General features: G+C 41.7%; 1 protein-coding gene across 1 annotated transcript; it reads right to left on the minus strand.

Moving 5' to 3' along the window:
- Positions 1-10,431: 10,431 nt before the first annotated feature.
- Positions 10,432-59,576, minus strand: igdcc4 (immunoglobulin superfamily, DCC subclass, member 4; the record flags this gene model as incomplete). The annotated part of the gene is made up of 20 exons (XM_083901213.1): positions 59,497-59,576; positions 39,698-40,009; positions 33,136-33,277; positions 27,276-27,409; positions 25,073-25,207; positions 24,097-24,249; positions 21,492-21,902; positions 21,244-21,408; positions 20,879-21,016; positions 20,294-20,476; positions 19,460-19,672; positions 18,295-18,396; positions 17,986-18,175; positions 17,198-17,325; positions 14,437-14,607; positions 14,215-14,349; positions 13,077-13,179; positions 12,687-12,918; positions 12,421-12,549; positions 10,432-10,965 (listed from the first exon to the last, which is right to left on the minus strand). Exons 1-20 carry the CDS (start codon positions 59,561-59,563, stop codon positions 10,432-10,434), a joined length of 3,777 nt encoding a protein of 1,258 aa, XP_083757339.1. The 5' UTR covers positions 59,564-59,576.
- Between the last annotated feature and the right edge of the window lie 12,513 nt (positions 59,577-72,089).

Genomic DNA, 72,089 nt, shown 5'->3' on the forward strand with positions numbered 1-72,089 from the left:
TTAATGAATGGAAATAAAGTAGACTAGAATAATACTGAAATAATATAAAAGGAAATCTACTGTATATACTCAGGACTCTCTTTTTCTGGCAGTGGATAAGATGGAAGACATGGTATGACATTCAACTGAGGTCATGGTCATGATGTCACCATGACATATATGATGGTTATGTTTAAATAAAGATATAAACCAGGCATAGTTAAAAAAGAAAAAAAAAGAAAAAGAGGAATGTGGTCATTATAGAAATTACAAAAAAAAAGATGCACAATATTGTAAAATGCATCTCTGTGAAGGTGATGCAATTCATGTTTCTATGCTTTTCTGACTATTGTAGATTTGGAAGATTTGCGTGAACACGTTATCACAAAGAATCCATCGTTTAAATTGCAAATTTAGTTTTCTGCCAAATGTGTCGTACAGTTTTAACTGCACATACAGTAAATACAACAGAGCCGGAGCAGAAGGAGTGTAGTGTAGTGTAGTGTAGTCGCAGGTGCAGGGACGCGCAGGATGAATGGGTTGATTCAAGAGCGGCACACAGTTATTTCCCCACAGGCTATGGAGCTCTACCTCATTAGTACAGCCCTTACCTGACTTTCTGTGCTCCACCTGCCTCTGCGATGAAATATGAGGCACGCCGAACTAGCCCAGAGACCTCCTTTCTGCTGGAGGACAAAAACACCATATACACAATAACATTGTGACACACTTTGCATGCAGACAGGTGACGTGTCAGTAAGGTCTGGAAAACGTATGCAAGCTTGTTTGTTTGCACTCACAGGCCACTTCATCAGAAACACATGTTGGAAAAATAGCTAAATAGCCAATTACAAATGGAGACATGCTCGGGATGACCTGCTGAACTTCAAGCTGAGCATCAGAATGACAGGAGCCAAAATGGTGGCATAAAATACTCTGAATGTGGAATGGTTGGCATGGCCGTCTGTTGGTGCCAGACAGGCTGGTCCTAGTATTTCAGAAACTGCTGATCCAGTGGGATTTTCATACACATCAATCTCTCCATAGATCATAGAAGATGGTTTCGGAAATAAAGAAAATATCCAGTAAGTGGCGAAAGTCTCTGAGCGGAAAAAATGCCTCGTCGATGCCAAAAGTGAAAGGAGAATGCATCGTCAGACTGGTTTGAAACAATAAAAAGAAAGCAGTCTTTCAGATAACCACAACCAAGGTATGCAGAAGAGCATCTCTGAACACTTAGGACCTCTTTATACCAAATAACGTTGTCAAATGGGTGTTTATGCATATGTAAAGTGACCCATAGAAACAAATGTGACATACTGTACATTTGGAAAAAAATTGGTTCTTTGGGTAGAACCTATGTAGGCCCGTTTTTGCCAAACAACTGCGCAAAAATGAATTTTTATTTGGAATATCTAAAAAATATTTTAGTATTAATAAGAAACATTTAGTTCTTCAAGTTCCTTATGTGTGATTTGTAGAAGTATGAAATCAGCATTGGACATGTTCAAATAATATGGACCCAATATTGAACACTATGGGGCCACGTTTCACAAAAAGACAGTCAGCAGAGGCTTATCTGGATTTCAGGGCCAGTTCAGATAGCATGTAGCCAATGTGGTGATGTTATCATATAAGACATCTGAGTCAATTTCAGTAGAGATATGACACAGTCAGCAGTGACTAAACACAGCACGAGGCTAATGTGTTCCCTCTCAGACCTCTGCAGAAGAGCCTCGCCCTCTGATTAACAGTGATGAGTGGATGGAGATAGGGAGTCAGACCTCCCTGTCGCTCACCGAGTGCTTTTATCTAAGTCTTCAGGGGAATCTGCCATGAGATGTCGCCTCAGCGCTCCTGTCTTAACTCTCTGCCCTTATCTCCATCTCCTCGCCCTCTCTTTCTCTCCTCAATGTGTACGTCTGTCTCTCTCTCTCCCCTGTGTACACACACACACACACACACACACACACACACACACACACACACACACACACACACACACGGATTATCCATTCATTCAAAATGAATTGGCAAAGATGGGCACTCACCATTGCATTTCACAAAATGTTCACCTTTGAATCCACATCTATAAGCAAAGCTGGAATGAGGTAGCTGTAGTAGCACATGAGGTCTGACTCTCAAGCAGCAGTCGTGAATCACAGTGAATGACCACACTGCCCTCAAGTGGATAACACAAGAACAGCAACTTTAAGTTTGATTATTGTCCTCAGCTATGGAGTGAAAGGGTGTGACATAAGGGACAGGCTGCATGTCTGAAGGATGGCTCCAAAAGGGAACTGTCTAATTTATTTAATTTGAGTCATGGCCTTCGAGACTTTTACATGTAATTTGCTATCGTTTGCGCAGAAACTGAAACCACCAATTAACCCTAACCCTGCACTTACAATTGAGTCACAAATTACATAATCATGTCATGGATTCAGTGTATAATTGTCCTCTTGGAAAGAATCTCCAACAATATTTACTGCGTTTGCAATTTTCCCCTAAGAGTTAGGTTACAAGACTGACACCATTCTTAAATTATCTAAAATATGAAGTTAAAGTTAAGCAGCTAGATGTGTTAATAGCTGACCGCTGGGGAGCAAGACTGGAACAAGAAGTGTTAGCAGCCACATTTAAAGGTAACGTTTTGTTAACCTTTTCAAGGTCCAGTGAATTTTCTTCTGATAAATTGTGGCCAACTAAAAAGTTGAATTCATTCATATTTTAAGCCAATATAATTCAATTACAAATGTACATGATACAGTACATTCTATACCATCTTGGGATTTAAAAATCTGCACATTTTTCTATGAAATATGGCAAAAACATAACTTTTAATAATTTAGCCCTTACACCAAAGAACCAGCAAAACTGTTTTCAGCTGTGCTAACATCATTGCACACGAGTTTTCAAGGGTTTTCTGATCATCCAATAGCCTTCTAACACCATTAGCAAACACAATGTACCAATAAGACAATGGAAATGGGCATCTACACCTATGTACATATTCCATTAAAAACCAGACATTTACAGCTAGAATAGTCGTTTACCACATTATCAATTTATAGAGTGTATTTCTGATTCATTTGATGTTAAATTCATTGAAAAAAAAAGGATGTTTCTAAATGAGCCAAAACTTTTGACTGGCAGTGTACTCGCTGACAGTTACGGTGGAGACGAGGAATCAGACGTTTCACTTTCGCTTTTCTTTGATGTTTATTTACAGAAGTGTAGTTTCCACAGACGTTCTGAAAGTTGCTGTGAGTTTTGACATGTTCACATACGGCAAAACTGATGAAATACTTCTACAAACCCGCAAAGTACTACCTATCGTGTGAAGAGAGAGGAAACGGCCCTTCTCTCAATGTAAAGATGACAGTCCAAAGTTGATCATGATCCACAAGGGTTACGTTGCTCCTATGAGTTGCTCCTACAGTAGTGTCTGACATGAATGAGGTGTTGTTTGGCACACGTTGATTACACAGGTATCTGAGTATTTGCAGAACATCGCTGGTGGCACATGACTCCACAGTCCGAGCCTGTGCTTATACACATTCCGAGCACGACTGAGCTGGTACACGCAAAACCAGAGAGAAAGAACGTACGGGAAAATGCACAACAGTGTGACATCACCGGACAAAGCAGCTCACCACAAAGCACCAGAATGTACAGAGAAGAGCCAGAAAGATTGAGTGTGAAGTACGTACAGTACATACATGTGTGATTTTGTACGAAACGAAAACAAAACAAAATCACCTGTGCATCAGAGTTTCCTTGATTTACTTTACAAAAAGGACAAAATTAGGATATAAGGTTTGACAACAAATGACACGTTTCTGAGAAAGATATGCTGGCACGATCCTCCACAAATGTATGCAAAGATGTGGGACCTGAGTAGAGATGTGACAATTATTTCTGAATGACTGTCCGCACTGAGAGGTAAGACCTGTCTGGGAAGGATTTTGCTACAGCCCTTCTCCCTGCTTAATACTTACTTGCATGTATAGAAGTGGTATTGTACCAAAAAACTGACTTTTAGGCTGTTATACTTCCCAACACTTTCTTTCTTTTATCTCATTTGTAAAATAGCACAGTAAAAGTCCGTTTTTATTAATTTCACTGACCCCATCCTCTTGTTTATTTATGTTTTTTTTTCTTTTAACCCTGCTTCGCTTAAAAGAAACCATCCAGACTATAAAGAGTAAAAACTCACACTGAGGTAAAAACAACAGGATTATTACAAGTACTTAATCAGAAAAAAAAGAAGAAGAGTATAGTGTTTTAATGAACCCACCACAAAAGAGGATGTAATAGCATAATTACTGAAGCACTGGCCTATTATTTGAAATGAGAGTATGCACTACTAACCTTTAAAAAAAAAAAAAAAAAAAGATTTGCTACTCAACAAAAACAAAAGGGGAAAATGTGATTTTTAACTGTGTTTTAACTGTGGTTAAAGGAGAAAAACAAGTTCCTCTAAGGAGAAGTTTCATCCTCATTATGCTAAACTACAGTATATGCAGGCATTATTAGCTCCATACATGCCATAATATCCCACTATTGCATCAAGACGTCAAGCACAGGCAAAGCACAAACCCCTGATTCAAACCGCTAACTTAAAATGTGTTGTACTTGCTACTAAGAGAGAATTATAGCAGCTATCGTAAAAAAAACAAAAAACAAACACATAAAAACTACATCACAGATGTAGCGGTCTGTTTATCACCTGAAACATCATCACGCTGGCACACGTCGACTGATTCCAAATGTGTGAAAGTCCATTAAGAACAAATGTGGGGCCTGCATTGGGCAGAGGAACAAATATAATATATACTTTGTGTTGTGTCGACTTGACTGCCAAATGTCTGTGGTCTGTTTGCCGTGACAACAGAGGCTTTTACAAAAAAAAGTTGGAAGGGTGAACAGCTGCTTTGTTTTTTAATGAGAAATATACCCTACCCACACTATCCCAATTTTTCCACTTTTTAAAAAATTTAAATTCGAGCCATTCAAGTCCAACGAATAGCTTGAAATGGTACGCACTAAGAAATCAAAGTACGAGACTGTACCTAAAAAGGTACAAATGCTTTGTCGCTCCGGTTGTACCCTATCACGGTACAAGCACTGTAACTTTAAAATTTGTACCTGCTTGTTTGTACCTCGAAAGAAACATTTCTGCACCCCCTAGTGACAAAAATGGACCTGTACACACTGAGAAAGGTACAGTGCTTGTACCCCGATAGGGTACAACCAGTGTGCGAAATACCCATTAATAATCGGGTTGCGCAATACTGTTTCACCAGCCCAGGTGCCACCCTGCGGTATTGGCTGTTTTCCCTGTCTGATGTGGGCTTGTGTGGGCCTTTTCCACAGCGCCATTTGGAAAGCAATTCATTAAAATATTAAAAATGCAAAATTACAAATAAAATAATTGACATTTTGTCTGGTTATAAAGGATAAGAAAGCATGCAAAGTGTATTTAAGGGGAAAAAAACATGTTTTTCAATGACACTGTAACATGTTTAAACTTGGGCTGGACCATTATGGCAAAAATATTAGTCACAATTATTTTTGACTGATATTCATCGATTTCAAGACGTACAGAGCCCCCGAAGTGACATGACAAAAAAAAAAATATTTCCAAAAAAAAAAATATATAATTTTTTACATAATTTTTTGGAAACTCGAGATTTCGACCGTCCAAAAAAATATAACATTTACATAATTGTAATTGTATTTCGCACAGTGGGTACTGTAGCGACAGCAAAAGGTCTCGTACTTTGATTTCTTAGTGTACACAAGGGTAAGTAGTAAACTGCTAGAGTTTTAAAAAAAAAATGGTATGGTATGGTATGGTTACCCAAAAATGAAAAGAAGAAAGTAAAGGTGTCAGTGAGTACAGTTTCCTTCACCATCAAAAAGCACTCAGAAAGTGGGAGGAACTCTGACAGGAAGAGGTCTGACAAACCCAAAGCCACTCCCAGTTTCTGAGTGCCTTTTGATGGTGAAGGAAACCGTACACGATGACACCTCAACTTTGGGTAACTGCTTACCTTTGTACCATTTCAAGCTATATTCATTGGACTTGAATGGCTTGAATTTCAATTTAAAAAATTGGGGTGTTCTAAAACTTTTGACCGGTAGTGTATATTCCCCCCCAAAAATTTATGATTGCATCACAAAACTATGGCTCAAAACACTGGTCTTCACTCATCGATATTTACTTGTCCAATAGTCCAAGCAGTTTGGAAAAAACTGCAGCTCAGGTTCAGGTATTGCCTGCTCTAAGAGTGAATGTTGTATCTAAACTGAATGTGTGGGGATGAAGCCCGTCAGAGCAGTGAGAACGCAGCCCCAAGATGACTGAGAGAGGTATGTTCAAGATATCAAACTGGAATGCTTCAGACTTAGAGAATATCATGCTTCTTTCTGGAAGATCCAGACGACGGCAAACATCATCTATAACAGTATCAATACACAGCCTGGGTCGACACATACGTCGGTCGGTTATAATATTATCAAACCACAGAAGGCGGAAAGCTGCGCTGCTCTCTACGCAAGTCACACAGTTGCCACGATCAATGATGTCACGACAGGTGTCTCGCTAAGACAGTGACGGAAATCGTATCCGGCATCGTTTCAATCGATGACGTTGGATGAAATTAAACACGCCTGTCACTTCAGATTGGTGACTTGAGTGGTGTAGGAGCATTTTTGCCTCCCACACAAGTACAGTATGAGCGTGGCTTTGCAACTCAGCACAGTGTGTTTTGAACGTTCTTAGTCCAATAAGAACGTGGGACAGTTGCTGGACAATGTTGGACCCAGGATAACAGCACATTCACTTCTGTCCCTATAATTGCTACTGCAGTAAAAGAAAAAAAAAACATGATTTGACTGTATATACTGTACATGGCTGAGCCTAAAAAAAACAAGACTCTGACACACTAACCATGCATTTTCATTAAGAAGATTCAAGAGCTATAAAAGATCTAGAGCGCACACAACATGAATGTGTTTCATACACGTGTCAAGGAACCAGGTACATTTCTGTCGCCGATGCAGTTGAGTTATAAGCGAGTGAGATTTTTACAGTTGTGTGGACATGAGTGGAAACACAGGCAGGAGAGAGTGCAGAGTTGTTCTGCCCTTTTATCACTGATGAATTAAACCACCTGAGAGGAGATGAGACTGCAGGTCTGGGCTAAGTTCTCCGCTTGGCTCGTGGTTTTTAAAGGATGATCTTATTGGTGGTTATTGTAAAAAGAAAAAAAAAAAAAGTTTGCAGTCTTTGCTGATGTATGCCATAATGCTGTTCGCAGATCTACGTCACATTTTCACACTCGTCAAGAGTAACGTTTGTCTTTTCTTTCCACCACAAGGGAAAATAAATGATGGTGTAAACACATCCTATCGCCCAGGGGTCTCAAACTCAAATGACCTGGGGGCCAATGCGCATCTATCGTGGTCAAGAGGGGGCCGGCCTAGAGAACAAAAAGTGGGGAAAAATAACATTCCCATGTTCTCAATATTGCATCATGACACCACACGTATACTTAATAATTCCCATTATTGATGCAAAACTAATGTATTAATATATATATATATAATAACAAAAACAGACATTTATTTTAAATTACACCAATGATAGTGTGGACAACTATAATTAAAATTTGTGCCAGGAGCCGTTTTGGCCACTGCCATTCGTGGCTTGGGCCCTAACAAGTGTATTTATACTGTATAAATACACTTGAGAGGGTGAGGTCATGGGCCATTTTTCATTATAACATGAAGTGGGGGGGCCACATTTAATCAGTTTGAGACCCCTGCTATAGACTTTATAATACAATACTTTACCCATGTAAAGACAAATCAATTATCACAACACCTTTTTTGAAGCCTCTGTCATTTTAACCTGTGCACCACCTCAATTAGGCAAAGATTTTGGATAATGGTAATGTTTTTCTAAAGCTGTTCCATTTCTTTGTTTGAATATACATTTAGAATGTGCTTGATGTCCAATCGAATATGACAAAAATGATGTATTTATTCGGATGTATAGAAAAATGATGATCTTTAAACCAAGTGCCTTATTGGGCTCACACATCCAGATAGGAAAGAAAATGGAAAGAATGGAGAAGAACAGGGACTTCCCCTATGATAATGTCTATAACTGATTCTTCTGGTCTTGAGAAACCCATCAAATGCAGACCATTCTATTCCCCAAGTTGCAATTTGCATCTTTCATCCTAATGATTGTATAAATTGACCAAGCCACAGCGACAGCTGACTCTCAGCAGCTATCTGTCCATATTATATCTTCAGCTTAAGTAATGGCTCAGGCAGTTTCATTGTGCCTGCATACTACTTCTTAACACAGTGTTCCTGCCGAGGAGAGAAGACAGCTGGTGGTGCATTCGGCAGCTAGGATTATTCGATGTGATCTCCAAACCCTAGCGGGAATCGGTAAAGTTGGGTTACAAAAGGATTGGCTCAGGAAGTTATAAGGAACCCCTAACACACAGTCAACAACCTTTTCAATTTCTTCTAAGAAGCATTAAAACCCAAACAAAGTACCTTTTTTTTCCTTTTCATGTGAGCACTTTGTTACTTTTAACTTTATATACTGTATATTCAATGGATCATCCATAAATCCACAAGCCATACAAGCAGCACAAGTGTCAAAATAAAAGAGCTATTCATTTTCCTTGTCGATATTTGGTGTCAGTGTGACTGGAACTGTGACTGGATGGACCTGTTCAGGGATTATTGGGTTTGACAGTAACGTGACAATGAATGAAGCGATCTTTAAGCATCCGACAAGAGGCTGCAATGCATAAACGCGACATGACTTTTCCGTTGTACAAAACATAAAAACATAGAGGCAGTGTAGGACAATTATTTCTGCAACAAACAGATAAATCAGACAGATTAATTTAAAAGGTGCTAGTAACATAAGACTAAAAAAAAACACACACACACACACAGACACAGACACCGGAAAGCATCCTGAAAAGAAATGAGGTAGTGCTGTTGATAAGGATTGGGGATGCACCAGTTACCCTTTTACAATAAACATCATAGCAATGCATCTTCATATATTGGTTAATTAGGAAAAGCAACCTGATTACATAAGGAATACCACAGCGGTATGAAAAAGTGAAAGAGTAAAATCAACTTTTTTTTTCCCACTTAAAATTACTTTATGTCAGATCAGACTACGGTGGAAAATGCCCCCCCTCCCCCTCCAGATCAACCAGACGAGTAGAATGAAATTAAATTTCCACTGAAAACGGACAAAAACGTTGTATAAGTTCCCCTGAAAAAAACATGGCAAGCACTTCACATTGAACTATTACATCAAGCTGGAAACGTACTAAGTCGGCTCCAGAACGCGGCCCAGTATCTTGTTGCCACGATGAGACACAGGTGTGTATATATAAGATCTGCAGTTCTCCCACCTACATAATTACACTAGTATTAACAAAACATGTCAACACTGATTCCAATATGAGAGCTCCACCATCTTTAAAACGTTAAAAAATGCCACTTCACTTTTTAACTGAGGGGTCCCTGGTTTACAAAGTCGCACCACCTGGATATGTACAGTTTTGGAAAGGAATACTTCATGTGTACCGAATCTGTATACTCGACATCTTTCTTTTCACTTTCACTCTAACACGTTGAACTTGTTCTGAATACAATAATCTATAGAAATATACAGACTCTTTGAACGCACTAAGAATATGTAGGCACCTGAGACCCCCACACTTCAATTTAGGAAATGTGTGTATAAATGTGTGACCTTGGTGAGATCCGGGTAGTCGGGATTTGTTGCGTGTGTGTGTGTAATTATGTGTTATTTGTGTGTGTGTGCGTGGACCCTGAGACAACAGGAGGCTGAGGAGAGACACAGGTGTGTTCTGCGCTCTCAGAGTGTGCAGGTACTCTTGAAGGCTGATTCCACGGTGCCGCTGTAAAAGCGGCATCCACGCGCCAAAAAACCCGGGGAGACCTGCTAAGTTTCCACTTCTGAATCCTTGTTCAAAGCCTGACCAAGTGCTCACTCACTCGCTCGGAGAGCGTTCCTTGCTTTCTCTCATTTCTGAGTGGGAAAAAAAGAGACACAGTAGTGGGAATACCCTCATTCAGTCCACTTCCATCCAGTTAATTAAATCTTTTCTCGCTTATGGACAGAGAAGGAACCCGGGCAAAAGTATGGTTGTGATGCTCGAGAAAGCTTATTTACAGGAGTCTACCACTAAAACATATTCTGGATGCGTATACTGTATGAAACGGTGGATTCAAAGTAGAAATAAATCCAATGATGAGGTGCATAAAAATAATCCTTGAAGAATCCTGTTGCTGGGGGATTTTTTTAAAAGTCATTTTTTAAAAGAAGCCGTATCAATGTTTGTGTACGGGCTGATGCCCTGCACGTACGAGCTACGGGCACAGATAACTGTGTGCTGCTGAGGTAGAGTGTACAAGGCCGGAGCTGACGAAGGGGGCAGGGGACAGTCCAACAGAGATGGCCTTCACTGGTGCAGAGGGGCAGTGTCTCGAGTCCCCGTTCTCCAGATGCTCTGACCTCAGCACTGACCTCACAGTCTTAGGGGAGTGGAAGCCATTGGTAAGCCCCGCGTCCCGATGTGGTTCTTTGTTTACAATCGACTGGTCTCTCAAGCCTTCGAGCTCCCCGCTGTGATTTTCCACCAACTTGATTGACGATAAACTTGAGGGTTTTTGGGCCAGCGACAGTTTTTCCCGAGGTTCCTCCTCTCCTGGCAGACTTGGCTGGCTCAAAGGGGAATATGTGTCCTCTGATAACAAGGCTCCCCCAGCAGTGGTAGAATCCCTCTCCCTCTCGGTTCTCTCCTCTTCTTTCTCCCTCTCGGGATCCGACAGCTCTGAGTGAACTGTGACTTCTGCCTCGACCTGGTTGCTGCACGGAGATGTGCACAGGTGATCTTCTAGGCCCTGCAACAAAAACAATGCAAGTTACTTCATGATCAGGATAAGCTTTAAGGAATTTGACTCTTAACATGAACATACATAAACATAAACATAACATTAAAATAGAAGGAACAAGGACAACAAAGAACACTAAGTTAAGAATGGTCTAAAAATGAATAAGTATGTGTTCAGAGGTCCGGTATACACTCTCAGAAATAAGGGTTCCAAAAGGGTCCTTCTACAAGGGCTGAGGTTCTACCTGGAACCATTTGCTTCTGAAAAAACCCTTTCCTAAAGAAAGAGTTTTTCAAGGGTTCTTGGTAACACTAATGGTTCCAGTAAGAATCCAGAGAACCCTTTAAAAGGGTTGTTGGTGGAACCCTCCAAAAGGGTTCCAGGTCAACAAAACATTATATGGTTCTACTTAGTACTTTTTTTTTCTAAAAGTGTACTATAAATATAAATATATATATTTAAGTACGTGTATATTATATTATTTACAGTGAGGATTTAAAGTGAATTAAAGCTGCAAGCAGCGTTGTGCAGGACCTCACATCTGCCGGCACCACTGCCAGGCCAGGTAAGCCACCAGGGGGTTTTCTTAAAACTGTGGAAGGAGTTAGACGCCAAAGTTTTGGTTGGAATAATAGCAATTCAATACAGAGAGAGATAACTAATCTGATAACTTTTGATCTCGGATGGGTCTAGTACAATTTGACACGTTTTTCATCTTCCTAGGATAAACGCCCTCAGATTAGCAAACTCACGAAACTTAGTTACGAAACTTGCGAAATGCCAAGATATACGGCAAATACGAGATGGCCGACTTCCTGTTGAGTTGAGGTCATGGTGTCAAGAGGATGTTTTTGTTCGTCTTGGGCTGGACAATGTTCCCCAACCAAAATTTGGGCATGTAATGGATGGACACAGTGACCTACATCGATCTGCTGGTGGGGCAGTAGTCTCCTGCTTTGGAGCGGCTTACCCAGGCCATCAATTATTGAGTTGGGATGTACAAGTGAACATCAGTGAATGATGACGATTATAATGAAAGAGGCTTTATGTAGGACAAACTCTGCAAAAGCGAAAAAAGTGACAGCTGGAGAAAGAGGATGGATATATTTGGTACATATTTGACATATTTAATTGCTTTTGAGGAATTTGCTGCTGCCATTACTTTTTCACTTTTCTAAGAGAAGGCCACTGTGCTGTGAAATTTCATCATTATGCAATTATGAACACTCAATGTCGTTCCTTTATACAAATCTTCTATTTGAATCATCAAATAGCTTTTTCTTTCACTAACTCTGCCACGATTTACATTCTCAAAGATGTGCTGTGGAAAAAGAAAAAAGCCTGACAGACATGCCAACAGTAACTTTGGGGTGAAGGTGGGCATTGGGTTAATGCTGCTTGTCAGACAGACTAATACCTAAAATAATACAGTACAAAGTCATCGTTTTAAGTGCATTCATTTACCGTGTTGTTATCAGTAATAAGCATGTTGACAGTTCCATTAATGAGTATTGGACAATCTTCTGTTATGGTGTCTCTGTATCTAGTGATTCTATTGGCCCAATTATGACTCACAGAGCCGTTCCAAGCCACCTGCAAGATGAACAACACAGTGAATGCATGAAAAGTATATAATTCCTCTATGACACATGAACAAAAAAAAAGAAAAAGAAAAGAGAAGAGTATAAGGCCCATCTGAAAAAAGCGGGGCCCGTCTTCAAGGTTTTGACCTTGGTCTCAGGTGCGAAGGCATCCTCCCCTTCCCCTGGATCAGCACTTGCCATCAGGCTCTGTTCCTCTGGGGCCTCTGTTAACAGCTGACCAGACTCTTGGCCGCCCGGGGGCATCAGCGTTTCCAGCTCGTGGCTATCACTGCACTCTGGCAAGTTGGAGGGTATGGAGCAGCCGCCTCTCCTGTACTGAGGGGTCACAGCTGTGGATTCCAAGCCCCCAGAGATCTCCCTTTGTAGAGACAAGAGGGAGAGAGTGGGATGTGAGAATGTATAGATATCTTGTTTACATATATTGCGTACAAGGTTTGTGATTGTGACAAAACACTGCGTGTAAATAAAACACATTTGGAGGATAGATGAGTGACCGACGCTGTAGAGTTAGCATACCTGGGTTTGCCGTTACGAAAGCTGAAGCACATGCAGAGGAGGATGCATATCAGTCCCAGACATACGCCGACTATGATGCCTATCACTGTGTGGATGTCCAGCTCTGTTACAATATCAGGCATCAGGGGAGAAAATGGGTTTACACACAGCGGAAATATTGTCATTCCAAGAAATATATTTATTTTCATATTTCAAATTATAGCTTATAACTCTACATGACGAAAAACAGAGTTGACCCAAGACTTGGAGCCCTGTGAAAATGTCTTAATTGAAGATTTATTAATTTAATCTAATTTTAACAAAATTATTTAAGGACACATTTAACTAAGGGAGAGTGGACTGTAATTAATATTCATTTATGTGGGTGTCTGTTGGACATGAAAAGGAAACAGATGGCCAGAGCTCTCACCACCCACCAGCCCCATTCATGCTGCTCACTGGCAAAACAAACAATGCCCATGTGAACAAAATAAATGTGAATGTCTTTTTTTTTTTTTAAGTTTATTTATTTTTAAGTGCTGGAATAAAATAAATAGTTTGAATGGTGTGGTACTATAGATGTTTCACAGCAGAGTAAATGGTTTTTCTTTTATGACAAGAGAGCATACAATAATTACAGGTACTCTGCTGACAGATATAATTAAACGGGAGATAATGAGGTTGTATGCTCAAACACGAAGTGACATTAAGAGTAAAGAAAATGCTTTTCACAGTGGTTTTTGCTATGTACAGAGAGGAATAATTCACGTGTCCCCCCCCGTGGGTCAATGGTGACGCCGCCCCTTTAATATCTGCACTAGCGTTTATTGTATCAGACTAACAGAAGATAAATACCAGTGTCCTGTGCTTTGTCTACTGGCAATAACAAATGACCCACTTTAATAGGGACGACTATCTATATCTGTGTATGTCACTGTACATAATATGGCCTTGTATTGCTGTCTTTGTGAGGACCAGTTTCAGTTTTCATACGAAATGGGGATATTTTATGACCACTCATCACTGTTTTTTAATATCATGGTGTAAATTGTTAAAAATGTTAGAATGTCTTGTGCAAAAGAATACTAATAAAGGTATCACATAATAAGTAATAATCTAGTAATAATCATCAACAACACATGTAATACATGATATGTACCATATTTCTGAAGGGGAGTGTGAACATCCTTTACAGGTGAATAAGGTCCTGACCCCACTGCAGTAGATGCTCCCAATTTAAAAAAGTAATGGGTGCCACTGGACAGACCCTGGATCTCAATGCTTGTAATGCTCCCTGAAAAAGACAACAACAGATTACAACGATACAGATTTATATCGATCAAATCGCTGAAGAAGTCCCGTCACTTTGGTCCACACCTACCATCCTGAGAGAAATTTTTCCATATGTGCTCTGGCTGACTGAGATTGCCACTGTACAATATCATGTAGCTGGTGATGATACCATTAGGCTCCAGGGGAGGGCGCCAGCTCACCAGCACAGAGGAGGAGTCCAGAGCACTCAGCTGCAGCTCCTCCGGAGGTGAGGAGGGCCCTGGAAAAAGAAAAGACGACTGGGTCAGTAATTAAAACACGAGGAAACGAGGCCTCACAGCTGGGGAACGTATATCGTCTTTGTAGTGGATCTGACATGTTGTGCGACAACCATCTGTGTCCTCATGTTCCCACCACCTGGGTGCAAGAGAATGGGGGGCAAACGGGGTAATGGGAGAATGGGCTGGGGTTCAGGTGATGATACATTGGTCGTGGAGAGCATGAAAAGGGTGACTGGTGGTAATGATGTCATTAAAAGCATCCCTGTCTTCACTCACCAGCCTCTGGCAAACAAAGCTGCTGGCTAACACGAGAGCCACTACAACACCTGGGAGCTTGATTACAGTCATTTATAAGTCACTGATGCCAACAATCAAATTGCCTGTTCACTGGCCACTCTCCAGCCTACACACGGATCTGTATGAGTACGTATACATTCACTTGAATGCAGAAGCACTCAAGCCCACCAGCAACACAGTGTGTACACTGCATATACAATTGGGCTGAACAATTCATCAAAACTTTATCAAAATTGCCGACTGCAATTTTCAAATTGCATTGCGGCATGTTTATGTTTCTTAAAGCCAAAATGTGTGTCAAATTACCATTTTAGATTTAATATTGTCCTGGCCTATAGACATCATACTCTACAGGCTGAAGAAAACATCTTTCTTTCTCACAAATATCACACACTAATCATTTTAAATAGAGTAATTATGCAAAAGAAATTGCCATTCCCTCTCACATCACGAATCACATTAAAATGGATGAGAATGAATGCATAGTGGTATCAGCAGTGTATGCTAATACAGCAATAACCTCAGTATTTCTGCCTGAAATACCCACGTTTCTATCAAAATTCTTGGTAATAGCTTTAATGTGTTGTTGTTGTTGTTACTTCTAAAGTAGGCGTAAAGCATGTTTGGATCGATATCGCAAAAAAAAGTACTATTGTTGGATAGACCAACACGCCAGGCTGTTGTATGCATGCCAACCACAACCCTGGTCAACAAAGTCAAGTGCCATCAGGTCAAGCCAAGTCAGGCGGCTGCCTTCCCCAGCAGCTCGCCTGAGGCTCTGCATGCAGCCAAGTGAGGACATCTCGCCGATGTCAACCATTCTACGCTGCTACCATAGGTAAACAAAAACAACTAAACATGTACGAAATAGCTGCATACTTTTTCTTTTACCTTTGCCCTTTTGCTTTTACCTTTAAGATAAATGTTGTTAAAGAAAGATACAGCAACATTTTAGCACAAGAGTTGAGCATGTATAAAACACTTCTCGACACATGAGAGCTACAAGACAGGCCTATGAAAATGGCCTCCAATTAAAGTCCTCATTTAAACCCTTTGGGGTTCGAACAGTGAATTGATATCACACCAAGGGTGTTTGACTAGCAGCGCGTGTAAAATATACTGCCAGTGACTTTCTTATGACCTGATTTGTTATATCTACTAGTGCAGTGCCCATAGGAAATATGTATTCCTATAGTGCACGTCAAACTCAAGGCCCGGGGTCCAGATGTGGCCCGCCACGTCATTTTATGTGGCCCGCGAGTTTAATTGGTCTTAAAAATCGGTATTAAAATAGGTCTATGCTGCTTTCAAACTACATTTCCCACAATGCATGGCAATTGTGTTACCCCGCAAAGTGACGGCACTGCCACTAGATCACAGTGTATCATTGTATATGCATCATGCGACGAGCGCAATTGAATAAGTAATAAATACAGAAAGTTATTTAGCAATATTTTACGGAGTAGTAACCTTTACTTTACATTAAATTTGGTTACATTTGTTACATTTATTCTGTATGACAGTTACATCTGGCCCTTTGAGGGTAACAATTATGCTGATGTGGCCCTTAGTGAAAATGAGTTCGACACCCCTGCTATAGTGGGAGCTGAATAAGATTTTTCCGTTATGGTAATGCATGATAAGGAACGTAAAGGCTAGCATATAGCATGGCTGACAGTCACAACAGCTAGCTACGCTAATGCTAATCGAAATTTGCGTTAAATTGCGTTGTGCCTAATGAGGTCGCACAGTGTTTGTATTATGTTAGCCCTACGCTAATGCTAACTGTAGCCTCGCTAGCTCACCTTTGGAAACAGGTTCGCTAAGTTATCCGCAAAAAAATAGCATGCTAATGCGAAAAAATATGTGCTCGCGTATTGGTGAATTGGTGAATATTGGGCACTTGAAGGTGTTTTGACAAAAGCATTGTCACAAATGATCTGTTCAGTTGGCAAAAAATAAGAAGAAGCAATGACTGCTGCAAGGACTTCTTTTTTTTTTTGCCATACTGTATGTTCCTATTTTCAGTATATTTCTCCTTAAGCAGCTGCATTTTTTTTCAAGGGTGTGTAAAGAATGTAAGGGAACGCATTGTTTTCATTCATTCAAGACCTGAAGTACACACCTGAGAGAGAGTCTCTAAAGCAGAAATACTGAGTCAGAAAGCTTCCATCTACAATAGGCAGACAGCTGATCGTGTTTATATTGGCCTTAACCTATTCATATGTAACATAAGAAAAAAACAAATTTGAAAGGTTTTTGTCTCTGGTAACAATACATTTACAGACTCACGGTCAGACAAGGTAGACTCCTCCACAGTGCCACTGAACGGTCCCACCCCATCCACTCCATTAGACTGCACCGCCAACTCATAACGGGTGAACGGCTTCAACGCCCTGAGCAGTATCTCCTGAGCAGAACTGCAACACCGGAAAAGGCGAGAGTTATGAGCAGCATGATGTATATTCTGCACCAACAGAAAGAAACACTGACGTTGTTTAATTTATTCTGCTCTATGATGTGCAATACCTTCATATTTCTATATCCCTGATGCTTGACAATTGTTTATTATATATTGCTGCACATAAAAGACACATGTGTAAAAAAAAAGGAAGAGAAAGTATTTTGCACTTGCAGTGAATTGTCTTTAAGTGACCGGTATTAATTATCATGAACCAAGGCAACACAATTCAAAATGAAATAGCATTCCCATGTGAACTTAACCTATTGCTTGTTTGTAGTCATACAAATATGGTGCTCTTAAAGATGTAAAACAGCCACCTAAATAAGAAGAGAACCTTCTCCAGTGATGTTAGCCAGAGAAACAAGAAAAGGTAGTGTATACTTCAAGGTGTTATTTATTGAATGATTTCAAATAACTTCATTCGTTTTAAGAAAAAAAAAAAAAAAAAAAAGAAGAAGAAAGAACATACATTTCAATATAGCTGAAGGCTTTAAATACACATGTTCTTATTGCTCTGGATAAAAGTATCTACAAAACGTACCGATTTGATGATTCTAAGTAGTAACATCATGTTACTCTGAGGTTGTGTGAAGCTCTGTAGTACTGAGGTTCTGACCTGGTGTGATAGGAGACCAGGGAGGCGTTGGTGGTTCCTGCTGGGCTGCAGCGCACCGTATAGTTGATGATGCGTGTGTTGCTGAAGCGTGGTTTCTCCCAGCGCAGCCAAATGGAGGTGGAGCTGTTGGCTCTGGCGTGAATGCTGCTCGGTGGCAAGGGCGGAGGGAAGTGCACTGGGGGCGATGGTGCTTTTAAGGCACAGATACAGATGAGTTAATACTGACATGTCTATTTGTTCTGTGTCTGTCAATCAACGTCTGGGGAAATTGTTTATTAATTCACTTCCACGTGCAGAGAGACAACTCACCTTTTTCTTGGCCCTTCTCTGTTCTTCCCTTCCACACTGCAGCGGCTCCATCTATCTGCTTATTGAATGCCCAGACCCTCACCTCATATTGCCGGTCAGAGACTAACACGCACAAACACACGTTAACAGAACAGGGATGAGTAAAGGGAGGAGAGGAAGGAATAGAGAGAGAGGTTTTCCTCGTCATTACTTGCTGTGTACATGTTCCAAGTAAACACTTCTGAGGTACCCTCCTTTTCACATCATGAGACGCTAAATTACTAAGTATAATGTTTTGCGATGGAAGTTGCATTTGATTGTCACTTCATTTAAAGGTCCCATATTATGCAAAATCTAATTTTTAATCATTTTTAATACTTATATTTGGGACTCTGGAGGCCCTACCAGTCGCCAAAGTGTGAAAAAAGATGACTCACTCATGTTTTTGTGGTCCTCCTCAGTCTAAGTACAGGAGTAAAAAAAAGGCAATGTTGACTCCCACGCTCATTGGGACGTCACAAGACGCTAAATTCCTGGAATTGTTGTCTCGTGGAGCTCCGCTTTGTCCATAAAACACGCGAGAGTGCTGTCGAGAGCAACCGTGTCCGAAAACCGGAAGTCTGCAAAAAGTTCTATTCTTGGCTCCACATTGCAGCACAGAGTTCTACACAAACTTTCAGCCTCAGAGGATTTATCTGTCCAGTGGATACATGTTATATATGACGGCAATGTGATGCTAGAGCCTGCAAATGCACTTTTCCAAATGCTAACTGCTGTTAGCTCCGCGTAGCCTCTGTGGCTGATATTTCCTGTCCCATAAGTTTTGTTTTACTTTTTTTTTTTTTTAAGGTGGACCTAAAGAGATACTACTAAACAGAGCGTTCTGAACAGGGCTGTTTTGGCAGGGTGATTGAACTGCTGTGGTTCTTCATTCTTATGGTATTTTGACCAAAGCATGTCACAGACATGTTCATTAGGACACCAGGGAACTAGGTTAACTTGGAGAAATAGGGTATAATATGGGACCTTCCAATTAAAAACAACTATGTTTACCAAAGAAACCAGAAAAGAAAGCAGTTCCCTTGCTCAGAATATATAGTCATATCAAAAAAATAAATATAACCAACCTACAACTACGACAGGTAAAGTGTGTTACAAACATTAACAGAGGTCACTGAGCACTTACCCAGTCCAGTGAGGAGATGATACCGATCCTTCTTACGGAGCCTGACGGTGTGGGTTTGTGTCGCCCTTTCTCCGTTGGCCGACTCCTCGGCGTCGGCCTCTCGACAGGACAGCTTGTAACCAGACACCAGTGTGTGATTGGGTGAGGGATGCCATGTCACATTGAGCGTGACCACTCTGGCTCGGACTTTTAGCTCGGTAGGGGCAAAAATGACTGAAAGGGTAGCGGGGAAAGAAAAGGAAAATTTGACCATGAAGTCTACGTGATGCAGCAATATGACTAAACTGGAGACTATTTCTTGAATGACGGCAGCTGTACACAGTACACACTGAGATGGTGAAACCATTTTAATAGTATCTCAAATCTCAAACATTGTGGCATAGATTAAAAATGATAGTTGGCCCTCATTTTTTGTGGATGTTTACTGACTAAATGGTGAGTAGACACTGTAAATGTGATGTGTCGTTAAGGCACATCTTAACAACGAAGACATTAATGTTGTTTATTATGTAAATATTAACTTTTATCACACCCACGCACACTAAAAGAACAAGATGCTACTTGATATGCCTTCACTATGCCATGTTAAATTTTTAATTTGTTAGTAGCCATCAACATAAGCCTTGATCATTATTTACAAACTAGTCTAATTATGTTTCTGTAGAAGGCTTACAGTGACAGTAACACATTTAAACATATTCTACAATTCTAAGAAATGTCACAAATTAGAGTAAAATAGATGTATTTAGCCAAATAAAGATATTATTTTCAAGCTGATAATTACTCCAAGCAGGATTGGACTAAATACAATTATGATTTACATATCCCGCTTACCCATGCTATGGTCACTGTGGTTGTAGTGAGCTAACGTTTGGTGTTGGGCCCACTCTGATGGAACTCCAAAACCAATGCCTGTTCCTGCTGCAATCCTCAGTCGGTAGGCCTGGTTAGGTTGCAGCTCTCTCAGTGTAAACTGAGTCTCATTACCACCCACTTCCACAGAGAAAACAGTGTCCACTGTGGAAACAAACATACACACACGTAAACATAATGTATATTCTGTATGAGTACTATCCACCAAATACATCGAACAAGGCTGGATATGAATGCAATGGCGTAAGAAAAAAACCCCAATACAGATTCAGAATAGTTTTAATGATAGTTTACCTTGCCTGTAGTTTTTCTGACAATTCAAGAGATGATATAAATTGAGATCACACAGGGAAAAATATTATGTTCTCCAAGTGTGCTCTTTGCAAGCCATTGCACTCCAAAACCAGTAGGAAAACACATAACACACCGTGCACGATCCTGTCAAAACCTTCATAACGAATAACCAATGCGTCCTAAATGATACTCTTTTCACGGGCAGTTAAAATCAACATGTTGCCATCACCGTCCACCGAAGGTCACACTTACCATCATCCAGAGAGCTGTACTCAATGCGATAGCGCGTAACAGCTCCTCGACTGTATAGTGATGAGAGCGGGTGCCACATTAGCCTGATGTCTGTCGGGGAGGTGCTGGCTATAGAGAGCTGAGGAGGTGCACTTGGCACTGCAGGAGGGAAGTGAGAAGGAAACGCTGTTGATGCATATTTAAGCCATATCCTATTAGCACAACAGCTTAACAGCTGTTTCATACACTTTATGTATGATCTCAGTGTTGGATTGTCTTCTTTTACAATAAACAATGACATCAAATATTGATGAAACTCTACTGAACTACTTATTGAAACACTAGCCGTATTTTACGCCTCGTTTAACCTGCGTCTGATAACTCACCATCCTCCAGCATCTCTACAGTGACAGGCTGGGATGGACGACTGGCACCCATGGGAGAATAAGCCACCGCAAAAAATGTGTAGGCAGTATGGGGCAGCAGGTCTTTGATGTGATATTCGGTGGTGTCATTGTTCATTGCGAACTGGTACTCCACATTATCTGATCCTGGTAAGAAGATGAAAAAAAAAAAAACATTAAAATCAATCAAAAGGTTGAGCTGCTTTCTATAAGTTAAAACAGAGGCGTACCTGCAACGCGCTGGCAGTGGACAGAGTAGCCGATGACTTGGTCCGAGTTGAACTCAGGTTTCTCCCAGGTGAGCAGGGCAGTTGTGCTGGAGTACGGTGTAGCAGTGAGGTGACGAGGAGGGCTCGGGAGACCTTCCCTCACAATGACAGTCAGCTTGGCGGTGGCACAGGCTGTGCCCAGTCCGTTGTCTGCTATACATTGGTAATAGCCTGCATCCTCCAGTGCCAGCTGATTAATGAGCAGGACTCCAGGGCTTTGGGTCTTAACTCGCCTGAATGGCTTGATGAGTTGACCGTTCTTCAGCCAATGCAACACAGGAGGAGGTTCCCCAGAGCTGTTGCACACAAACCTGGCTGTGTTTCCCCGCGAGAGGGACACCGTCTCTGGAGGCTGGAGAATCACCGGAGGGGCTGTTGGAAATGTGAGAACAATTGTTTGACTAAAAAACGGAACAGTCCCATATGTTTGAGAATAAAAACGCACACAGCCTCATTTCATTACATTTATAACAACTCAACTGTACAGTCAACGCCAACTCAACTGTGCCCCCAGTGCTGTCAAGCTGAACCCATCATCCAGCCCTATTCCCATCAACTTATGTCCCTGAGCTATCAGAATACTTTAATAGCAATGTTTATTTATGTTTCTATTCATTTCAAAGCTAAATGACCAACAGCATTTTCATACACCACCCACAGGTTTTTACTGTGCATTTCCTTAAAAAGATTATACAAAACTAGAGGCTCTGCCACTGACAAAAAAAATACCTTGTTTTTCCAGAACTCTAAAGAGAAATACAATATCTGTCTATAAAGCAAGTTGTGTCTGTTTGTGTCTGTGACAGGCATATCTCGTCAGATCGCCCTAAGATTTTGGATATGGGTTGAGCATGGCCCAATGGTGTGCATCCTTAATTTTAACATTTTTTGGAGTAATTAAAATTTTTGCTGATTTATCACATTGCGCTTTTGCCGATTTATCACAATACACCAGGCAGGCAGCGGCTCATCAGCAGCAGCTGCGCTGTCTGGAGCAGGGAAGTGAGACATTTTCACACGGTTCTCTGCAGAACATGGTATTATACTGAAACGACGAAGTCGGTGTCCATCCTTGATTTTCAATTTTTTTGGAGTAATTTGAAATTTTTGCTGATTTATCACGCTGCACTTTTGCCGATTTATCACAGTGCACCAGGCAGGCAGCGGCTCATCAGCAGCAGCTGCGCTGTCTGGAGCGGGGAGGTGAGACATTTTCACACGGTTCACCGCAGAACTGAAACGACGAAGTCGGTGTCCATTCGCCAATACGCAAGCATATATTAATTTTGCATTAGCATGCTACTACTTTGCAGCTAACTTGGCGAACCTGTTTCCAAAGGTAAGCTAGCCCTAACCCACGATAAGCATGAGCGTAGGGCTAACATAATACGAACACTGTGCAACCTCATTAGGCACAATGCAAATATTTTAATTTTCGATTAGCATTAGCATAGCAAGCTGTTGTGACTGTCAGCCACGCCATTAAAACATTTGCGTTGTGCCTAATGATGTTGCACAGTGTTTGTATTATGTTAGCCTTTACGTTCCTTACCATGCATTACCATAACTGAAAAATCTTCTTCAGCTCCCACTATAGGAATACATACTTCCTACGGGCACTGCACTAGTTATATAGATGAGTTTTGGTAAGAAAAACCACAAACATACTGCCTTATGGACATCAAACCTGAAATGAAACCCCTATAGTGTCAAATATGGGACCTTTAAAGAGAGTTTTTGTTATTGTACCAGAACTTGTACTATGAAGAACTTTTTAATTGGCCCAACCTAATTGTCTGTATGGAGTGTGATACTGATTTTTTTCAGTGTACGTCAACATAATGTAGTGGACCTGGCTTGGCATCAGCGATAAGCCATAAATGTCACAGCAGAGTCGGAACATTCAGTGTCTTCTTCATGCAGCAAGGATTTCCAATTCCTTCCCTCCCACGACTAAACCATCGCAGTGACATGAAACAGATGAAACGCAGCCACACCCACGACGTGTCCAGATTTTAGCACTTCAGAGAGATTTATGACCCGACCCTAGTGAGATTAAAACGCAACCAAATGGACACAAGAATAATGAATAATCAGTCATTCAAACCTCCATGGAATGAAAATGAGTTGATCGAAAAAAAAAATGTTTTTCTACCCGCGACATCAAGGCTATATTCATCATCACCCCAAAATCTCTCTCTCAGACACACAAACACTGCTCTGACTTTCATTCATTTGAATGTGTTATCCCCAACCATAGCCGCAAACCATTTAATGCCTAACTCTAACCTTAACCTAACCACAAATTAAATCTTATCCTCATCGAGACCAGTTTTTGGTCTCCTTGAGGATCGCTGGTCCTGACAACACGGCCAGTGTTTATGCCAGAAAAGCTCCTAAAGAGGCAACCAGTACAAGCACACACCCTCTTGCCCCCTCAATCTCAGATAACAGACTCATAAATTGTGCTGCATACCAACACTGTAGGCAGCATTCTGTTCTGTTCAACACGTCTTAAAATAACATGAAAATAACAGTTTCGTTATCCACTACATATGAATCTTACCAGGCACATGCAGCTCAGCGGCAGCGATGACAAACTCTCTGGTCTTGGGTTTATTGGCCCGACAGACATAGACGCCGGCATGGTGACGCCTTGTGTCCCTAATCACCAGGTTTGTCGCGAGGACAACCACATCGGTGGAAATGGGTTTTCCATCTGATCAAAGTGGAAGCAAGAAAGGACAACAGCGCGCATAAGTGCTAGATCATACGGATGGAAGGAAAAAACAAAAAAAGATTGGCCTTGAGAAAAGTAATAATTTCACAGGCTTTGAGCTAAACAGCACTCAAGAGTAGTGGCAAGGGACTTGTAATTACAGAAGCTGACCAACAGGTGGCTCTGTGATGTGTTATTTTTCAGCCTGGGTTGACAGCGCCAGCTGCATCAACTCCTTGGCTGTGAGTGATATCACTTCTCTATTCACCATAAAGCCACTATTTTAACGTTTTCAGATTTCCTACAGATACTGACTGTTCCCCCGAAGAGCACATGTTTAAAAATCGTAAACATCGTCCATACAAACAAAGCTCTAATGACCACTTCAGAGTGTAATGCAGTTTTTGACAACTGACATAATGGAATGGAAAAACATCCAATGTCCAAGAGGGAGTCATTTCTGAAGCAGACAATCGGAATGGAGATTTCAAAACGGTTTCACAAGTGATGGTTCTAAACATCACTTGTGCGTTGTGTGTACCTTTGAGTGCGTTCATGTTTGTGCTTGTGAATTAATAAGTGTGACACATCACTCAGTGTAAAGCATTGGAAAATGTTGAATAGAGCAACAGGATAGGATAAGAAGTGACAGCTAAAAAAAAAAGCCAAACATCCACCGAAGCATTTGATTGTGATGCTATACACTTTGACAACTACAGAATCAGACATGGATAATAAATAATACAATGGCAGATGTAATTAAAAGAGTTAAATAAATGTGAGGAGAATCAGCAGTGTTTAAGAAGAATTTGCACTGTTTTACCTTGTCTACTCCAGGACACCAGTGGCTTAGGTTGGCCTTGTGCCATACACTCCATCACTGCAGGGCGGCCGAGCACCACAGTGGCATTCTGAGGTGGTGCAACAATTACAACTCTGTTCAGGGCTTCAGTAGAGCCTACAACAACAACAACAAAAAACATTGCACTTGTAACTTGTAAAACATTTTTTAAAAGGATTTAGAGCAGTGACCGCTGAAGAATGTTTAGCAACCTTGAGATAGACTTTATTTCTAACACAGCAATTAATGCCATCATCACAAGCGTCGCCGTCGTGGCTGATTGGTTAAGGCTTCATCAATTCTTATTAGATGGCGCATGCAAATACGATGCGAGTGCGGCAAGTAAAATTGATTAGAGGCTCTGATGTGGGAGGATTCATAAGAAAGAGTGGAAGCCCTTGTATCTCACATTAGTATTTACCGGGAGGAGTACCAATCTGGTGTCACATGCACTATTCAAAAGATATTGTATTAAAAACCATCCACCGCGAGAGGCAACTGAGGCGAGATGGTGAGGCACAGAAAGCCAGTTTCTTGTGATCGTGATAAAAGACCCGCGATGAGAAACAAGATCTCTTGGGATAAAAAAGCAAAGCAAAAGAGAGAGAATCACTCTTTGAGAGAAATTGTAAGCCCTTCATTCAGTTCACAGAATGGCCTTAAAATGAGATGCACCTCTCCTCTTCTCTGACTCTTAGTCAAAGCACGTTGCGAGACAGATTGAAGGGTCTAGAGAATATTGGTCTACCACTAACAACACCCCCCACCCCACAGCCCCCCCGCCCCCATTTCTGCTCAGCCCAGGTAATCTCAGCAGTAACGATAGCCAGAAAGTGACATGTAGGCATTCTGAAAAAAAATACTGAAATTAGATACAGCAGCCCTTGCTTATGCATAATGGTACGTGTGTGTTTGTCTCTGTGGTGACTGAACAGCAGGGTGTGTGTGTGTGTGCGCGCGGCACAGTGTAAAGCACGCACATATAAAAAGAAGGTGATAAAATACTTGAAAGGAAATTGGAAGACACGAAAAAAAAAACTTAGAGGGTCAAGGCAGCGCGATGTTTCATATATTCTACATCCTCTTGAGTTGCGAAACATAAACTTGATGACACCAAAACTGAATAGTCAATGCAAGCAGAGGTCTTCAATGGATGTGCGTTAGAGTGAAGTGATGACATTAGAGCAAAACCGACTCATGCACAAGCTCGACGAGAGCCTTAAGTAGTTTCCTTCAAAGGTTTTCACAGCACGACGGCCCGAGGAAAAATAACCCAGGAATTCAAATAATTAAATGTTTTTTTTTTGAGAAACACATCTGTAATCAAATGGCACGCGAAGCATAAGGACGCGCACGCATCATGAAACCGAGATTTGAAATGTTAGGAAATGAATACTTGGAAACCAAAACATGGCGACTTGAAAGGGTGCATTATCAACTGTGTGAAAACCTTAAATGTAAATGCACTGCATCTGACTCATTCATGTTGGCCTCATCATCTCTCTCTTTTTTTTTTCTTCCTCCTTTTCATCTTCCTTCAGAATGACACAAGAGCTATGACTCAAAATAGACACAATGGTTTGCACAGAGCAGCCAATTAAAGTCCATGATCACTCACTAACTAGTGGCAGAGGAGAATAACGTGGCATGTTTTTTGTAAGCACGGCCTAATGGTGGATGTCACCTCACTGCTCAAATAAGTCTCTGTGCACCATTTTGATCACTTTACACACAGCCCTGTTCATGTCTTTCTAGTTATATTGCAGGGGAAATAAGAAAAGAGTCTTTATTCTTTACAACCACCATTCACTGAGAGCAGCTTCAGAAAATGTGAAGCACCATTTGGCCAGCTGAGGAAACTAAAGGGAAAAAAATCAGAGCACACATCACATCACTTCTGAACAGAACCAATCTTAGCTTGAAAGGTATATATTGTATTTTTTTTTGTTTGTTTGTTAAATCACAAATCTCTGCAATAATGCTGAAATATTTACCTTCGACCACATTTTTTGTGTTACCGTCACCAACACAATAAAAAGGCAAGGTCAGCAGGTGCAGCTTTGTCAACACCAGTTGTTGTCGTTGTACTAAAACTTAAATTAGATTTCTTGACCTGGTGTCACAGCTCCCTGTGAGGCCTGGGCGCCTTTTCAAACATTATTAAGCGCTGTAACGAAAAGTTCACCTGTGGTGACAGTAAGTCTGGCTTCATGACTGATGTCCTTCCTGGCGGAGTTAGACACCACACAGCGGTAGGCACCCTCATCCTCCTTGGTCACCTCGAGGATGTGGAGCACCCCGTTAGGAAGGGAAATGAACCTGTTGCACACAAGGCAAAGAAAAAAGAGAGACGTGAAACACTTTTTAACGAGAAAGGATTTCGCCATTACAAACAGGAATTTGTGGTAATACATGTCAGTAGATGACTGATAGAACAATCTCTGCAATATAAATGACATTGTAGTTCTACACTCTTAGAAATAAGGGTTCCAAAAGGGTCCTTCTACATGGGCTGAGGTTCTACCTGGAACCATTTGCTTCAGAAAAACCTTTTCCCGCAGAAAGGTTTTTTTTTTTCAAGGGTTCTTGGTCCAGAGAACCCTTTAAAACCCCTTTCCTGAATAAAGGATTTTAAAAAAGGGTTCTTGGTGGAACCCTCCAAAAGGGTTCCAGGCGGAAGGCTTATATGGTTCTACTTAGCACTTTTATTTCTAAGAGTGTATAAACATGTCATGACTGACTCAGAACTGTCTCGTCTACTTAAAACTAACGTATAACTTGATACAATTGTTGTATATATCTGCTCCTGGTCCTGGTTCTGTCCCCCACCTCTCCTCTGTCCCACATTTTTTCCTTTCACCCCAACCGGTCGAGGCAGATGGCCGCACATCCTTGAGTCTGGTTCTGCCAGAGTTTTTTTTTTCTCTCCACTGGTGCCTCGTGTTTGCTCATTGTGTGAATTGTTGGGTTCCTCTGCACTCCATGATGTTGTCTATGTACAGCGCCTTGAGATAATGAATGTTGTGATTCGGCGCTATACAAATAAAACGGAGTTGTATTGAATTGATATACAGTTACTTATTTCTAGTCATTTGAGTCTGAGCGCTATAGCTTTTCTTTTTCTTTACATCGCCCACAATTACAAAACACAGTTTGTCTCACGGGGCTTTTACAGGGTTGGTAATGAAATAGAGAACTTCTGCCGGCCGACAAGTTTTTATTTTGCGTTGCATGGAAAAGGTCAATCTTCACAGGAGTGATCCTAGCTGGAGAAAGACCCAGAGCAGTGAGCCCTCCAAATTTATACCTGAGCGACTCCTCTTTTGCATTCCTCCAATAGACAAGAAGTTTGGCTTTCCAGGCGGTGTTTTCACACCTCTTTGTTCACTGTAGTTATCGGAGAGCCGACTCCCTGCGGATGCTGCAGGAAGGTGCAAGTTCAGGCCAGACGTGCTAATTACACAATATACAATACACAATACACAATACAAAAGGACCTGGTATTCTGTACTGGGCAAGTATAGGGTGTTGGACAGTTGTAGCTCTGAGTCGTCAGAGAAATTGAATTAACCATTATAGATCCACTCCCTGGATCTGTAATGCAGTAGATGTTACCCAAAACAAACAATACACAATTACAAAAAATAGAGAGACTATATAGAATATACAGAATTCCTAAAAAGCCCTATATAAAAATGCATTTGTGCGTTTGGAAACAACGTCTATTAATACAGTTTAATATTCACATCCCACACACTCATGTTGCTTTTACCACACCAACAAAGAAGTGGCAGTGGAAAAGAAAAATAACGAGAGGCAGAGGGTAACATGAAAAAAGCTATACTGAAAGGAAGACTGGGAATATATATATATATATATATATATAGGAATTGAAAAGAAACAGAAATAGAGATGGAAAGGGGATAATAGTAGAAATAACAGAAGGCAGAGGGGTGAATGTAGAGGAAAATGGCAGATTAGAGCAAGCGAGAGAAACTGGTGTCTTCTTTTGGTTCATCTTTTGTGAGAGGCCATTAACTGTGCCTGAGGTGGGAGAACTGTGTCCCACCAATGAGACCTCATAAGCACTGAGCTGTTTGCGGGTCATGCAGGGCTACAGCAGCCATTAGCACTTAGCCCTGTGCAATAAGGCTTGCGAAAAAATCCACGGCGACGGGGCAGTGGAGCCACAGTGAAATGTCAATATTGTTAAGTGGCCGAGTAAATGAGAACATTTGTGAGAGGGAGCTGACATGTAGAGAGACAGAGGGAGGGAGACAGAAAGACAGAAAGAAAGAAAGAGACAGAGAGACCTACTGAGTATGTGATAACAGGAAGACATTTTAAGGGGTGGACACATTTTCTAGTGATTAGCTGGTTTGAAACGCAAGGTAATTCTTGTCACAGTTAAAAATAGTGACATTTGTATGGCGTCATTATAGTGCCATATTCCGCGAGCATAAAAACATAATCAGCGAGCAGAAAGACCACTCTCCGCGCGCTCGCGAACACTCTCCGCGCGCTCGCGAACTCTCTCCGCGCGCTCGCGATCTCTCTCCGCGCGCTCGCGATCTCTCTCCGCACGCTCGCGGTCACTCTCTACGCTCTCGCTGTTTCTCTCTATAACTTCTGCTCGCTCGACTTTGCTGACTTTTGGCACTGGGGGGCGGGTATTGAATAGACGCCCCGTAACACCCCCCCTTTCTGATTGGTCACTTAAACGCCTGGGTCAGAGCCAATCCGAGGCAGAGTAGGGCGGGTCATCATTGCAGTTGGTGGCAGAAGAATGTGATTTAGAACGGAGAAAAAATAAGTAAGTAGAGGAACAGACAGATATTTAAATTAAGAACTTGGGCTTCCCCCCCCGGGGGAGCGGGGGCGGACCTGGCCCTGCCGCACCGGTGGTGCCTGTGGAGAGCTGCGGCGTCGCCCCGGTCTGAGCGTACTTGCCTCTGCTGGGCTGGGGGGCTGGGTGGGCGGGGATACACGGTCTGCTAGTCAGGAAGCTAGCAGCCGGCCCGGGTGGCCAACCTTGCCTGCCCTCCGTGCTCCCCCACCAGATCTGGTATATCACTCTCACACACACAACTAGGGTATTGGGGGAGATACAGGAAGACCATTGGGGGGGTTGGGGGGCGGGCCCACCAAGTAGTGGGCCTATCCCCCATCTTCCCCTCCAGGGGTCTCCGCTCTCCCCCAATATTTTATGGCATATTAGACACTAGGGCCTGGGGGTGGGGTGGGGCATATCAACTACCCCGCTGTCAGCAAGCAGCGGGGTGTTGTCACCTCATCCTCCCCCCCACATTTTTAATGCATACTAGATACCAACATCCGCCATACACACATCCCACAGCACACATACATACACACCACACCACATCCTGGTGGGGGGGGGTGGGGGATGGGTGGGGGGGGCCTCCCGGGTACCTGTGTCCCGCCCGCCTCCCGGCTGGGCTGGGGTCGGTGGTTTGGGCTGGGGGGCGGTTGTGGAGCTCCGGGGCGCTGGCGGCCGCGGCGGGTAGTTGGGTCGGCTGTCGGTCTGTCGGGGGGAGCCCCGGGGGGCCTGGCCGTGGCTCTCCATGACTCCTGGGAAGGGTGATGGTGGGCGGCGGGCTGGTCGCTCGGCGGGGGCTGACTTTGGGCGCCCTGCCCTGGGTGGACGGTGGGTCCCTGTGCCGGGTGGGCGTGGGGTCCGCTGTGACAGGTCTTACGGCCTCTGACCCATACCTGCGTGAGGGGGCTTGCCCGGGGCGGATCTGGGACCCTGCTGCCTCCTGTTCCTTGGGGGCCCCCGGCTGGGATCCCTACATGAGCCTCTGCCGGCTCCCCTCTGGGGGGGAAGTCATGTGGTTGGCTCCGGGGTAGGCGTCGGGGATAGCTGTGGCGGGCTCCGGCCTGCCTCCTGGGGGGGCGTTCTGGGGGAGGCTCTACTGTCCCTGGTGATGGGCTGGGCTGCCCTGGGGGCCTGGGTGGGTCCCGGGTGTGGGGACCTGGGGCCTCAGGACCTGCCTCGGCGTGTGGTGGGCTGGTCTGTGCTTGTGGTGCCGTCGTCTCCTGCCCCCTCGGGGCGTGCTCTGCGCGTGGGGGGCGCCGGATCTGCGGCACCCTGCCCTGGTCCTGTGCGGGGTGGACTCGCGGCTGGCCCTGGGTCGGGCGGTGGCGGGTATCTCCGGGCCCGGGGGGCTGGTGGACGCCCCGTGTGCCTGGGTTACCGCCGGTCTCCTACCGGGGGGCTGGGGGGCGGCGACACGGTTTCACCACCGATTCCCGACCACACCAAGTGACAACCTCCGCACATACATATATATGGATGCGCGAATACACAGACATACAGATACACACACAGACAAACTCTGGTTCATGATAGAACCAATATAAACTGATACAACCGTTATAGACAAGATCACCTTATCTATATGTGGTTGTTAACAAATTCTAATGGTACTGTAATACAAATGCATATCAGTGTTATTAATGTTGTAATGTTGTCATTACTGCCTTAGTGTGTTATGCTACTAATTTCTATCTAGTGTCTCTCTTTCCCTCCCTCTCTCCCTCCCTCCCTCCCTCCCTCCCTCCCCCTCTCTTATCTCTCCCTCTTTCTCCCCATCTCTCTCACACCTCCCTTGTCTGTCTACCCACCCTCACCCCCACCCCCCCTGTCTGGCCCGGTCCTCCCACACAACCTAATAAATAAAAACATAAATAGCAGGACGGGCATTACAGCGCTGTAATCACTCGCCCTGCAAACAGCAAAATCTGTTCAACACCAACAGACATGCAGTCAACCATAGTGCATGCCCAAGGTACTGGACAGGACAGGTTAAAAAAAAAAAAAAAAAAAAAAAAAAAAAAAAAAAAAAAAAAAAAAAAAAAAAAAAATTAAGAACTTGCTTCAAGGGAGGATGGAGGCTCCTTGAAATCAAAGCACATGGGTTATCAAAACAGACTAGACTTTCATAGTTCCCATAGTTTCTGTAGTGGCCGTTCAAACGCAAATGTTTTAAACGGCGTGGCTGACAGTCACAACAGCTTGCTATGCTAATGCTAATCAAAAATTAACAGTGCAAATGTTTTCATTGCATTTGTGTTGTGCCAAATGAGGTTACTTGTATTATGGGGGTCGTACCTATGTTCCCCAGGTCCTATGTTCCCCGTATTTCCCAAAAAAGGTCCACTTTGTATGTGACAGGGGAACATAGGACCCTTTTTTTGAAAAAGGGTAGGGTTAGGATTAGGGTTAGAGAAAGGGTCCTATGTTCCCCGGTCACATACAAAGCGGGGAACATAGGACCCGGGGAACATAGGACCCGGGAAACATAGATACGGTCCCGTATTATGTTAGCCTTTAGGTTTTTTTATCATGCATTACCATAACTAAAAAATCTTCTTCAGCTCCCACTACAGGAATACATACTTCATACGGGCACTGCACTCGCGTAATATAAAAGTAGACCAAACAAATATGACTGTAACCATTTGGTTTTTTTTTGTGAGAAATAAAGAACTATTTGAAAAAGAGAAATACTAGCGGAAAGGAATTAATCCGACAATGTGCACCAAATTATGACATCACACCACACACAATAACTATTTCAGAATTGTTACAACTTTCTTGGACACTCAAGTCACAAAGGTCATATTCAATCCAGATGCATCATCCTCATCTCATGGAGCAATAACATAACTGTAAATATAGTTTCCAGTTGCAGGGAAGTCTCAGGAATTAGCAGATGGTGTGCAAGTACATCGTTTAAACCAGAAATTCAGTGAGTTCAAACAGCCTGTTCACGCATTCCATGAGTTAATGACTCGTAGCTTGTGGTCTACACTTTTGGTTCAAAGGTTTGAGTGAGATGCTGCCTTCAGGCAACCAAAGTCCCAGGGAAGACAGACTGTTCCGAGCAAATGGCATGAAATCCCAGCACAGACTAATCACCTACCTTTAGTCATTAATAACATCATCGTGGTGAAGTAAATGGAAGGAAGATAAGACTAGATAAGAAGGAGATGATGGAAAATAAAACATAACGCAGGGTCACCTTGTCTCTTCAGGGACAGCTACTTTATCCTTTTCCCAGGTAATCACAGGTGTAGGTATTCCCTCAATCTGGCACTCGAAGCGGGCGGCTCCCCCAGCAGGCGCCGTTTGGGGTGATGGTTCTTGGTGGAACTTAGACAGACCTGAGGATAAAAAAAATACAGATTTGGTCATATAGATATATAAACGGTGGACGTATTCTTCCAGTTTGCCAGATGAAAATAATCAGGGAGTGAAATTATATTAAATAGCCACCAGGTGGCGACTTCTCTGATTACAAATCAAACTCCATTGAATAAAAGCCTGTGGGGAAAAATAGCCTGCTCACTTGATTTATAAACACTTTCCTGTGGAGTTAATCACCAGCAAGTCTTCTTCAAGTGTAAATGATATTCCCATTTAAATGAAAACAGAGATATCACAGCACATAGTGTGGCCACCAGTGTGGTTGACAAGGGTCCAATAGGAGCCTTGTTGCGGGTGAAGTCCAACACAGTTTAGATACTTATACATGTATATGACATCACAACCAGTTCACTTGGTGTCCATCTCTGGTATGATGTGGGTCAAACATAATGCCACCCTGGGATGATATTGAAGCCATTGTTAAAAACTTGGTCCATGTGAAAGGTTTATTTGAGCTGTTACATCCTCATATAAGTTAAAGAAGTGTGTACACAGAGGGAGAAACCTAAACACAGGTTTAAAAAAAAAAACAAAAAAAAAACTTGACATCAAGTAAAATACTGAATCATGCAGTCATAACATGCACCCTCCATCAACTCAGTACAGTGAGTTGACAACACAGAGCCTTAAAGCTGCCAAACAGCCGCACTGGCACTGCCTGCATTTTCCACACCCTGATGAGCATCACAGGTCAGGCTCAAGCAGGTGTGAGAACATCACCTGCAGGAGCAAAGAGGAGAGAAGAAGCAACAAGAAAACAACAAGAAGAAATACGGCACATTTCAGTCCTAACATCACATACCCTAAAAAACACCCTTATAAACACTTAAAGGTCCCATATTATACCCTATTTCTCCAACTTCAACTAGTTCCCTAATGAACAATAATGATAAATCCTCTGAGGCCGGTAGTTTTGTGTAGAACTCTGTGCTGCACTGTAGAGCCAAGAATAGAACTTTTCACAGACTTCGCGGACTTCTGGTTTTCGATACGTTGCCCTCGCCTGCACGCTCATGTGTTTTATGGACAAAGTGGAGCTCCGCGAAACAACAATCACAGAAATTAAGCGAATTGTGACGTCCCAAGGAGTGCAGAAGTCAACATTGTGTGTTTTATCTCCTGTACTTAGACTGAGTAGAACCACAAAAATATGAGTGTGTCATCTTTTTTTTCACGCTTTGCCAACTGAATGGGCCTCCAGAGTCCCAAATATAAGGATTAAAATGCTTAAAAAGTAGATTTGGCATAATATGTCCCCTTTAACGCTCTCTCCTTAACAAATCCAATGAATGTGTTTATTTACATTTATTCCACGCAATTATTTCAAGTATCTATTTCTGACTTCTAATACATTCAGTTTAAAGGCTGTTAAAGGTACCATTTTACATTCGTAATTAAATTTAAGACTTGTTTAGGACATTTAAATGTCCTTGAATGTCCTGTGTAGGAGAAAATTCGACATTAATCAGGTTTGGAATATTTCCCTCTTCCAGGTTGAGCCTTGGCACGGCACCAAATTTCATCACAGCCTCGATGCTTTTTTACACACAGACAGAAAAGCTTTCAACTGCAGGGTATTACTGAGCACCAGGGGCCAGCAGTGAGCACTGTCTGAGGGCCTCTAACCTCTGACCCCAAACAGGCTGTGGGAGAAGAGAACAAAACTGGTTGGCTGTCCCAGCTGCTTCGCCTGCAGCTCTGACTAAAGAGTAAAGAACAGAAGAGGAGGGGGGGATCACAGAAGGGGAAAACAGACAGAGCTGAAGAAAGAGGTAACCAAAAACAACAACACTTCCAACTGATATAACCGGGCTACAAATTACATGTAGCCTACTGTGTGTTTTAATGAAATATGCAAATCGTAAAAATTATTTGTATTAACGAATGACACTAAGCAGAAAAAAGTGATTAAGACTTTTCTGAGTAGTGATGAGGGAATGCGATATAAGTGTGAACACATTACCCCGATAGTAACAGTCAACACGTCGTTTATTTTCTTTCAAAGATCCCTAAACCAGCAGGGTTGTCAGCACAATAATCAAACCAGTGTGACGTTTGAGTAGCAGCTGTTTTCAGAGTGTAAAACATTTCCATCGCTATCCCATATCAACCAAATTAACGAAAACCCCGTTTCATAAACTTGTGTCAGAAAAACGTGTAATGGAGTAATGATGCCATCCATAGAGCCACATGTCATCTGACAAACAACACTATGTCTGACTTAGTGACAAAGGGTTAGCAGCAGTTGTCACGTCTGGGTGTTTTAAGCGATTCCCCAAATCCCAAACCTTTCTTAAGTCTCACTATTTTCTGAGACTCGGCAAACTAACCCCATCACACCAACTGTTAGACATGGCAACAAACTTGGCCATCTGTGTTTTCCCTTTGCACTACAGGAACAAAGTTTCTCAATGAGTACACAGAGGCAGGCACACATGCCGGGCCATTGAAGCAGAAAGCATTTGATTCATTTCAGAAAAAAAAAAAAGAAAAAAAACTTGGAATGACTGTAACATGGCAAGATTAGGAAGAGTTGATGATTAACCCCTCCCTCTTTAAGCCATTACACACTGTGATGCCCCATGTAAACACACCACCTGTAACACTGCCAGAGAGGAGCTGACAGGGTGCCAGACTCACTGAGAGTGTATGTGTGCAGAGCTACTTGCATGCATGCAGCCTCCTGGTGCCTGCTTGTGATTACTGGATCACTGCATGCATTCAAGCATACGTGAGTAGTGGACAACAGCTGATCAGCGACAGAGGCATTAATACAAATAAGGACAAGAGGTGCTCCAGAAAACACTTGATGGAACAATGGCAACTGGGCTGGGCTTCCACCCTCGCTCCGTCAAAGCATAATCATATTAGCCTTTTTCCCAGGGTTCCACGAGTGTCACCATGCCCATGCTGTGAAACTCTGCAAAGTTGACACTTGTTCCGCTCAGGTTCGCGCTGATACAACGGGCGAGATTTCTGAGTGACACTCTCGGGAAAAGGTGACATATCAAGCCACGGGGTCAAAACATGTCCAACTGTTACCTAGCAACAAGGTCCGTCTACAGTTGAAAGGAACATTTTCAGGCACCTCTCTCGCAAAAAAAGTGTGTAAAGCTTTCATGCTTCACGTAAAAAAATGACCCATCTTTTCTTTTTTTCATTGCTTCCCTCCCACTATCTCTCTCTCTCTCTCTCTCCCTCTCTCTCTCTCTCTCTCTCTCTCTCCTGCCCTTGACTTTACCCCAATTCTCTCTCTCTCTGTCTTTGTCTGTCCCTCTATCTGCCCCACTCTTTGGCCCCAGAGCTATCATATTGCAGCGTTTTTCCCCTCCCCTTGTCCAAGCAGATAATTCTACCCGTGACCTCTTTGCTACCCAGCTTTCAACCCATCAAGCGTGACCCAAGCCTCAGCGGATACATGCAAAACCTCCTGGTGAATAATTGCACTTGGAATAATTTTGTCCTGCTTAGATTTTTCCAAATTTGATAAAATTGCTAAGTTATGTCTGTTCTGACATGCACTTAGGAATGGCAGCAGTGAAATAATCATAATAAAAAAAAAGGCCATTTATGGACTATATGCTGATATATATCAGCTGGGACTGGCTCCAGCTCCCCCCTGCAAACCTCAAGTGTCGGATAAAGTGGTAGAAAATGAATGGATGGAGGGATTTTTTCACTCAAAATAAAGGTTTTAAGATAGAAAAAAAACCAGTACACAATATATACTTCAAGCTTTTTACCTTATTACAAGAGGCACACCTTCACGTGAACATTTTCAAGATTTTCATTAAAGTGCAGTATATAATAAATCTAAAGCAACTGGCCATAAAATCCTCCTAATATGTCACAGAGACTCAGGAATAATGTTCATATAACAAACTGAACTCACCAACAACAACAGTACAGCCAAAATATTCACATAAAAAAAAATATTTTGCAGACTGCAAATCATGTTTATGTTTTGAAATCACGTTTTGGCATGTGGCGCCACCTACCGCCGTCTACCAATCATTGCAGTCAGTAGAGTCTCAGCTTCAGAGCCACCACGGGTTGCCAGTTATAACAATGGCGGAGAAAACAAAACCTAAAAGACTTCTGTATTTTGGATTTGAGTGTAGTAACCGTTTTTTGCCACATCCTTACATATGGCACCTTTAAAATAATGATAAAACATGAACAGCATTCAAAACAACAAACAACACCGTGCACATATGAAGACGATGCAAATACAAACTATTTTAGCACCAGAGTAAACACACAAAAGTATACAGGAGAAGCACTGTTATAGTATCACCTCCTTCACTTAAATGCAATGCTCCAGTGTCCTCATCATCAGAAAATGTAATGATCAACCTCAGTGGTTCTCAAACTGTTAATACCAAGTCCCACCTGAGAAAATATTGAGCTCTCGAAGTTACACCATCAGCGCCAACGTCAAAGTTACAGCTCCAGACTTTTCAAAGGAGGCAGATTTATTTCCAATAAGATAAATCCTCCTCCTCCTCTTCCCCACATATATTTTAGACACTGGTATATTAGATTAAGATGGTGCGAAAGATAAGGTCACTCTAATTATTATCTTCTTTTTTTTTATTATTAGTTTTGACGCCGGTCAAAATTCCTCAGCTCCACTCGATCACATACCCTGGTATAATATGCAGCATTACTGATTTTACAACCAGAGGAAGCTCACGCACCACTGGTGGTACACGGTACCACAGCTTGAGAACCGTGTTTCATAAACAGCATCGTCATTTGTCCATCAATGTCTGCCACCTTGGCAGAGACTGAATATGCAGCTATTTTAAAAAAGAGGTTTTCGTCTAGTGTCTCCCTCTGTCTACAGCTGAAGGTTCACCATGTTTTTTTTATACAAGGCAACGTGCATCATATCCTGCAACAAGTAAATAACCTGAACCAACGGGCTTTCATAATGTGTTTTTTTACACACAAGTACACTATGTTCTCTCCTTTGTCTCATTTCTGGCTGTGAATACGCAGTAGGAGATGAGAATGCCCTCTTAGTGTCAAAGCGGTTCAGCTTGGACCTCATGCCCACTGCTCATATCTATCTCATCGCCTCTCCCCGCTGATTCAATTCAAATCGTGCACACATATACCAAACGTACACACATGCACGCTCACACACACACAAGTGGAAGGTCACTCTTAATGGGCTCTGAAGCCTTTCCTTTCACCATCACCACCAACTCTCCCCAGCCTTTTCCACCCTCCCACCATTCATCCAACATCCCACCCCCCTCTCCCCAGCCTGCACTCCTTATTGTTCCCCAAACAAGAGATCCTCATAAATAGGCATGTGACAGCTGACAAAAGTTTGGAATCCAAAGAGGATACTGTCTCATTTTACACAAAGCTAATGACTAAATAAAGACGACCACTTAGAAGTGTGAGGGAAAGAGGCCTTTTTTGTAAGGGGGCGATTAAAGAGCCCGTCTTCTCATCCCTCACGCCTGTTCATTTCTCTCATTTACACATTATACTCGCCCTCTTTTTGTCTCTCTGAACAACAGTAAAACAACAGACCCTTCGCTAAAGTGTGGACCATGTTTCCAAGAACACCTGTCTCCAATCTGTGGCACAGGAGAGTCAAGATCATCTCCATCTATTCAAGGACATTCCCCAGACAAAATCTTGCATGTCACATTGTTCTCTGTCTCTCTTAGTACATGCATGTGTCTTATCTGTGCATCCATGGCTAACGAATGCTATAAATGGACGACTGAGTCAACAACAATTTTCATTACCTGACAAACCAAACGATGGTTTGACCACCCAGAATAGATGCACAAGCACACTCTTAGAAATAAGGGTTCCAAAAGGGTCCTTTTACAATGGCTGAGGTTCTACCTGGAACCATTTGCTTCTGAAAACCTTGAATAAAGGGTTTTAAAAGGGTTCTTTTAAAAGCCAAATAACCTTATATGGTTCTACTTAGCACTTTTATTTCTAAGAGTGCAATCACCATTTTGTATGATAATAAATGTGTGACAGTGGTGAATATGAAAAGCATCATTTTTTTCCAGGTAAAGTATTATTAGACTGAAGCAAAGCAAGCTCGTGCTCTTTCCTGCAGAGCTGGATCAATAACACTCAGTTGGCTTTGCTTTGAATAATCCGTGACAACAGGGGAAAAGGCTGGTAATTATGTGTGTGTGGGTGTGACAATTTAACACATTACAGTGCATTGTCTCGACATCAATCCATGAACTTCCTTCGTTGAACTTAACCGGGCAGACGTCACAGACTCAAGAGTTCTGAACTTCCAGCTCAATTAATCATATACATGTGTGAGTGTTGAAGGAAACCAGAGTAAGTGAATGGACATGCTCTGTGTGTTGCTGGATACCTACTTGCCATAAGTACATTCACAGTGCGGCTGGTGAGGGCTCCATGGGTGCTGGCACTCACACAGCTATAGCCCCCCTCCACGTCCTCTGCAGGGTGGCCATCGTGGGAAGACGGCAGCAAGAGAAGGGATCCATTGCCCAAGTTCTGCAGGTATTCCCCCTCCAGAGGCAGGATCTGGCCATCCTGAAGCCAGGTGATATTGAAAGGTGTCTCGCTGGCCCCAAGATTGCAATCGAGCAATAGGGGCAATCCTGGCTCCAATACTACATGGCTGGGCCCAGCTCCACAGCTCAGCTCCACCGAAACAGGCTTTTCTGTTTGGGGGGAAAAGGAAGAAAACTGTGTTTACTATAGGGTCACCTTTATTATATTATACACTACCAGTCAAAAGCTTGGGGTCACTTAGAAACATCCTTATTTTTGAAGGAAAAACACCTTTTTTCCCAATGAATCTAACATTAAATGAATCAGAAATAAACTCGACTAAAACGACTATTCTAGCTGCAAACGTTGGGTTTTTTAATATATATATTATGTATATTTGAATATGAACATAGGTGTATAGAGGCCCATTTCCAGTGTTCTCATGGTACATTGTGTTTGCTAATCGCGTTAGAAGGCAATTGGATGATTAGAAAACCCTTGAAAACCAATGATGTTAGCACAGCTGAAAACAGTTTTGCAGGTTCTCTGACGAAAGCAAAGTTTGAATGGCAAAATTATTATTTGGAGTAAAAAATGTCTAATCTTGTCAATGTCTTGACTATATTTTCATTTTGCTACTCATTTGATGAATAAAAGGGTGACTTTTAATGGAAAACACAGAAAAATTGTATAGGTGACCCCAAACTTTTGACCGGTAGTGTACACTATCTATTGCATTTGTCAGTGTATTTTCAGTAGAATGCAAATATCGAGCCTCATTGTTTTATTTCGCTGCATCACAACTCGACTATAAAATGACGACTCCATGGCTTTTAAACGTTGATCCGGCTCATCCGTTTATGTTCACATTTTTACATGTGCTCCATTTGTCACATTTGTGTCAACTTTATCTATTTCAGGTTTTGACAATTTGTCATTTTCGCAGCATAACACAACAGAGAAGAGTCGATAGCGCTGGCAGCACAGATGGACAAGGGTGGTGCATTCCAGAGGCAGGGTGTTTTGGGGACAGAGAGAGAAAGAGAGAGAGAGGAGGCCCAAGGAGGAAAAGGAGAAGGGGGAGGAGCTCTGCAAATTAAATGAGTGCAGAAGCATGAAGGGATTTGTATGTCAGCAGCAGGACATTAAAATCACAGGGAGAGGGGAAGTCCTGCAGTGAGTGATTGATGAGCTGGTGTGAGATGAGCAGCAGAGTGCTACATAAACTGCAGTCCAAGGAGACCACAGCAATTTAACCCTGCTGATACCTGATCGTGATTTATCTTGCAACACTTATCTAAAATGACCCAAAGTGTTTTTATTGAGTGCAAACTTAATTTAAAATGAAAATTGCAGATAATTAAACGCAAGTGAATACATTTTCAATGGTCTCAGACAACAACAGAGCCATTTATTATTTCCTCTCGACTGTAAAAAAAACCAAACGATTAATAGGCTTAAGTTTCATCTTTTCCATTTATCTTAATCAACTGATTTCCGTCCTACTCTCTAGCTTAAAAATGTAAAAAAGACACTTTTACTTGGTTTTATTAGGAGCAAAATGAAAATGGCCAGAAGAAGTGGGTCTTAAAAGGAGCAGAAAAAGACGGAAAAACTACAGGAGGAGAACGGTAGACATCTTTAATGAGGAAGCTGGTCGAAAAATATCAATGAAAACGAGATTAAAGAAGATGTAAAAAGTCTGCAAAGTATTTGACAACACTGACAGCATTTACAAAGCCCTTTTAGGAGCTCTTTTCACAAAAAGGACCTATGATTTATCTGAAGCTGAAAAAATATTGTGAAAGGTTAAGAAATATATTTTACATCAAGTCATGACATGACTTCACATGTGCCCGTGTAAGTCGTCTCATTTAAACCTCCCCTTTACAGTTCATTTCATAAACCTCTTTGAATCTAATTTAAGGAGCATTATTTTGTCACACGGGCAGACACACACACACACACACAGGTTTATTCAGCTTCTCTTTCTCTAGCGTTGGATTAATTAAGTTAATGGTAGATGGTAGAATTTTTCCCTTGATTAAATGAGGCCTGAACTGAACCCCCCCCCCACCACCACCACCTCTCAGTGTATCCTGATGAAGAGGCTGGGTAATGCAGGGAAATGCTGCTGCACCTTTCTGTGGCACACACATGCATGGAATACACATGCGTGCACACACACAAGTGACGAGATACCAGTACACACACACACACACAGGAAGTGCATTCACAGTCTTGGTGGAACAGAAACACCCGCCTAAACACACCAACAGACATCACCTCCACGGCTCCTCTCTCCCTCTCTCCCATTTCAACTAATTAGGTTTCATTAAGTCATTAAAACGTTAGCAGCCATTTTTCCAGCTCAGAGCCAATGGTTTCACTTGGCAAGAGGTGGGGAACATTCTTTGCTGTATATGGAAGCCATTATGTCTCACTAAAGTGGTGAAAGGTGTGATAAGGTGCATGCAAAACAAAAAGAAAAGAAGGGGAAAACACACCATCATCTAAACCCGTGTACAGCTAATTATACAGTACGGGCTCGCCAGCCACTTTATTACATACGCACCCATTCAACTGTTCATTCATTGCATTAATGTGAATATCTAAACAGCCAGTCACACAGCAGCAGCAACTCAAGCAACTGGGTTTGTAACCACGGTCAAGACAACCTGCTGGAGTTCAAACCGAGCATCCAAATGGAGAAGAAAGGTGACGTGAGAGATTTGAATGTGGGATGGTTGTTAGTGCCAGAAAAGCTGGTCTGAGTATTATTTCAGAAACGTAAAGGGGATATATTATGCAAAATCAACTTTTTAATCATTTGAATACTTATATTTGGGTCCCATCAGTTGGCAACTGTGAAAAAAGATGACTCACTCGTGTTTGTGTGGTCCTCCTCATTCTAAGTACAGGAGATAAAACATGCAATGTTGACTTCCGCGCTCATTGGATTAGATTTGTTGTCTCGCTGAGCCCGGCTTTGTCCGTAAAACATGCAAGAGTGCTGGCGAGGGCAACAGTATCCGAAAACCGGAAGTCCGCAGAAAGTTCTATTCTTGGCTCCACAGTGCAGCAAAGAGTTCTACACACACTTCCAGCCTCAGAGGATTTATCTGTCTGGATAAAGATTGTATATGACAGCAATGTGCTTGCTAGAACCCTGCAAATTATCACTTTTCCAAATGCTAACTGCTGTTAGCTTCCAGTAGCCTCTGTGGCTGATGTCATTTCCTGTCCCATAAGTTTCGTTTTACTTGTCACAAACAATGTTCAATTAGGACACCAGAAATTGCAGCAATAGGGTATAATATGTCCACTTTAATTTACTAGAATTTCCACACACAACCATCTCTACGGTTTACAGAGAATAAGAAGAGAAAAAGAGAAATAAGCCAGAGGTCCAAGGATAATAAGCCACACCAATTCAAGATGATAAAAAGGGCAACAGCAACTCAGATAACCAGCACCAAGGTCTGCAGACTACCATCTCAGAATGAGCTCACGTCAAACCTTGAAGCAAATGGCACTACAGCAGCAAAATAAAACCACCTTTGGTGCCACTTCCAGGCCTGTCAATGGGGAAGAAATATTGAAAAGTAGAAGATTGTAAAAATGTTGCCTTGTCTGATGAGTCATTTGTATGGTAGTGTCAATAAAGAACATGGATCCACCCTGCCTTGTATCAGTGAGATACCAGGCTGGTAATGGTGGTGGTGTTTTTGAGTGGGGAATATTTTTTGGGGGGGAAAAGTTTGGGCTACTTAGTACCACCTGAGCATTGTTCAAACACCACAGCTGACCTGAGCATTGTGGCTCAGCACGTGTGCATCCTTGCATGACCACAGTAGTCATCATATTCAGTTTTCTCGAACGTACAAATTTGTTCCAACATAATAAGGGGATATCAATTCAGTGCACTCTGGTATGTTTCGGAACAGAAGATTCATCATGAACTGTATGTGCAGCCAATAAATTTGAAGCAACCGCATGACGTAATCTCTGTTGGAGGTTTCTACCATGAAGAATTAATAAAGCTATGCAAGTCAAAGGAAGTCCAACCGGGTACAAGCAAAATTGGCCAGGAAGACTAAATGGAAACCCATATTTCAACAGCCAGACACTACCGTGACCTACTATCCTTTAAAAAGGTTGAGGTAAGCACACTGAATTACTTATTCCCAGTAGTGGGTATTCATTTGGGAATAAAACTCTTTGATATTCACACACATTTGCACCCGGAACCTCAACATGCCCTGAATTTGTCACCGGGATTGCGCGCGCGCATAATCACCAGCTAACCAACGTGCACACAAACACCTATTTCAATACAAACATAGACGGACTCAGACTATGTCTTTCGTGTCTCATGAGGACACAATGTGGTGAACTGGGAGGATCTGTGAAGTGGCCATTTGGCCATTTAACTGTACAAGTGGGAGCTGCTGGGAAAAAAAAAACATGATACACACTCAGGATGTAGTAGTGGCTGTGCGGTCTTGCTGAGCTGTAGTGAATGGATTGTGATGGCACTGAGCCAAGAGGTTCATCGCTCACTCATGTCTCGAGAGAGAGGACAGCGGAGATGAACAGACAACGGGAGAAGATCTGGATTTTTAATAGCATTCACATTGTGCCAACAGCAGTGATTTGAATTGACTAAAGGGTTGCATGATCCCCCATCATTTTAAATTACCTGTTCATATATCAGCTAGAACACAAAGGTAAATAAAAAGACTAAAAATAACACAAATAAGGAGTCTATCTCTGTCTGTCCTGTCAAACAAGTGAGCAGAGCAGAGATCGCCATACCATATATATATATATAACACTTGCTGGCCCATTTCTGTTAATGGCTAACCTATTCTCAAAAACATTTCGGGAACATAGGAGAAAGAGGAGGAGCAGGGGGGAAGGAAGGAATGACCAAAAGCAGTGAATATTTCACCCGCTCAAGCTCAGTGCCATCAGAGAATGGACACCCCATGACCCCCAGGGCCCCAGCTCAGGTTTCCACAGCCTCTGAAGTGAGGTGATACAGTACCTCATGTAGAAAAAGGGCGATATGCACAAAGAGACTCATCTAAAAGGGTCACGAAACGAATGACAAGTGCATTTTCTTTCAAACCCTGATGCTGTTATTTCTGTGTTATTATACACACACATTTATATATATACATATATATATATATATATATATATATAAATGTGTGTGTGTCCATTATCTGGACAATACAGCCTATTTTGAGAGTTTTACAGCCATGCTGTAACATAGTAGTTAGTAACACAGTGTATACACAACATACATAAGTCAATATTATATATAAACTGATCAATTCTCGTCCCATAATGACCCACCACACCAGAATCAATTGGAACCAGACAATGTATACAGTCAGGCCACATTTACGTATATTTAATGTCAAACTGATTCACGCAGGCAATTATCAAAATCTGCCAACAAACACATTTCCCATTGAAAAAAATTAATAGATTTATTTCAGGAAAAGAAATTCTAACTTAAATATCCAGTGAGGCTACTCAGATAACAATTTCATTTCACATCTAATAGCGTATAGAGAAAGATAACTCCACTGTTTCATACAGGAGCTAAAGCTCAACTATTGCCTTGGTGACAGATGTGTTTTAGGATGTCACTGAAAATCAGAAAAAGGGATCAAACCAGGATCCAAGAGCAGATTAATTGCATTACAGTACAATATAGCTGCATGAAAACCATCCATCATTTATGCTTTCACAAAACATGTAAAACAAACATGTTAGCACAGGAAAACAAGTTTAACATTATATTATAACTGTGAATATTGGGCACAACAAGTAAATCCTATCGTTTGGATCAAATGTAAAGGATTGTTGTCATCCACTGTCATCAACATAACCCGGCAGAGCCAAAAAATTATACTATAACATTGCATGAACAAGAGCGAACTTCACATAAGTAAGTCAAAACTGAAAAAGGTGGAGAACGTGTGGTCACGGAGAAAGATGACATGAGACAAAGAAAGTGACTCCGAATAACAGAATGAAATGGAGGGTCGACTTATACGAAAAGAGCAGCCTTGAGATGCAATGAAAGAAAGCAGTGAAATTAATTACAGACACTTTTGTGAAGAGGGACCACGAAAGCACTCAAAAACCATGAGCCAGATACATCTGCTAAATTGGCACGGCGGTTGAAGTCAATTGCCGTTCCTTCCTGCATAATACGTCTTGTATTGTGTTTGTAGGGAGGCCTTGTTGTAGGACATCACCGAAACCTTAAATACAGGCTAAGTGAACGAGGACAGATGGTCTGATTGATAGCACTAAAAAGTGACTGTGTGTGCGTTCCACCAAACCTCAAACAAATTTGAACAATTGCCTGGGTATTTTGTCCATCATGTCTTTGTTTGCTCACTCAATTACCTCATATTGATAACAAAATAAAACAAAACAAAACAAAAAAAAAAGCCGCCATTTCCTTGCGGCCAAAACGAACCAGTGTACGAATAAATCGATATTTTGAAGCCACAGTTGTGATAATCTGAGAAGAGAGGCAGCTTGAAGTAAATCCCTGCAGGGAGATGGTGACTAATGTTTCAGCATTCAAGTGGAGATGCCTGAGTAAGAGCCAGAAACTGCCACTGTCAAAATATTTAGGCCTTTATCTTTAAAAGCTCTGTCCCGGGGCCTTTCACTTACAATGTTAAGTGCTGTCACGAGTCTGAAATGTGCCGCCGTATTTATTTAAATTGATCGTGGCGCAATATAAAAACCCCTCTGTTTACTAGTTTAGTGAAGCTATACAGAGGGCTTAACATTTTTTACTGAATCCACAGTGAGATCGTGAGTCACCCAGCAATCTGAACAGCTGCCGTGTCGGTTGTTAACTGTTCCAGTTGTGTTTTCATCGGCTACTGGCGTCTTCTCACACCAAGTCATCCTCAACACACACACACACACACACACACACACACACACACACACACACACACACACACACAGATTTTCATGTTCAGAAACACACAGAAAATAATAATAATAATCTTTTGACTCGGACCATTGGAACGTTTAAAATAGTTCACATGTACAGACAGGGCAGAAAAAATATTCGAAAAGTGTATGCAATTTGTTATTGAATGGCAAACTGTTGCAGGCATCTTTCTAAATGACCTCCCTTGAAAATGGAGCGAACACTCGTCGACTGTGAGAGAAATGTGAATATAAAAATAAAGAAAATGCAGTTTTTTTTTTTTTCTGTTATTCACCTAACTGATGAATGAAGTGACCTCTAAATAACCCCTAAATTATGAAAACAAGACCCATTTATACATCTGTCAAACTGTCTTTGCACTGAAAGCTGTACTCTGCTGTGAAGTAGGACAGTACACATTTGATTTCCATTTATGCTTCAGTGATTTGATCTCAGTGAGATTCTACTTCCTCACCGTCAAAGTACCAACAATGACAACCAAATGTGTCCCTCTAAACTGTGTGAGAGAGAATGAGACAGAGAGACGGGGGACAGGGACTGACTTCCTCCAATCACAGGGCAATGTTCCCTCAGGCAGGACCTAGGAGCATGGGGCCCCCACATGGTTGTGTCAAGTGCCAGGCCCACTTTCATGAGTCAACAAAGCAAGCAATGAAACCAACACGGGGAGTAAACAAGGGAGATGTGTATCGGGAATCTGTTCATTAATGCAGCGGCACAGTGAACGTACAGGAATCCTAGAAACACACGGTGCATGGGATTGGCAATATAGAGTGTCACAGCGTGCAGCACAAAGGGAAACACTGGAATTAATTCTGTGGAAAATGGATGTGTGGATGCAAAGATCGAAAAAAAAAAAAAAAAAAAAACTCAGATTCTGCACTGTGAGAGAGGCACATGCATTGTACGGTGCTTATGTTACAGGATCAGAGTCAAGCATCTCCCCCAAGGTCAGGAAGATGAATGGATGCTGCGATGAGAAGACTTATGCTCATTAGGAGATCAAATATGCGACTGCAGCTATTATGCTCACAGTGGGTTCTCGCTAATTTTCCACCAGTGATTTGAGACAGATGTACTATAATATTCGCTGCATTCCAATGAGACGGGAAGGGCAGGTAAATGATGATCAAACCCTTACCCCATATTCACAATACACAACTTAAAGAGTTGGAGAGTCCCCACACGAGACAACATGATTTCTCGCGGTTGGAGTTGTCAAAGACTTATGTATTTTTCGAAATGAGACCGGGTCTGCAACACATCACGTCTTATATATAAATATATTTCGCCAGCCTCTGCCGACTTGCAACGCCAACGCCACTTAATGAAATCACGATACGCGTAGATGATGTATCTCTAATGGTTTGTGTCCCGCAGTCGTGCATCGTGAAGGATGTCTTGTCTTTTATGTTTCGCAGTGGTGTTGTGATCTCAGGAAAGAGAGAGCGGAGGCAATGAGAGGTTTATTCATTTTACCTGGCGGAAAACGGTGAAGGGCGTCAACTAAGCTTTAATAGACCAAGTGAGCGCAACCAGACAGTTGCTTCTCACACACACACAGATAGAGAGAGAGAGAAGTAGAGTGTGATAATAAGCATAAAAATGATGAAAACATATTTACCATTAAAACAGCTACAGAATGACAATTATATGAAGAAACTGCTCCTTTTAATGTCTAATAACCACACGGCATAACGTATCGCTTCAGCTTCACTGATCATTCTTAAAGTAATGAAATCTTTAAATGCAGATGATTGTCTTCCTGATAGCCTGCACTGTCAATGCAGCCGGGGCCGCGATTCAAATGACGATTAGAGTCGAGTACATCACTCTTAGTGTGACTGTGACCCAAGGATGTGCTCAAAATCCCATCATGTACACTTACCGAACACGCTGCGGGGCAAACACACGACACTAAGTTTGTTACTATTGCACATCGTCGGCAGGGTGAAACTAACCTGTGTCACAATGGTCTAATCGCAGCTCACATTGCATGTTAGTGGGTGAACAACAATCCCACGCATGGCGAATTATGTTTCACAATGATAGGATGAGTCTTATTTCTCTATGTGACTAGGACCTTAGTCACTTAGTAGAGTGAAATAAGACTACAAGTAAAAACACACAGGATTACAGTTCTTAGAGAACAGATCGTTTTTCTTTGCAATACAGAGTCTGGACCAATATTGGCTGTGCCGCCACGTCCAAGAAATACACATTTCTGGACACTTTTTGGTCAGCTAATCAATTTAAATATATCTATAAAGCAAGTTGTGCGAGTGTGTTTGCGTGGCTGTCCGTCTGTCTGTCTGTGACAGGCATATCTCGCTGACCGTTTGTCAGATCGCCCTAAGATTTTGGCTATGGGTTGAACATGGCCTGATAGTGTGCATCCTTGATTTTCAAATTTTTTGGAGGAATTTTAATTTTCACGGATTTATCATGCTGCACTTTCGCTGATTTATCACGCTACACCAGGCAGGCAGCGGCTCATCAGCAGCAGCTGCGCTGTCTGGAGCAGGGAGGTGAGAGTGAAGAGGCTGTCCTCACGGTGGGTGAGAACTTTTCACAAGGTTCACCGCAGAACATGGTGTTATACTAGAAACGACGATGGGTCCATTCACCAATACGCAAGCACATATTTATTTGAACCTGTTTCGCTAGCTAGCTACGTTAATGCTAATTGAAAACGAAAACATTTGCGTTGTGCCTAATGAGGTTGCACAGTGTTTGTATTATATTAGCCTTTACGTTCCTTATCATGCATTACCACAACTGAAAAAGCTTCTTCAGCTCCCACTATAGGAATACATACTTGCTATGGGCACTGCACTAGTATAAAGCATAAAACTATCTTTATATGTAGCTGTGTGATGGTCTATCTGTATGGATCCAGTCATGTTTGCATCATTTACATTTTAAAGAGGTGTATATTATATGTAATATATTTATACTGGAAAAACACGAGGAGGAAAAAACTAAACAAAGAAAAAGTCTCACACAAAATTTATATGCAGTATTATGCAAGTCTGGCAATGAAATCTCTCTTTATCAATATCTGTTCATCAGGTACTATTAACAGGCCAAGGGCTAAAAGGCCACGACTGGAAAAACACCAACAAAACTAATTTAATTTAACAGCCAAAGAGAGCATATCATTTGAATTCATTGCAGACAAAATGGAGCTCAAGACCTCTATTGTATTCATGCAAACACTTCCGAGCTTAAGATTGCCGCCCTGAAAGCACGAAACGGCGCACACGGGGCACCATAAAAAAAAAAAAAAAAAAACATATTCACAGGACAAGTATACTCAGCCCAGGGCATCTTTAAATAATATGCATCCTAATTTAGCATGGACTCTCTGGGGAGCAGATCAAGATACACTCACAAATTGCAGCCGACACGCCCACACTTACACACAAACAAGCAAGCACAGGGCGTATGTGCTTATGCAAACACACACACACACACACACACATAATTTACTGCAAATATCTAATAAGCTACAGGCACTCCTGTCCGACAAGCTCTGGGTTTAAGTCTCAGGAGATCTAAGTATTAATGTTCTTAAAAATGCATAATGAAAAAGTGGAAAATGAAACGCTTGATCCCGAGGAAAAAAGTTCAAATAAGACTAATTACTGGAACACAGTAATTAAAAGGGCTATTTACATGAATACATAATTTACAGTTGAATTAATAAAGCTTTTCCATGGCACCATTAAGGTGAATGAGGAGTGAATGTATACTTTACTGCAGGGCATTACAGAAAGCAGGTACAGTATAACAACAACAACAACAACAATAATAATATTGTAATTTATACCAGCTTTCAATGTACCCAAGGACAATTTAGTTGGGAATAAACAAAACAAACAAAGTTTCCTCACCATAAGAACCATAATGGAAGTTTCCACACATAAACCATCACAGGACCGTCAGATATTAGATTCATGCAGAATGCTAAAGTGCAAAGGGCCAAATGCAAGACACACTGCAGACGGTATACATCCCCCTAACAATTCAATGTTTAATATTCTATAGCTGCTGCTATACAGAAGGTTGAACAGCTGGCCCTGTGGTCTAGACACAACAAACTGGAGCTGAACACATTGAGAACATTTGAGATTAATTCAGGAGGAGGCATTGACAGCAAAGAGCAGTAGAACTAAAGGTGAAAACACCCAATTGACTCCATCATAAAAAAAAAAAGCACAGCCAAGTATCTTTCAGCTTATGGCTTTAGAATAGCACAGTGTAAAAAAAAAAAAATCTCTCCGAGTCCCCATTCAGATGGCAGGCTTCTTGAAAAACAAATCACAGTTTTTAGCCTCCCCACAGAGAGCTGTACATGTGTCTTTGCAAGGCTGAGCACTGACAAGGTGGCGTCAGTAAACGAGAAAAGACTGACAGTGTCTTAATTTAGCAGAATACCACTTGCGGTTTCATCCGATATGTCTTCTTTTGCTTTGGGGCTTTGAATGTGTACTACGTGCGTAATGGAATACAATGTTGGCTATAATATTTCAGACTCTCTCCAGGCTGTGTTTGTTGTGAGGTGTGCAAAGACAGACTAAACGTATCAGCATAAGAAAAGGAGACAGGAGAGGATACAACAAAGTACAAAATAATGTCTGTGAGCCAGAGATGACAGTGATAAGGTTACACTTAGATGATTACATATCATACTGTTATCATTTTGATATACAACATAGATACTGTGTGGCTTTAAGTGCATACGATACAGCGTAGTGCACTAGTTTTGTAAGATAGAGTGAAATAAGCTGTTTATTTGTTACCTGGAGGCAGTGTGATATACACAGCATATTAAGAGATTAATGAGACCATGGAGATGTAAAGTTAATGTGTAGTGGTGGATGAGGATCATACCAAGAAGTGTTTTCATTTGGAAGATCAAACCAAGGCCAATAGATGAGAGGATATTAAATCTATATTTATATGAGGCTCCTGCTGCAAATGTAAAAGTATTTTTGCCAAAAAAAAAAAGGTCATTTCATTTCATGTGTTATTTTAAACTGCAATGATGATGCAAGTGTTATCACCAAGGGAGTACTGGTACCTTGTTGGAACAGTTCAACAAACAAATGTTTATTCAGTATATTTCAGTATTTTCAGCCTGATATTGCCCCAGGTATTTTGACACACCCTGAAGGCAACATAGTGCAAGAAAACAGATGCAGAAGAATATTGGGGAAGAAACATGCAGAAAAGGCTCAGAGTAGGAGACGCCAGCTGAGGTGGTTCAGGCATCTGGTTAGGATAGAAGCCACCTGGACGCCTCCCTGGAGAGGTGTTTTGGGCATGTTCTTTCGGGGAGGAGACCTCAGGGCCGACCCAGGACACACCAGAGGGATTATCTCCTGACTGGCCTGGGAACGCCTTGGGATCCCCCCCCCGGAGGAGCTGGTGGAAGTGGATGAGGAGAGGGCTGCCTGGGCTTCCTTGCTAAGGCTGCTGCACTCTTAGAAATGAGGGTTCCAAAAGTGTTCTTCCACAAGGGCTGAGGTTCTACCTGGAGAAATTTGTTTTTCAAGGGTTCTTGGTAACACTAATGGTTCCAGTAAGAACCATTTTGATCAAGAGAACCCTTTAAAAACCCTTTCCTGAATAAAGGGGTTTAAAAGGGTTCTTGGTAACAATAGGGTTCCAGGTAAAACCTTTATAAAAAAGGTTCTACCTGGAGCCAAAAAGGGTTCTCCTATGAGGACAAGCCGAAGAACTTTATATGGTTCTACTTTTATTTCTAAGAGTGCAACCCAGGACACAGATAAGCGGAAGACAAACGACGACAACAGCAATTGTCGTGCAGAATATCACTCCACTATCAGTCAGTAATGCAACTTTTGTCAACAACGACTTCTGCGACTTCCCTCTGCTGCAAATTGGTATTTGTGCAATTAATGGTAACTTTAAATGTCACGACAAACATTTTTTTTTTTTAAATCCACCATCTCTGAACCCGACATCGTCGCTAGATTCAACGTTCAGCATGTAGGCCCTTGTGTAACTGAACATCTCCGTGATATTTAAGCGAGAGACTGGACTTTGCACTACAGAACCCTGGTGCACTGTGTGAAATAAATGGTTGACTCAAAAAGCAGTTCCCTCCCACCACCACGTCTATAACACAGAGCAGGGTCACTGCAGCACAAGGATTCATACAAGCTAATGTTCCTCTCGTGTTCCATGGATTTATTAACTCTCAGTCTGACCTGAGAAAACTGCAAATATAACAATGTTATTTTTTTTTACTTGGACAGATATGACATGTCGAGTTTTACATTCATCTATTTTATGATGAAGAATAAAACTGTACGTGTCACAGAACTGATCGCAGAGAGGTGGATTAAAGTGATTTAAAGCAAGCTTAATCAGCAGTGTAGTATACACACAGGTATATGGAGATATAATATACAACATGGTCAAAACCTTTCAAGCCGAAGTGTCGCCATTTGTCTGTAATCAGTCAGTACACCATCCATGAAGCGTCCAGTTTTGCAACTAAATTAAAATAAAACTAAACCAAATGTAATTGGGTCTTAAAATCCATAGAAATTAGCGCCACTGTGAGAATAATAATTGGGGCTTAATGAACAATAACAATAAAAGCATTGCAAAAGGTATTTGAACTGATGTTTTTAGGATTATTTGGTTTTCTTCTCTCACTTTTAATTATTATGTTATTACGCAGAATATGTCACACGAAATAATAAAGCAATAAACCAGTGCCATCAAAGTAAGAATTGTGTGACACTGGTACACTGGAAGGGGAGCCATCGTGATTAACCACTAGAATTATCAGAGCATTATTGCCTGAATCTGCAGCTCACCTTGGCTTTAGAGAGCTTTACAGTGAGTTTTTAGCTCACTGTGCACACTGTTTGGTTTGCAGCACACATCAGACGGACAGAGATATCTGGTGAATGTACAGTCGCGGAGCATTTGGCAAATATAAAGCCAGATATCTCCCCCAGGCACTGATGGAAACCCAAAGCAGAGTTCAAACAGAATAAGTATTGGCCATGCATTCACCAGATGGCCTGAAAATAAGGCTGAAACTGGAAAGAAGAAACTTTTTCTCGGGAGTCCCCTTTATCGGAGTGTATTACTCTTGGGTTTCTCCCACAGAAAAGCTGTTGAGACGATGGATGGCACTCGATGCAGCTAACGTCAATTATTTTAATGATTCTGCCCCTTCATCACTCATTGCTGCTTCTGCACTTGTGTTTCCATGGGCAGCTTCCTAACACACAACAGTAAATACTAATCAATAATTCCATTATTGATCCGTTATGGAACGAACAATGATGTGGAAGTGAACCTGAAAGGAAGTGTTAACACAGCTTTCATCCACAACATACCAGTCAAGTTGAGGCCAAAAAAAACAACCAATAAAGTAGTGAATGTTATGTTATCTAGTCTACAGTTCTAGCACGTCTCGACTCAGCTCCTGTCAGATCTATTATCTTTTATCTTGAAATGCAAAGGATTATTGTTATTATTATTATTATTTTTCTGCCAAATGAATCACATTTTTGAGGCCTTTCCCATGCTCCAAAATTCAACAATTGTTGTGAGTGCATTAGGCCTGGTGAAAATTTACATATTTAAATGGTTCGGTGAAAAAGCGTGGAAAATTGTGGAAGTGGGAGGGGCAAATAACTGCTCCGCGCCACAAAAGAGGTTAGCCAGAACATCAGCTTTAACGTACATGCACGAAACTCAGTACACGTCAGGAAGGTCAAAAAATCTAGAGAAGACAATACCTGGTACACTCTTAGAAATAAGAGTTTCAAAAGTGTTCTTCTACAAGGGCTGAGGTTCTACCTGGAACCATTTGTTTCTTGGTAAGGGTTCTTGGTAACACTGGTGGTTCCAGTAAGAACCATTTTGATCCAGAGAAGCCTTTGGAACCCCTTTCCAGAATAAGGGGTTTTAAGCGGGTTCTTGATAACACTAAGGGTTCCAGGTGGAATCTTTTATAAAGGTTCCACAACCAGAGAACCAAAAAGGGTTCTCTTATGTGGACAAGCCGAAGAACCTTATATGGTTCTACTTGGCACTTTTAATTCTAAGAGTGTACCTGGTGCTTTTTTAGAACCTGCGCTGGCCCAAATCGACTGATTGGCATAGCGTCATGAGCACGACGTCCGACACAGGGATCAAACCAAACAATGCCGGACTGTAGATCAGTTAAAAAGACTTAAAAATCCCGAAAACATGTGTTCTCCAACATTTAGCAAGGAAATTTCGAAAATCTCAATATTTAACAGAAGAGTCGCATTAAACGCAGTTTAGCACAGTCGTGCTGTGATGACCCACGTTGAGGACATGGTATGGATTAATGGAACCCGAAACGTGCCGAGCCGCGTCATGTCGAGCTAGTGACTGCGTCATCACTTTCAAAGGTCACCGTTTCTGCCTGTCCGGACTAAAGCACACTGGCCTGGAGTTTTCACATTCAAAGCGACACTGCAGCATTTTTTTTCTTCTAAACGCGTAGCCCTACTCTGCATACAGGTTCCTTCAGTGGAAGAACTGCTAGCCCAGCACACTGCAAAAGAAAAGGGTCTGAAAGCAATTTAACATGTTCAGCAGAAAGGTTCAGCGATGGAGAGACTGCCTCTGGTCTTCTGTCCCATGTTGAAGAATGTGTCAGTCTAAGCTCATTTGATAAGAGGACAGAGAACTGCTATACCCCCCCCCCCCAAATAAAACCCTGAGTATTTTCCAGCTTCAGCCCTCAGAGGTATCCAGAATAATCACTAAAACACTGCTAGCATCTCTATGTGATGGTATACGTCTTGGTGATCCCACGGTACCCCTCTCCTGCCCATTCCCAAAAAGCATTTATCCGATCAATGTGCTGAACGTCCAGGTTTTTTTTAGCAGGAGAAACCACTTCTGGATGTGTTTGGGGGGGGGGGGGGGCGTTTCTTGGTGTTTTCAGCCATATTCCAATCCTTTGCTGCTGTCTCTCTTTACCAGCACAGCGATGCCGTTACGTTTCCACAGAGATCCTGTGAACTCATTTAGCAGCGGACCTGAATGTAACGGACATGTATTTATATTTAAAAGTTAGTGCACGACAGCTTCAATAACCTGTGTACGAAACTTAACACTCAAACATATTTAAAGCGACCCTGCCTACTGCAGCTTTAATTAGAAGTGGTTTCGTGTAAATGCAAAAACTCTTCCATGAGATGAAAGAATCGCAGAGAAACGCGAGTGATAGAGAACGAGAGAACATATTTTTTTAGTAGGAGTTTTTTTTCTTACTATGTCTATTAATAACTGAGCAGAACTTTATTGACAGCGAAACACACACGCACTCATTGGCTTTGAGATGTGTTAAGTGAGCTTGACGTTATTTTTCAAGTGATCTTCAGAGAGGGGCATAACAAACGCTTTGTTTGTGGACGTCGCAGTGGCCCTTGCCCTCAGATTCGCCCCAGCAGCACCCGTCAATTCATTCAACATCCCAGAATCACCCCCCCCCCCCACCCCCCAGCCCCCAGCCCCCACTCACAGGCAGCTTCAGTTCCCACAACCACCAACACCGATGACATTCATGCTCCAGTTTCAAACCTAACAAAACACTCACAGAGAGAGAGAGAGAGAGAGGATCCTGAACAAACCGAGTCCCCCTTCATGATGACTGTTTGCTGATCCCGATGAATAATGACAAAGCCAAACAATTATTTGTAAATAATACATATTAATATCTTCATTTGATTTCAAAGCGTGACGCTGCTGTCAGCAGAGCTCATTAATATAAATTCAAATGTTAATTTTTGCCCTGTGCAAAAATAACAAAACAAAACAATGATGCCAAGTCTTAATTATCACAACAGATGCAATGTCATGGCATGGTCCCACCATACCCTCTTAGAAATAAAAGTGCTACGTAGAACCATATAAGGTTCTTCGGCTTGTCCTCATATGAGAACCCTTTTTTATAAAGGTTCCACCTGAAACCCTTTTAAAACCCTTTATTCAGGAAAGGGGTTTTAAAAGGGTTCTCTGGATCAAATGGGTTCTTGGTCCAGGTAGAACCTCGGCCCTTTTAGATGGAACCCTTTTGGAACCCTTGTTTCTAAGAGTGGAGCAAACTTTCAGCGATCAATCTTTTAAGTGCAGTTAAATCAATTTCCCCCTTTTGCTCTTATCGCACACGTCCTCCATCACAAACGTCATCTACCTGCAACAGATTCCATCATCGAGATGCGATCACCCCCAGCGTGGCATTCACTCTCCTGTCAGGAGGATCTCAAGGGAAGCAATACCTTATTCTGTCTCTGCTGGTGTCTGTTGGACATGATACTCTTACTCCATATATATATATACATATATATAAATTATACCCTCTGACCTTCTAGTGCTATACAGGTGGAAATCAGCAGGGTTTTAAGCTAGGTTTATTTGCATAACTGGGAACAGGTGAAACAAAATGATAATATACCACACAGGGGAGTGATGTCTATCTGGGTGATATATGCTAAGTATTAGAAGAAGTAGAATATATTAGTTCCACCTTCTGCCACAGCAATCCGTTTGCACTATATATTGCTGTGTTTCTCATCAGCGCTGGTTGTGACAAGTGCAGAGCAAGACATCCCAGAGTTAAGCAGCAGCATAGCAATGGTGCGATGGAGCTCCAGCCCAAAAACACATGACAAGAATAAACAACTGTGAGGAGGGTAAAAAAAACTTGAAATAGTGCGACTCGCCACAAAACACAACAACAGACAGCGTTGAAATATTCACCACGGACCAACACGTGTTGGCCGGCTCCACGGAGATTTAGGAGGGGTTCAAAACTGGTGCTGCTGTATACACTTTTTTTTTTACCAAATAAAAAGTAGATTTCTGGTTTCACCATGAGGGAAAAACACAACAAATAAAAGGTCAAATACAGGCTGCATCCAAACTGTAAAACAATTCTTTTATAAGATCTGTGTTGCTCGCTCTCTCTCTCTCTCAACACATACAAAACAGAAGAGTTTCCACCCCTATAGCTCAGTCTTAAAGGTCCGTGCAAAGGCAACACAGTAGGTATATTGTCAAATCGTCTTCGCACATCAATACAACCTCTGTTACCACTTCACCTGTGGCTTGTTTCGATGATTTCACACAACTGTTACGCAGAATTAGTCTTAGCTCAGTCATTCAACTACTGAGTGAGAGGTTTTCACAAAGGAAATATTAGGCAGGGTCAAATTAAGTTCACATAATACTCAACAAAAATATAAACGCACCAACTTGAAATGGTGAACAAAAATAGAATGTCATGACATTTGCTCAGATTCTTGATGCATTTTGTTTACGGAATGATTTGTTTTGCTCAAACCCAGTAGTCCAGCGTCAGATTAGAGAGTATTTCAACTCACGAGAGTCATGGAGCATGGCAGAGTGGTGGTCTATATGAGTGACCAGTACACAGACACTCCTTATGGTCTGGTCAATAAAAGGGCACACCAAAATGTGGACTTTTGTCACTTGTCAATTATGCCACAGAAGTCACCAATCATGAGGGAGCGTGCCATTGGCATGCTGAGTGCTGGGTTATGCGTTTACAGCTGTGGCAACACAACTGAATGTGCATCATTCCACGATCATTTCAGGCCACGATCGACAACCTGGTGATGTCCACGCATCTCCGGTGTAGCGCTCTGCGTGAGGCTAACAGTGGACACACACACGTTATTGAAGTTTGTGAACTTAGATCATCGACCCCCATTGTGTTCTTCCTGCCATTACTCCAGGACTTTTGTTTTGAAATTGATCCTAATGCTCGCATAATTAAAGCCACTTTATTGATAAAGTTGTACTGTTATTTTAGTTACTCTGTTTCGTCACATAACAATAACGACAAATTTTTCTTCTTTCTTTCTGCAGGTAAGCTGCGCATCTGTCACATTCTCCTCAAGTCTGAATCATGTAAATCTAATGGCTGGACTTTCACCCACCAGAAGAAAGTGTGTTTATTTCACTTTTTTTTCCCCCTCATGCAACCTTTTCACATAATTCCTGACTTTTTGAGCCACATGTGGAAAAACTAGTCTGAACATCACTTAACTGTGGAGCAAAGTTTTTTGATATTTAACTGGAATCACCACGTTTTTGTAGACTGTGATGTTTTTTTTTTCAGCTCAGTGACGCGTCCTCCGCATCAGGATCCATATTCCCAGTTTAATCTAAACTTCCCCGGTCAGTGCAAACCCCCTCGAGCCGCCCTGTGGCGACATTCAGGTTTGCTCCTTTAGGCAATGTGTGCTACTGCTGCTGCTGCTGCTGCAACTTCAACATGTCATGTCTGAGCCCCGCAGCCCGTCCTGAGAGAGACACGCATGAAGTGACAGTGCACCACTCTCTATCATAGGCAGCAGAAAGGCCACATGAGGTGAACACATGTATGAAATACAAAGAGGAGGAGGAGGAGGAGGAGGAGGAGAGGGGGGGACTGGACGGACCGCGCAAGGTGCAAAAAATCGGTAAAACAAAAATAACACAGCCCCACTTTTATTTGCGAGCAACCGCACTTTATAGTGTCATACTATGACTGTACTGCCTCACACATGCACTCCACCGACAATAAACCCTCCGAATTAATAAAGTGAGCCGCTTTACCTTGCTTGGATGGACCACAAAACAGCGAAAGAAGACACAACAGCCAGATTGTACTCTCCACCGCCATGTACAGTCTTTGATTTCCACCAGTGGGGTAAAAGCAGCGTGGGTCTATAACAATCAGCGATATACCGTTAGAACGACACGCATATAGCGGAATGCGCTATTGTCTCCTCCCGGTGCGTAAAAACAAGTCTTTGAGAGTGTTTCGGTCTCTTTTTGCTCCGCGGTGCCGTGGCGCTCTCCTCACAATGCGGCTGCGCTGCTCGGCCGTCGTGTCTCTCGGCGCTCCAACGCCATGTTGCGAACGAATGTTAAGTGTGTGTGTGTGTGTGTGTGTGTGTGTGTGTGAGTGAGTGTGTGTTGGCTGCTGCTGGTCCACACACACACACACATGCGCGCACGCACACAGACACGAGCGCGCGTGCACATGCACCAGACACTGGCTGGCTGGTCGAGTCCTGAGGAGGCTGGTGATTCTCAACACACCCCTTTTTCTTTTTGTTCGGCTCCATGTCTTCCACTAACAGTTGGGGAGAGATCAGGTCAGAGCGGGTACGTTACAGAAACACTTCAAATCCGATTTTTGTCAAGAAATATATTTTACGCCCCCCCAAGCCACCCTCTCTCTCTCCTCCTCAATCTCTCTCTGTGTCTGGGACCATGCATCTGTTATTAAGCCAAAGCATCAGTAATAACTGATCATGCGTTAACCCCGAATGAACCCAGTGCTGGATGCTTTGGAGCATCACACGTTCATATGTACATGTTTCAATGAGAATCTTTTTTTTTTTTTTTTTCTTTAATCACCATCATCATCATCATCTGCCATCTTTAATGTATATACTGACATATTATCGTTGTGTGTGTTTAATGTCAACAGTATGTGTGTGTGTGTGGGAGCATGCACCTTTGTTTACGCACATCCATGGACACGCATGCATGGATGCTTGGGTGTGATGAAGCAGTTCCTAAAAAAAAAAAAAAAGGCAAGAGAGGCACATGTTCTCCATGAGCAAGAGCAAGCAAGAGGAGGGGTGTGTGTGTGCGTATGTGTGTGAAGGGGGTGTGGGTAGAGGAGGGGGGTCCCAGTCCCAATCAATCAACCAGCTCCTCCTGCACTGAGGCAATGCTGAGAGAGAGAGAGAGAGAGAGAGAGAGAGAGAGAGAGAGAGAGAGAGAGAGAGAGAGAGAGAGAGAGAGAGAGAGAGAGAGAGACCCACTGACTTTTTCCTTTTTTTTCCCCTTTCCTTCTTTGCATGAAACCACAGAGTAGGAGCCAGCTGGAGCCCTGCCTCCCCAGATTAGACAAAGACTTGTGCAGCACTCCCAGCATCACTGATATAAGAAGCATCCCTACATTCATCAGGATGCGAGTGAGATTTAAAAAAAAAAAAAAAAAAAAAGGCTGTAAACAATCAGATACAGGCCATCCGCATAGACATCAGAAAAGCTACTTGTTACACTGCTGTGAATCCTTCCTATAAGTGCAATATCCACCTTTTGATGATGTGACATCTCTTAGAGTGTTTGTAGGGATGAAAGAGGGGGGGACAGACCTATTATAGATTATTAAGGAGTCATCTTTTCATCATTTCCATTATAGTGTATAACATGTATGCCTTTGAATAATATTGCCCCCTTTTATAGTTTTGTCAAAAACGATGTACAGCGTGTGTGAGTCGACTGCTTTGTGTAAAGGAAAGAAGAAAGACAGACAGCTGTCTGAACTAGTCATGAAGGCTATGTCTTTGATAATAAAAGCTTGTCTGACCAGATTTCCCCCCCACTCAGTGTACCAATCTAGTACGGATATATGATTGATTTGAGCCAGTGAAATGAAAAGGGAAGGTTGCATCTCCCAGGTGTCTGATTAAAGCCAATGTTTGGAGCATCAGATTAGGTGACTGCATTGGAAATCTAATAGCATCACTGTGTGTCCTCTGTGTGATTGTGGTCAAGCCATAATCTCTCCTTTTTGAAATAATGAACACAAACTACCAGCTGCTCGCATATCACTGAAAAAAAAAATTGCTGTGATATCAGTGTAGAAATCATATCAAAGAAATAGCTTTGTTTAGTTTTGTCATTAAATGCTGTTTCCTCTCCATTTGCTGGTTTGGCTGTGTGCCCTCTAAGAGCATCCATCCATCTTCTACCGCTTTATCCTCCACATGAGGGTCACTGTGCCAATACCAGCTGACATAGGGCAAAAGGGGGGTTACACCCTGGACAGATCGCCAAGTCCATCACAGGACCACATAGAAAGACAAACAACCAATCGCTCTCACACTCACATCTACTCAATTTAGAGTGTCCAATTGACCTAATCCCCACAGTGCATGTTTTCACACTGTGGGAGGAAACCGGAGAACCCGGAGAAAACCCACACACACACACAGGGAGAACATGCAAACAGTAGAAGTAGTAGAAAGTGTTAAATACAAAAACAAGGTTAAATAAGTTTATGCTGCAGTGCCAAACAGTTCAGACTAATAACGTGTGCCTTGCCAGAACCTCAAAAGCTGATTCCAGGAGCTACAACCTGCTCCCAGTCCTGTTCTTAATTATCAGTAACCCGATTCCTTTAAAGCAGCAACAGTTGAAAGCCCATCTGCAAACTGTTACTCCCTGCAGACCTGACTGCCAATCTGTGATCTATGACTGAACACTGACGGACTCCCCTTTGCCATATTTAAAGCACTTTTGTACAAATTAAGACCAATGTGCTTCAGGGATGTTCAGCACAAAATAAAGAGGTTGGATTTCTCTTTTTAAATTTACAGTGGCCAAAAAACAGAGCATGGCCAAAAATAAGAAAATTGCTTTTCACATTTGATACACTACCCACTGAGAGCAATTAGTATTGTGAATTTGCCTGGCTTGAGTAGTTCCTCTTGGCAGTAGGAAGAAGCTCAATGTCACTGTTTTTCTCTGAAATCAATTAGATTTTTTTTTTTACAACAGATAATAATGTAATTGTTTGGTGATGAGCTGAGCCGTTCTGCAGGACTCCACTATGCATACAGATAAACAACCTGTTGATTTATTAGTTTCTTTAAATAACCATATGGGATGTCATGGACACGTTGCACACACATGGACGCGTTTTAAGAATGGAGATCACGTGAAAAATGCATCTGTATATGACATCACATCGTTATTACACAACACTTACAGGACACATTTATTTATGGACTTCAAGCAGAATAGTTTAACTGTAATAACAAGCCCTGTCTGGTATGTTTCTGTGATCTAATAGCACATTATTCGCGCTGCATAATGCTAATGACACATTCTCTTCATTACCACCACTCGTAAAGAACATATACTGCATACTTTCTGATCATTGCCAGTGATTGCTACAAGAGATTATTGGTCATTATAACAGCCGTTAAAGTAAATTGTCTGCACATGAACATGAAAACACTTGAGTGATTTTTTTTTTCTCTCAGGGTAAAGGGAATTATAAAGAAATATGTATTGATGATTTCATTATGAGGTTCATTAGTCACTCTGTGGGGTATAGATTATAAAGTGCCTACACTGGTGATACCATAGCCTTCACATGTTTGTGTAAAATAAATGAACGCAGGGTGATTCTAAAACTATTTATTCTTCTGGTTCTTACAGTCGTTACTTTTATTATTTGGTAATTTATGTACCAACGTCTCCTTTGATCGATTAAAGGGGACATATTATGCAAAATTATTATTTTTTTAAATCATTTAAATCCTTATATTTGGGACTCTGGAGGCCCAATCAGTCGGCAAAGTGTGAAAAAATATGACTCACTCATGTTTTTGTGGTCCTCCTCAGTCCAAGTACAGGAGACAAAACACGCAATGTTGACTTCTGCACTCACTGGGACGTCACAATGCGCTAAATTCTTGGAATTGTTGTCTCGCGGAGCTCCGCTTTGTCCGTTAAACACGCGAGAGTGCTGACGAGGGCAACAGTTTCCAAAAAACAGCAGTCCGCGAAAAGTTCTATTCTTGGCTCCACAGTGCAGCACAGAGTTCTACACAAACTTCCAGCCTCAGAGGATTTATCTGTCCAGTGGATACATGTTATATATGACAGCAATGTGCCTGCTAGAGTCGGCAAATGATCACTTTTCCAAGTGCTAACTGCTGTTAGCTCCCAGTAGCCTCTGTGGCTGATTTCCTCCCTTAAGTTTCGTTTTACTTTTTTTTAAGGTGGACCGAGCGTTGTGAACAGGGCTGTTTTGGCAGGGTGATTGAACTGCTGTGCTGCTTCATCCTTATGGTATTTTGACCAAAGCATGTCACAGACATGTTCATTAGGACACCAGGGAACTAGGTTAAAGCGAGAAAAGGAGAAATAGGGTATAATATGACCCCATTAAATGAGTGAGAAAACTCCTTTTTCAGCTTAATTTGTCTATGTCCAATGCAAAAAAAAGTCATAAATAACATCCATCCATCATCCATCCATCCATGCACAGCTCCTGCTTTGAGGGTCACCGGGGGGAAGCTGAAGTCAATCTCAGCCGACACTGGGCAAGAGACGTGAGCATAACGTTCCACAAGCTTTCAAATTGAACCAAAATAACACAAAACATCACAGCTATAAACTACATTTTAACATAGTATTCTAGAAAATCAGCAGTTTAAATGTCAAATTACACATTTTAGAAGTCAACCTTCCCTCCTTTCTTCCCTTTCTTCGTATCCTCGACTCTGGGTCAAGCGTTTTACAATCCTGAGTCTGTGAGGTTTGTGTTTTTTTAATTTTTTTTTATTAAATGCTGACTACAGTAGCCTGCACAGTGACTGTCTTTCATTTTCCTCAAGGTCAGAGACACCTGGCTCCATCTGACAGCAGAATGTCTCCTGAAGAGTTGAGGAAACACCACATAGTCACTGACAAAGAGATAGAACAGTGCTCCCTGCTGGGGGAACTGAGGAATGACCACATCAGTCACACAGACACAGGTCATTTACGTCAACTGTACAATGAAATCAACGACAATCAGAAGAATGAATGAGAGAATGAAGACAGATAATGTTCTACATTTCCTCCGTAACCTCTCTTCCATTGTTATTCCAGTGACAGTCCTTCATTCACACAGAACACACCCAGCCTATTTGTTGTTAAATAAAAATGATAATCATCACATACTCGACGTGTCCTTCATTTCTATCCGAGTTTAATAAACGACAGTGAAATATTTAGTGAACAAACACTGCACGCCGCAGTCCATGGTTCATGTTTGGATATGTAAATGAGCTGGGTGTATGATTGCCCCGCCACAATGTTATTCCACCTCCTTCCACTGGAGGGGTGCCCTCCACATACTTGGCCTGGAGGAAAACGTCTCCATAGAAACTGAAACAACTATGGCACATGGGCCCAGGGTGACTGGGCAAATGTTTTTTTTTTGTCTTTCAGAGGACAATGAAAAGTGGGGTGGCATTGGCACTGGACCGCAATGGAGAGCATCAAGCAGGGACATTGAATGTGGAACACTATTTTTGCCTCATTTAAACTGCATTTACTCAAACCGACGATGTGGTTAAATCGACCGGGCTAACATGAGTGCACATGGTTTTGGGAGTAACATAAAAATATTGCACTTTTGAAGAACATAAGATGTTAAAAAAGTTCATCAAAATATAATTAGTTTCAGAAAATGTGACTCTTTCATACATACTTGTGAAATGTAACTTGATTTTTTAAGACTAGATTAGTCATTAATGTGTGTTGGAAAATGGGTTTCAGAACATTTATATCGTTAGTTTTGTCCAGACACCCCTTTAAACTTGTGTTTAATACTAAGCATATTAATTTTCTGTTTATATTGTTTATGTCCAGAAGTCAGAACTCTTGTGTTTCTGCATCGTGAAGATCCAATCCAACTTTATGTAGAAAGCACTTTAACCCTTTGAGGTACGCACCAAGAAAAAAGCAACGGAAAAATAATTTCTTTACATTTTGTATTATTTTATTATTTTATTTACTTATGATAACAATAAGGACAATCAATATATATATATATATACGTATATTTATATACATAAACATATACATATACATATACATATATATATATATATATATATACATGTACGTGTGTTTTTTCTTAATTAGACCCTACATCATTACAGGTACAGGCCTCTACCAAACGGTTGAGATGTCTGTTCATAATAAACCTGGTTTGCATAATTCATAAAGTACAACATTCAGAACAAGTGACATTAATTTAGTGTTAGTGAGTTCAGCTTGATGCATTTTTCAGTGAGATATAGTGACTTAAAGTGTGGTCGACCAAATGGTCGAGTAGTACCTTAAAGGGTTAAAAACAACAACAGCTGAAACAAAGTGCTGTACATCAGAGACAAATAAATAAACCATACACACGTGTGACCTAATAGACCTAAGAACAAACAATAAAACAATAAAAAATACTGTAGAAAATATAAAAAAAACAACACAAATAAAGAGGTCATACAATAAAACCATAAAAAGATCAATACCAACGTCTCATACTGGGTCGAAGATTAAAGATAATAATGAGTTCAAAAAAATATAAAGGTTAATTAAAATTCTATACATCTATTTGTGTGACAATCAATACATGTCCACGTTAACATCACCCTTCATTTCCTCTCCTCTTTGCTTTGAACCCCACACCCCGACTCACCCGCACATTTAATATCCTGCTGTCCAGTGATATCTACAGTGATCACATATGGCGCAGCAAAGGGTCAGGGGAAAAAGTCATTGTGTCATGTCAGCGCCATGTTGGCTCAGCTCACAGGGGGGAAAAGTGGCTTTTTCCCTGAGCACTGCTGTTGAGCTGGAGTGGGTGGGCTGTCTTTAAAGAGGAGGGCCATTACTCCCTGAAAGAGAAGGGCCTTCTGCTAATTAAAGAGTAGATTCTTAATCAAAACCTCAGCTGAAGCAAAGTGTCGTGGAAAGGCTCTCATCATACTGGTCATGTCAATGGATCCATTGTTGTTTGCAAAGAAGGGAAGAGGGGGGAAGTAGAAGTAAAAATAATGAGAAAGAAACAAGGGAGAACCAATTGTCGACGGCTCTGCTATGCATGGGATTCTGTGCCAGGGATTTAGGCATGATGGTCTTCAAACAACATGTCAGAAGCTTGTCTAGACTGGAACTACCTCTGATAAATATTAATGGAGAGAGGAGAGGGGGGGGGGGAAATGGGAGAGCGGCAGGAGTGTGGCGGTGTGAGATAAGGGGAGGGAGAAGAGACAGATTTACCAGCTCCTCATCTAAAATGGCCTTGATCTAGTGGATGGTAGTTTGACAGCTGATCGAAGATTGTCTGTTAACTTATAAAGCAAAGCTTTCATTCTTCCTTGTCTGTATGACACGTAATTCTGTGATCAATCAATGTGTCCAGCCCATAACCGCTTACATAATCAGCGGTTACTAAAATGAGCTTTTCTAACTGAAATGTGTCTTTCCAGTATATACCACATCTGCCCCATATGAGGGATTATACACAGTCTGAGAACACCTACTTCAGGGTTCGCAAGATGGCTGCTCAAAGCAATACTGTTTGTAAGAGACACATACGCATGAAGCTACACCTCCACAGAGCCACATCCATCCCTCTTATCCACATGTGTCAAACTCAAGGCCCGGTGGTTCCAGATGTGGCCCGCCACATCATTTTTATGCTGCTTTAAGGCGTGTGTTGACCATAAACTACATTTCCCACAATGCATGGCGATTGTGTTACCCGTGAAGTGACGGCATCCCGCCACTAGTTTGCAGTGTATCATTGTATATGCATCATGCGACCAACGAAATTGAGATTGAAATATCCACAAATGATCCCGAAAAATGTCCATGAAGATAAAGATTGATGCAGATGGAAGGCAATTTCAAGAAAGACGGGAAGGCGAATACATGAAAAAACGTTTTATGTCTTTTGTGTTACGAGGCGGTGTCGGTCGTCAAAGACTACAATCTATGTCGGCATTTTGACACCAAACAAGGAGCCAAGTATGCCAAAGTTATCCTTCAAGAAAAACAACAAATTGTGAAAGAATTAAAAGGCAAACTGCGATCGCAGCAGAATGTGTTCACAAAAGCCACAACCAAAAAAACGGCTGAAGAAATCACCCGTGCAACAACAGTTGCTTGTGTGTCTCAGCTTGGGTTGCTACTCTTATTTTACTTGTTTTTTATCATTTTACCATATAATCATGTTATCATTTTTGTTGCTGCATGGTTAGAGCTCCCACTGTGTGTGTGTGTTATTTGCATATCGAAAAACAGTATTTTGTGGAAAAGACGACGCTTCTGCATTTATGTTTGCATCTAATTAGTGCATCGTTTTTGCTCCAGCAGTCATTCATCACAGTACGAGTGATAATTTAAAGTGACAAGGATCAGCCTATTCTGCTGCTACTAATAAGCTGGAATGACATGAGGACAGAGATAACACTTATCCACATTTCCCCCCCCCCCCCCCTTTTTTTTAATGTCTAAGGAAGTGTTAATGATTGAATCCTGGGAGGATTAATCTGACGCACTGGCAACTGATTTAATTTGACAGATTTAACACTTTTTTGTTTTTGTGTAAATGATGTAGTAAGTGAGCATTTAGTAACACAATTTTCACAGAAACACACTCACACACACAAAAACCCATTTCTAGGCATACTGCGCGTGATGGCAGGTCTTTTAAAGAACATTTAGTGGTATTGCTTCAAACAATCCCACAATATGGTGTTCTACAGTGGCCATTTTTATATAATTCTTATTTAATGAATTCCACCACTTGAGCGTAGACACTTCAGCCGGACTTCAAAACGTTCACAAAAAAAGTGGAAATTCCGTCCCTGAATTAAACTCTTTCACGACCTTCACAATGTGTTTCAGTTACAGTTAAAAATGAAATGTCACTTTCATATTGGTGAGTATAAGGTTCAGACCTGGAGAGGATGAGAGTGGAAAGAGGTCGTCCAGCTCTTTAAAAACAATTTTCTCTTCAACTTGACGTTTCACCTCTAATCCAAGAGGCTTCTTCAGTTCTGACTAACTAGTGTTGAAAAAAAAAAAAAAGATTTGGCCTCCGAAGCTGAAACCTGTCTCGAGAGCCGTTAAGTTTAATAATGCAGATCGTTCACCTCAATCACATCATCTCCAACAGCCTTCGCCTGGGTTCTACAATAAAGAGACACAGAATTTTGCAAATCCTATGGAGAGCCCAGATCCAGCTCCTCAATAAGATGCAGTTTACAGTCGACGCTCTCGAATGTACAAACAAACCTGCAACATGAAGAGCTCACATCACATCTTTCATCTGAGGTTCCAGGAATTGACAGAGCAGGACATTTGCAAAATTAAAGTCAAGACGCAATAACGCCCAAAGATTTGATGTTTACACTCTTAGAAATAAAAGTGCTAAGTAGAACCATATGAGGTTCTTCGGCTTGTCCTCATAGGAGAACCTTTTTTGGCTCCTTTTTTATAGAGGTTCTACCTGGAACCCTTTTGGAGGGTTCCACCAAGATCCCTTTTAAAACCCTTTATTCAGGAAAGTGGTTCTAAAGGGTTCTCTGGGTGCAAATGGTTCTTACTGGAACCATTAATGTTACCAAGAACCCTTGAAAAACACTTTCTTCAGGAAGGGGTTTTTCAGAAGCAAATGGTTCCAGGTAGAACCTCAGCCCTTGTAGAAGGACACTTTTGGAACCCTTATTTCTAAGAGTGTAGGAAAAGGGATAACAACACAACACGTCTTGATGGGTGCAGAATTTGTCCAACAGAATCATCGGCAAACCTGAAAAAGAATGTCTGGGCCAAAGGGTTAAACTTTGCAGTTTCCACTATACCAGTGTTCAGAAACAATAATTGCTTGACCAACACAGAGGCAGAACAAGTAAGACTCAAAGTAAGACTCACCCTGTCTAGTGTCAAAGCACCTCCCTCGAACCGCCATTGACCGCCAGCTCTACCAATGCTGTACCCTGGAGAGTTTCGTTTAACCTCTGGAGTCAGTGATGTGTTAATTTGAAAGATGTTAATGAAGACAGTTCATATCCAAGGAGAACTGAGACAATAACTGACACCTGAACAGTAAAGGCATCATCGCAGATTCTGGTGAGCAGCGTGCCAGGTCTGATACGTGTAGTTCGTAAGACTCGAGATACTGTAGTGTATCCAAGCCTGACACCTTGGTAGCTAGGGAGGGAACCTTGAATGGTGTCTAGCTTGTGTCTTATCATTAGTTATGGCTGTTCATATTGAACATCAGGTCTGGTTATAAGAACATGTGAGTAATTACACTTAAAGTTGGCCAAAGATTACATTTTCACTCACACTGGGGGTTCCATTTCTTGCATCTATGGATTTCCCAAATTGGGAAGGAGCCCCACTAAGACTCATCAGCAGCATCAACTCGGTGACACACAAGATTACAGAAGATTTAGCCACTATTTTAGCACCTCTATATACACCTATGTATATATAGTATATATATATATATATATATATGCTGCTCATTCCGCGTATAATCACTTTACAGTTGCAGGTTGATTTCATGATTTACTTGAAAACAAAGAACGAGATGCAAGAGAAACACCACAACACTGGTATCGCGTTACACAATTCAGCACGATATTTATTATAATGATACCAAACTAACTGCACTATTAGACTAGACTAACATGGTAATGTAATGAAAGAACATTCTCCCTATAGTGACACTTACCACACATTAAGGGCTTTAGGTTATTATATTTAGGGTGAATTCCAATTCCTTGCTTAACCCTCAATCTCAAAAATGCGCGCTCCCTCTAGTGCAAGTGCTGTCCCGATTCTCAGAAAAATTAAGTTGAGGGGTGAGTTTAAGAGCTGTATCGCCCTCAATATTGAGATTTTCCAGGACCACCCTTGGGAGCAAGGGCTACCCAGAATGCATTGCATGTTTTCACATAAGAAAGATGGCGTCGAAAGCAGCGAAGCGAGTGCGATACAAATGAAGTATTTTCTTTTTTAATAGAGATATAAAAATTATGAAAACCATTGTATTATCTTAGTTTAGGCCCGTATTATGGATTACTGACGTCATTGTTGCGTAACATTTATTTTTATTTTCCGATCGTTTGTCAATAGCCGGACACGCGATCGTTTGCTATCGTTTACCCTTCAATAAGTCGTGGTGTGTGGTAACTGTCAGCTGAATATGTCCGTGGTTGTGGTATTTGTATGAGTATCATCTTATAACTAACTGACAACCTAATAACTTGACTGAAATAAAATAATAAATAAATAATCGTGACGTAAATGTGTTCTTCTTCTTCTTTTTTGGAGTTGACAGACTGGACGCAGCTTTCACGTTATTCTGCCCCCCACAGTCTGCATACATATCTGCATTTAAGGGGTGTCCCATTTCTAAGTGACAAAATAACCCTCAACACTTGGTTTTGAGGGCCAGTTAAGATTAAGGGTTGAGCTTGAGGGTTAAGATTGAGGGTTAAGATAGGAATTGGAATTGGCCCTTATGCTTATTTGTGATTACAGGACAAGGACGTCACATACATTATGTTGGAAGAGATTTTCAATGTCGGCAAATAGAAATCCTTGTGTTTTTCAGGTGAAAAAAACAAAAGCAAGTGCTACAGTAGTCAAAGTCAATGCTCCAGATAATCAGTAAGATTGGCAAATATTACAATCATCCATGTTGATCTTGCACCACTTTTTTAAGAAATTGTCTGTGTATCGACCCATGTAGATTACTTGAGACATGTCACTGCTGTATAGCATTTTTTTTTTTTTGTCTTTTGGTTTCTCCCTGTCGAAGGTTCGCCAAAACAAAAATCCACATATTTGATTTGGCAGAGATTTCTACACTGGATGCTCTTCCTGACACAACCCAATCTGGGCTTGGGACTGGCTTGTTGTTGTTGTTTGAATCTTGCTAATAGGTGAAGTATCAGTCCACTAATTAAAATAAAGTTTGAAAGTGAAAGCCAAGTGAAGGTGTGAGAAACAGCTTGCCAGGACGGTTTGGCTAGTTTCCCTGACAGCAGTGAAACAGCAAACCTAGATGGAGTCAACATAAAATAAAGGGTCAGCAACAAATTTAAGGCTCGTGTCCAAGTTCTGCTGGCAGGAGCAGTGACCAGAATGGCACGGAACAGCTCTGTATTACAACGGCTGCGCTATAGCTGACGTTGTGTTGACTGTCGCTGGCTTTGAGCACAAAAACAATAATCGACTCTTTTCTGAGTGAATCAGAATTATAGTTATTGTGGTGCAGACAACATTTTTTTGGGTTGAGGCAGAAAAGCAACACTGCACAGCAAAAATGCATTTAAGTATAGAGACACGCACAATACAGATTCACCACAGGCAATAAAACTACTTTATGTTGCACTTAAACGTCATATTGCCACAGTCACTGTACCCACAGGGGCCACATGCGAAACAATGAGTGACAATGTTTGTGGAATAGAAGTATAACATATCATAAAATCAAAATACAAAGAACTCAAACGTGTACTTTGTATGTAGCTACCAAACCCCACCACATAATTCTATGTAAATACGGCTGCAGTAGAGCAGTTGTACATTAATCTGGGTGA

This window comes from Microchirus variegatus, assembly GCF_963457635.1.
Source record: "Microchirus variegatus genome assembly, chromosome: 14".
NCBI classification, from domain to species: Eukaryota; Metazoa; Chordata; class Actinopteri; order Pleuronectiformes; family Soleidae; genus Microchirus; species Microchirus variegatus.